The following is a 57,850-nucleotide window of genomic DNA, read 5'->3' on the forward strand; positions in this document are numbered from 1 at the left end:
TCAGCTCCAGCCCCAGGCAGAGCCTGGCTTTCCTGGAGTTAACTGAGACTAGAGCAGATCATTGGGAGGTTTATTCTAGCAAGTCAAATGCGCCTACTCTATTTCTAAGTGTATATTATTCGCCTCCCCAAGCTGAAACTCAGCGCAATGCTACCACTGAGCCCAGCTTTGTGATAAATTCAACAGCACAGTTCTGGCTCAGGAAAAAAAAGTAAAATTATCATCTGCCGAGCCCTCCTAGAGCAAGTGGTATTTAAACTGCAGCATCTCAGAACAGGTAACAGTCGTGGTATATTCATCTAAATTACCCCTAACATTCAGGAAGGGCTAAAAGTATTATTGCATTTTGTCTGAAGCTTTCTGTGAAGACTTGCTTCTGCATTTCACTCCAAAGCGGATTACAGTCAAGTAGAAACCAAACTGACCCAGCTAGAAATTTGTCTAAGGTGTATAGGAATAAAACAGCTGAAACATGGCATTTCAGCTGCATCCCTACAGCTAGCAATCTCATAGGACCTGAACGCTGATTTTATGTGCATCAAACTGTTTCTCATGGCCAAGAGTCCTTTGCATTTAGATGGAAAGTGCTCCCCAGGATTACAAGTGTTCATGGCTCATTAGTGCTTTGGTTAAGCCAGGTTTTTTTTGTTTGTTTGGTTGGTTTTTTTTTTTTTTTTAAGAGCACTTCTCTCTCATGCTTGTGTGAAGAATTGGTCTCTCCCTCTTTCATACTGGTTATCTGCATTCTGTAAAGTCACAGCACCCTTACGTTCCCAGTGTCATCTTGTTCTGTGAATGACAGCAACTACCCTTAAGGGAAAAGATGGAGTAGCTACAGCAAGGCATATGGACAGGGGAAAAGAAGTTTGCAATAAACTTGAGGGCGGTGGATCTCCTCCCACCTTTGAACAGTTACACCCACTACATTCTGCTCAATTCACCCTCTTGAGCGTTCCAGTAGGGCAGAGCTCCCAGAACAGTTTCATGCAGCAGAAGGACAGCGTTCCGACTTCCAGGCTTGCACAGGTCACCTGTACTTTCCCGTGGTGGCAGAGGTGCCTGTTACCCGCGGTGTGGAGCAGGACCGGCCTGCGGTCGGTAGCGAGAGCAGCTGGCGCAGCAGAAGCTGGAGTAGTACTCGTTGCTGCAGAGCTGGGCCTGCAGGATCAGGTCGCAGTTGGCGAGGTGTGGCTGGTCCACGCACTCTCTGCTCGGGTCCACAACATGATTCACAGCCACTGCAGCCAAGCAAAAGGTGAAGCAGCTGTAAATATGCTTGCCAGGGTTTAGCCTCAGGCTTCGTTTCCCTCCCAAAAGACATGGCCCATTCCTGTTTTCTCCCCCCTGCCAGTTCTAAGAGGATTGTTTTAAATATAGTCCGACATCAAGGATGAGAGAGAAACTGATATCCCTGGCGAGATACAGGAGGAGAAAGCAGTTTCTGAGGCTGATCTCCTGAGGAGAAACCACTCTACGCCCTGCATAAAGCCAGCTGGATGGTGCCCAGAGTCCAAATTTAAACCTTGCAGTCAACTATTTGGTGAACCAACTATGGCGTTTTGGCCTCAGGAAGTTAATTAGGCTCCCAGCACCCTGCTGGTGGTGGTGGGTCTTTCCACCATCCTGATTTTCTGCCCAGGGAAAGCAGGGCTCCTTAGGTAGTACAACCCAGGGGCTCCTGCTGCTCCCCAAAGCCCGAGGTCGGCGGTGGGCCAGCACATGCAACGGGCAGACTTCTAAGAGCGGCCAAGAGGCAGGCACGGTGCCGGGAGGCGAGGGGAGGGTAGGTTGTACTCACTGCTAGGCCTGCTCCTCAGCACTTTCACCTCCGTGCTGGCACTGACGGAGTTGCTGCTGCTGTAGGCGCTGCACGTGTAGGAACCCTCATCAGCCTCTCGAACGTTGCTTATGACCAGGCTTCCATCCTGGGGCAGGTGGATGTGGTGGCCATCTGCCCGCATGGGGACTCCATTCCTGTGGCAAAAACCATTTTGTATCACTGTTCCCACCCACTGGGGCTAAAGGAGCTCTCTGTGCATTTTGGGAACCGACGCTCTGTGAAAGGGGTGAATTTTTACAAATTCAGCAGGGAAGGAAGAAGAAATCTTCTTTTGCCACAACCTGGCTCTACAATTGGGTAGTAATAGGAGCCTGAGCAAGCCTGCATCCCTCAGCCAGTTGCTGGCGTGGGAGGTATCTAGCTGTCTGCTCTGTACAAAGACATTGCCCTTTCCGCTATTAAGCTTTTTTGAGGTTTGAGGAACTAGGAGAAAATCCAGGGTGCCTTTCCTTCTCTCCAGGTTGTGGTCTGGTAGTGCTTGTTTGGCTGGCATTGACAGCAACGCATATTGCTTGAGGAACATATGGGGTAGTGAGCAATGCGCCCTCTTTCCTCTCCCTTACAAGTTTGTTTAAAAAAAAAAAATATGTTCAAAATACCAGCAAGATTGTGTCTGTTCTGTTCCTCCTGGAATACTCTGTGCCCAACAGGGAAACTGCCTGAATTATGAACTCCTAGTTACCAAGGAAATGAAATTTGCTTCACTAAAAAGGGTTTCATTCAGACTCTGAAATTTGCATCGTTTTGTTAACTCAAATACCAAACTTACACATGGAAGAAAAGCTCTCTTTGTGAGATGACCCGCTTCAGTCCTACCCCTTGGGAGTAGAGGGGTTGAAACAATTACCAATCCATCTCTCTGGATCCTTTGCAAGAAGGCTCCAAAACCAGAACTGCTTATTTTCAAATAGGGAAAAAAACCCCTCATGGAACACTTGCACAAATTCAGGGTTTCACTGTAAACCAACAAGAGAAGAGGACACTTTTAGTTTTTGCTATTGTAATGTAACTGGCTTTCCAGCTTGGAGCCCTTCTGAACTCCATGAAATCTTAGCTTCAAGTCTGCTTTCCTCCTCATTTGGCTGGAACATGAACTTGGTGACACCTACAAACCCACAAGGATCTTGCCCAGGATTTTTAGGGTAACAGACAACTTGATTAGGAAAAGGTAGGCGATGCTAGCTGGGGCTGAGAACTGTGGGTGTTTCTCTTACCTGGCAGACATCCTGTATTATTATTTGGAGGGTAAGAGAGGAGGTTCAGGAAGAGAAGGAAAGGGAAGTTCTGTCTCATTTTTGCTCACCTTGACCACCTTACATTCACATTGTTGCCAGTCACTGTACAATGAAGCTGAGCAGTTCCTCCCTCAGGTACCATGATGCTTGGCAGAAGACCAGTGATCCTCAGCTCTCCTAAACCAGAAGGGAAACTGTCATTAGCAGGAAGACAATGCCATGCTGCCCCTGGTAGTAGCAGCATTCCCTCATGGGAAAAGTCCAACGTACGCTGTGATGAGCTATGAGCCCCTAGGCCTCGCAACAGCACGTTTGGAGCTATGACACTGTTGCTACGGGGAAAGCAGATTTCCTAAGGGCTTTGGCCCAAGCAAGGGCAAGTAGCAGAGGCCTCAAAGAGCTTTTTCCCCCAGCTGGGCACAAGCATATCACATGCACAGAACAACCCATCTTCTTAGCTCCTCTTGCTCCTATACCCATTCCACACCAGTGTCCCAGAAACAAGGCCCCGAGAGTCACTCTTACTGCGCTGTTAGTCCCTCTTCCCAGCTGCCTGGGGCACCACAGACTACTAGACACACGCAGATTACCCCTGGGTACAACAACTCACTCTTCCCTTGCCTTCAAGCTGCCATTAAACATCAGGTGTGAAGCCAAGAGGCATGGCCAGACAAGAAACCCACGCTGCCCAGCCCTCCCTGTTTTCCGCACACGTGTATGCATGTGTACAGACATGTCATGCATGTCTCCACCCATCCAGTACCTAGAGGTCGGAACAGGACCTGGCGCTGGTCCTGGTCACGTCCATTCGAGGCAATGCAGGTAAAAAAGCCGACATCTTCAGAGGTGACGCGGCTGATCACCAGGGCCCCATCTGACTGCTGCCTGTGCCTGGGGAACAAAACCAGAAAGCGCCTCAGGCTGTGCTGGGTCAGGATGGGACTCCAGTCACCAGAGCTGAAGCTGAGCCTCATGCACAACTTTGTAGTAACACTGAGCAAAGGTTTACAGCAGCTCAGTTCAACCTGTAACGCAACCCCTGGTCCTCAAATCCCAGGCACTGTAGCTGTAGACTCTGGAAAAGCTCGTTGCTAGAGCAGGCTTCTGGAAGCGGGGAGTGAGGGGAGCTGCAGGAGAGCAGCACCAGTAGGTGTGGAAGTTCATTCCAGGTACCCTGATTGCTCTGGCTCATGGACCAGCTGTTTTTTGGCAAATCTGCTTGCCATGTGTCCTCTTTCTGTTAATCTTGTAGATGAACAGATTTCACCTTTGGCTCACTTGTAGACCTTGTATCACAGCTGTTCCCTCGAGGGTTCAACATTCAGACTTTGACCTGTGAGTGAGGCTAGGGCAGTTGGGCAGTACGGTCTGGCCCTAGTGGGAAAAGCTGGTCAGCATAAAGCAGGGCCGGCCCTAGCTGCATGGCCAGCAACTCCATTCTCTCAGGGAGGAGACAGGGTAGGCAAGGCAAGGAGGAGGCTCTGCTCCACATAAGCCTGCCTGTGGGTATGGTGGAGTGGCCTGGGAGCTCACCTGGGAGAGGAGAGGGGCTGCCCATCTTTCCGCCACTCGATGGTGAGCGCTGGCAACGCTTCCACTGTGCAGGGCAGTCTGACTCTCTCCCCGACGCTGGCCTCCACTACCGAGGGCTCGCTCTTATCCATTCTCAATCTGCAAAGTCCACAGGCACAGCAAAAGATGCAGAAACTTCCTCGTTCAGCGTCTGACCTTCAGCACAAGGCTTTTTTAAACACAAACCTTATTTTTTTGCCTCCAATGGGAAAGGGCGGTCTCTGCACTCCCATCAGAGCTCTGATACTTGCCATTACCAACATTCACTCAAAGATTCAGAAAAGAGCAGCCTCCATCAAATCCTGCACAGCTTGGTGCCGAACTCCTGCCAGCCAGCTTAACCCTTTAGAGACAGCAACCCTGTTTCTTATAGCATCCCTCTGGATAACAGTCTAGGAAGTATTAACAACATGAGCACATGGCAAATGGTACAAAGTCCTGAACAGGGCACCAAGCAAGTTTCCCCCAAGGGGCTTGTCTGGCACACAAAAATAGGCAGATATTTTTGGGGGTGTGAAGAGCACATTGCAATCACCTGACTGCACGCAAAGCCCAGGAGCTGGCCATCCACTTCATGCAGCAGAAAGGTCGAGGTCAGGCTCTCACACCACTCACCTCCTCATGCTCTTTGCTCTCTTTTAACTGCAGCTAAACACCATTTTAGAAGGGACCTAAACCATGATGTTCCCAGAGTCAATTAAAACACCATCTCCCCCACCCCCGTTCTCTGACCTGATTTCTTGATCTCAAAAAACAAAACCAAAGAGCCTTAATTCAATGCTCTTAATTCAATGAATTGCTTCTTTCTGCTTTTAGGCAGAAGCAGCTAAGGAGGTTACTGGGGAGTTCAGCAAATTGGCTGGGTTTTAGGTTGTGAAGTCAAAAGAAGGGAGGGATCAGATCAGATCATGGTCCCATTTAATCTGGAGCCCCATCATGCTGCATTTAAGGCAAAAATAATTTGCACCCTTTTATTTCTGTGGGCCCTAGTAGCACCAAAGAAACATGCAAGAAGCTACAAAATATGCCACCCAGTATGTGAGGAGATAGTTTTGAGTCAAACTGGTTTTTTCACAAAAAATAAAATAAATGGGTGGGGGCTAAAGTAACTGGAGCTTTTTTTAATATACGTATGTCTATTTTGTGCTAGTTATGCAGTTCCGATTTGCTTTGCTTTTTTCCAGAATAGGTTTCTCTTTCTGCCTACACTAACTTGAACAGCTAAGGATGCTACCCCTGATATTTCTACTTTCATTTGAACCTAGCTCCTTTGCTGTCAGCCTCCCCGTGCATCTTTCCTCAGAATATGCTTCTTTCAAGAGACCCTTGGGGAGGACAGAAGACAGCTTGCAACTGGGATCTTCGCCCGTTCCTGTTGTCAGCAGTTCAGTACTGCTTGCTTCCCAACCGTGCCCCAGAACAGCTGACCCAGGACCTTTCCAATCTTCAGCTTTTCTACATGAAGAGATGCCATATGGTTCATCAGCTGGGCATGGTGGACAAACTGTTGCTGTATGTGAACTTACCTGTATGTGAATTGCTGATGCACAGAGGAACTGGCTGCCTGTACAACCTTCCTGCCTCTGGATAGCTCTCGATGCTGCTGATTTTCCTTGTGAGGGACCCGACCTCTCTCACCCTCTGCCAGAACAGCGGTCTGGTACTCTATTCAAAATAAAATGCCATATGTGAATAAAAGGACCCTTCTTACTATGACCCCTTGCGTAGGGTTTCTATGAGCTTGGGAGAGCTTGCTGAACTGGAGCCAAAGAGCCCTTCAGCCATCTGTTTTCTGGCTGACTAGTGCAGTAAGCCTGCACTGTCTACTAATGAGAGTCACAGACCTGCAGGCAAGCAATTTTAGACTCCTTTCTATCCTCTGTCAGTGAACATGTTGCAGCATCCCCTAGGCCACAATGCCTTCTGCCCCATGTGCCATTGCTGTGACAAAGTACACTTCAGAGATTGAAGGCTATAGGGTGCCTTGCCGGCCCGTCTTTTGAGACTAGTCTTTCATACTTTTTTTGCTTTTGTTTCTTAAATAAGGCATGTTTTTCAGAACAGGGAATCTTTTGTTACCCAGCAGGACCTGTTTGGGCAAAACACAAAACATAAATGCACCAGCACAGACAGTTATGGCAGACCAGTCACGTCACGGTGTGAGACGGAGGTCCCCAGAAACTGCAGAAAAACCCTCTTCTGAAGCCTCCTTTCTGGGAACAGGAGGCAGCCGATAGCTCTCAGGGAGGAAGACATGCTTGCTATGCTGGAAATGGGGCAGGTTACATGCAAGCAACAACTCTGGTTACGGGGCAGCACTGCAGGGGAGGAAGCGCTTTAGGGCTAAGGCTTTATCATGAGGCAACACCAAAAGAAGCCCTGCTGCCTCCACACTCCCTCTTGGCACACCTACAGTGGAGGAGACCGCCTGTTTTGACTAGCTCTTGGGACACTGCTCCCATAGAGTGAAAGACAACACTGCTAGCACAGCGTGGCAGTGAAGGAAGTTTGCTCCTGCAGCTGGTTTTATTGCTCCTGTTGTCAATAACTGTTAACGAGGAGCCCTGAGCTACCTCTTTGGTCTTAAGTGGAAGATAAGTCACCTATGATCTGTAACTGAATCTGTCGGCGCTCTGTCCTCCCGTCAGAAATGAGGCACATGTAAGTCCCAGCATCCTCTGGCTTGACGTGGCTGATCACTAAGGAGCTGTCAGACTGGTAGGTGTGCCTGCAACAGGAGCAAGGATTAACTGCCTCTGCCTGGCCATGGACAGCAACTGGCCAAGGCAGAGCAGCCCTTCGTGCTGATGTTACACAAACCATTACCATGCAGTGCCCTCCCCGGCTTAGAAAACAACAAAACTCTGTTGACCCCAGAGGGGTCACAGGCAGGGGAAATAATTGCAGCAGAAAGGAGGTCAGTAACAGAGAGGAAACTGAGATGGGAAAACAGGGATCTGCTTTCTCTCATGAGGAGGCAAACTGCCCTTCCAGGCAGGAGCTTGAGCCCCAGCAGTCATCTGCAAACAGAAAAGCAGAACTGGGCTTTTCTTAGCTGTGATTTTCATAACACAAAGTGATTGTCTGGCTCCAAATTGTTGCTGGAAACAGTCTTCCCAGGACAAACAAGCTTTAAAAGTAGTTTTTAAAAAAACTGTATTTTAGATGGGAGTGCCAGAAACTTCCAGCCAGAGGAACTCCAAGGTATTTGGCTACAAGCTTCACCCTGGACTACTGGCTTAGTTCTGCCCTGAGATGAATCCAATAGAGACAACATTTTCCTGTACCACTACCCACATGCCAGCTTCCACCAGTGCCTTGTTATGGGACAGCACCTGTTTGGCCCCATAACTAGCCAATGCCTCAATACTATTGCAGACTGTATCTGTTTCTGCTGTGCACAGACCAAGTGGACAGTTCATGCTCTTGGGTCAATACATGGGCTTGTTTGTTTGTTTATTTATGAACATTAACAGTAAGATTACAAAGAAAGAGGGCAAGCATATTTGGCACCCTGCCCAGCAAGGACCCATCTGCTCTACAAAGAGGGGAGCTGAGCTCACCTGTCAGAGGAGACTGGTCGGCCATCCTTCATCCACTCCACTCTGGAGAAGGGGGACATGCCTGTCTTGCAGACCAGCTGGATGTTTTGTCCCACAACTGCTGTCACAAGAGAAGGCTTGGATTCCTCCAGGATGGCTCTGAAGAGAAAGCGATTTCACTTCTGCTGCCCTCCTCTCCTCTGGGTCCTCTAATGTGACTCTGCATGAGTCACAACCACAGGGCAAAGCCCACTCAGCTCTGAGCTGATGCACCAGGCAACATGTGGAGAGCCCTCTCCTACATGACAAAGGCTGCTCTGGACAGACTGAATGCTACAATAACTCCAGGAAGGGAGAGAGTCCTACAAGCCCTCTATTCTGAAGGAACTAGGTTCAGCTCAGCAGACAGACACAGATCCAGTGCAGACACATTTAGATCTAGCTCTATGCACTCCTGATTTTCAGGATGACACTGTCTGGATCCTGACCCAAACTCTGCATCTTAAAAATCTTCCCTAGAACAACCCGTTGCTGCTCCATGCAGTACCGAGATAAAGGCTCTGAAGTCAGAGAGTCAGCTTGCTGGTCAGAACAAGAAAAACACCTATGGATTCTCATTTACAGTGTAAGAATGCCTCCCAGACAAAGACCCCAGTACCCTGCAGTTTCTTCACACACCATACTGCCCAGTGCTGTCAGAGAGCAGGGAGAGAGCAAGGAAAGAGACAACAGATAACTCCAGGGCCTGAATAACTTGATTTACCAAAAGGCCACACATATAGCCAATCCATTGCATAGTATTCCCAGTTAGCTGGTCCTGGCTGGGGCAACACTTTCACTCCAGAGGAAGCTGCACTGATGCTTCACAATGAGCTGGCAGAACAGGGGGGAAAAAAAAAAAATCATCACCTGTGTAGAGCCCGCGCTGGGAAGGAGTCTGCAGACACCTGATGCCCAAATCCTTCCATCATGAAAGCATCTGCTCCAGTAGCCTTGTGCCACTGCTTGCCCTCATGGAGCAGCACCTGCTGGCCACTGCTACTCTGCCTCTCTGAGGCCCCAGGCACTGTTCTTTCCTGCAAGCGCAGCTGGCTCAGGCTCTCCAATCTGCTTTGCTGGGTGCCCCAGCCCTGGCTCTCCAGCACACCAGTCCTTGGCAAAGACTCTGGCAGCACCTCACTTCTCCATCTGTCCTGTCTGTGGCTGTCTTGCATGGGGTGTGAAGCCCCATAGGCTCTTCCTTCTTGGCTGTGACTTGCAGACTCTCTCAGGGGTGGCTGCTGCTGACTCTGAGCATCCCCTGTAGGAGAGCGGGAGCCAGTGAGCTGGTGTTGCAGGGCTCCTGTACCATAAGAGGGCTGGTGCTCCAGAGGACTGACCCCCGCCGAGCTGTGGCATGCTCTCATGCACTCCTCCTCTGAGGCAAAGCTGTTTTTATTGCCGTGACAGCCACCGTACCAAAACCGGTTGCACTTGCCAACGACAGTCACAAAGTACCAGCGAGTGGTCCAGTTTGTGCAGGGGCCATGGGCACTGGGCAGCAGGCATATGACAGGATACGCTATCAAAAAAAAGTGGAACAGAGGGAGATGTAAGTGTCATGAAGCACAAAGATCCAGTTGCTTCAAGCCACCTACCTAGATGAAACTGGGCAGCTGCTCACATTTTTCTTTCCGCCCCAGTTTTGCCACTGGTGGAAGGAGAATCAACCACAGAGACACTTCTGAATCTAGATACTAGACGGATGCTTTACAGCCTTTCTTAGGGAATTGTGCAGCTGCAAGATTTGCTCTGGGGCTTCCTGTCCTGCAAGGAGCATGTGGCTTCTATTTGCACATTTCCAGCCCACCAAGCAAGAGGATTAGACCCAGTTGTGAAGCCTCATGCATTACAGAATACCCCTCCACACTGATATAAAGAGGAGCACAGCCCAATGTGCCTACAAACCGAGCCCTGTGCTCTGAGTCACAGGTATCACAGCCACATGCTGACAAACACTGGATGCAGGGCTTCGACCGAGGGATCCTTTGCCAAGCTGCAGCTGAGCAGAGAGGATCCGGAGAGCTTTCCCTTTCCCCAGGGCAGCCCCATAGAACTGGCCACCAAGCAATGTCTGTGCTGCAGCAAAAGGGCAAGGCAATGCTGCAGCAATCGTACAATCATAGAATGGTTTGGGTTGGAAGGGACCTTAAAGATCATCTAGTTCCACGCCCCCTGCCACGGGCAGGGACACCTTCCACTAGACCAGGCTGCTCAAAGCCCCGTCCAACCTGGCCTTGAACACTTCCAGGGATGGGGCTTCCACAGCTTCTCTGTGAAACCTGTTTCAGTCCCTCATCACCCTCATAGTGAAGAATTTCTTCCTTATATCTAATCTAAATCCACCCTCTTTCAGTTTAAAACCATTAGAATCATAGATTCATAGAATCCTTTAGGTTGGAAAAGACCTTTAAGATCATAAAGTCCAACTGTTAACCTAACCCTGCCGTCCCACCACTAAACCATGTCCCTAAGCACCTTGTCTATCCATCTTTTAAATACCTCCAAGGATGAGGACTCGACCACTTCCCTGGGCAGCCCATTCCAGTGCCTGACAACCCTTTCTGTGAAGAAATTTTTCCTAATGTCTAGCATAAACCTGCCCTGGTGCAACTTCAGACCATTTCCCCTCATCCTATTGCCCATTACCATGGAGAAGAGACTGACCCCCACCTCACTACAGCCTCCTTTCAGGCAGTTCTAGAGGGCGATAAGGTCTCCCCTCAGCCTCCTCTTCTCCAGGCTAAACAACCCCAGTTCTCTCAGCTGCTCCTTGTATTACCCTTTGTCCTATCACTACATGCCCTTGTAAAAAGTCCAACGTGCCTGCAGAGGATGCAGCTGGGAAGTAAAGGAGCAGAGATGCTTTTGCCTAACAGCTCTAGTGCCCTTATAGCACAGTGGGCACTGTATTGAACTCTGCTGGCTGAAGGCACCCATGCAGCCCTGAGTGACACCTCCATCCTCAGCTGTAGCTCTCATTCCACCCCTGTCCATGTCTGAAGGCTGAGCATGGCCCTGATTCCTCAGGGAAGCCCTACTTCTCCTAAACCCAGGTAACTAATTTGGAGCACACCAGGCTGCATCAGGGTGTCTTCTCAGGGGCCGACAGCTCCCCAAAAGTCCTACAGACTGACAGAGATCACACAAACACAATTCTGTCCAACTATGAGCAGAGAATAACAAGAATTTCTGCGGTAGCTAACATAATTGAACCATCTGGCTGCTTTTCTACACTCCCTCCAAGCATCCCCTGCCCAAGCCACCAGGCAGAATTTATTTTCAAAGAGATAATTTACTACATTTTACAGAGAGCAGAGCCTCTACACAGGAAGCTTCCATATGCTACTGGATTCTGTAGGACTCTTCATACGTTTCTAAACCAAGAAGCCAAAGCATCACTTACGGTAGTGGGGCCTATTGAGACATCCTTCACCTTGAGGACCTGAAGCTGAAGCGACATTGTCAAAACAGCAGCCGTACACGGAACCGCGGCACTCGCCCGAGGAGTGCTGCTGGGACAAGGCCTGGCTTGCCTTAGAGACAGGAATTGAAAGCCAAAAGTTATCATGCATACACGAGGACAGTAGCACATGCAAGGCACCGCGTCCAAGCTGTCGGCTGCAGGAGGCCAGCTGTTAGAGGAACCCCTATTTGTTTGTTGCCTCCTAGAGGCTTTCATGTTGGGAAAGGGTGGGAAACTTGGTGGTCAGCCATGGAGCCAGGGCTGCACTTCTCTGCAAGACAGACCTAACCAGCCCAGCAGCAGGCCAGTTTTTCCAGCTGGCCCCACCAAGTTACGAGGGGAATTACCTCCCTGACTATTTTGCCCTCAATTAATCTGCAGGGTTGACAAAAAAAGGCAATTAATAGTGGCCATGTTTTTGCCATTTTCTCTCCTGAAAATTGGATGGTGAGTTTCTGACCGACACAAATTTGATTACTCAGGATTCAATCAGTTCTACACAGGATGGTCGTCTGCTTCTCAGACATCTCCCAACTACCCACTCTGTCCCCTGCTTACAGGGGATCACAGCTGGGTGCCCCAGACTGAACAGGAGCAAAGTGGGCCGAAGGGCTTCATGCCATGCCTGGAGTATTGGATCTCCAGCATTACTGGCAGAGATGAAGCACAACAGAAACCCACAGTCTGAGCCACCAGGGTCAAAGCTGAATCTTTGTATCTGATGGACAGCTAAAACACAAAGCTGTTTTGTACTTACTGTTGGAGCAGCCACAGTGGGCTGATTTCTGCTCACTTGAACGTCACGATAATATTTTGGACATCCCATGTTGTTTGGGCCCTGGGCAGCCGATACTCCATCAGGACAGCATCCATACCTACAAGCAGAAGGGCAGCAGCAATACCTGACCTGCCTGGCTCAACAGGCATGGGCTGTAAATTTCCATAAGCCCCCAGGAAAGGCAATGCCTCCCCGCTCAGGCCTATCTATTTCCAGCTACCTGCTTCGGTGACAAGTGCCGAAGGGGCAACCTCTCCCCAGGGAGCCTGATGCTGGGGTGTGCCCATCTGGACAGCAGCCGTGTGGGCTCCGATGACAGTCCTGTGTGCCAGGCCCAGCAGTGGGGTCCTGAGAGAAGCTGAGCTGATGGGAACCCGATGAACGTGACTGGGATTCCCAGCGAACAGGCAACAAGTTGATGCCACGGTCGTTGGTGGATGGGATGTGGTGATTCCCAGTGGTACTATGGATCGTGGAGCTCCCAGGGAGCATCCTTTTGTCACCAGAATCTGGGGAGAGAACTCCTTAAAGCATGCAGGTGAGCTTCAAAATCTGGTCATTTTTCCTCATCTCTGCTCGGTTCCACCTGCTCAAGGCTACATGGCAGTTTTTTCCCCTTTCAGGATTTCACCTGAATACGTCTTCTGGCCTACTCTTCTGGATTCGGTTGTCCTGAGGCTCTTTTTCCCTGACCATTCCTCCTGTTGTCCCATGAGAAACCACCTGCCACATTACCATGGTCCCCTCACACAATCCCTTCTCCTTCCTACAATCTGCTTTGGGCAGCATTTCTCCCAACCAGTGCTTAAATCATGCTGCCAGCGCCTGGGATCTATACGCTGTGCAGTCTCTTCTGCGTGGACAGATTCAGATACTGCTCGCTATCATGTAAAAGAATCTACACTTTGTCCCTGGCTCCACAGATTTCTAGCAGCCCATGAAATGAACAAGAGAAATGAAGAAAAAGGAGGAACCTTTCCCTTACCACACCCTGTTTCAAGTCCACCATCACCAAAAACGCAAACTAACAAAATTCTTCCAAACCTGTGGCAGGGCTGTTTGGGTTGTAACGTGTCAGCAAGGACTGGCGAGTGACATCGTATCCCATAGTATCCTGCATACTGGGGACCTCTGCAAAGAGAGACATATACAAAATAAGTGCAGTTAGTCCAGCCCTATGTTCTAGTAATTGCAAATGCATCCAGGAGCCAGCAGGATACTAAAGTTGATGAAAATGTTTCTCTTCTGGAACAGCTGCTGAGCAGCAATTGGATTCGACTGGATTGTTAGGACAGCGACCTGTGATGGGCAGGCTGGCAAAAGTCAGCATTTCAGCTCTGGCATGAAGACTAGACACAGACAGCGAGCAAAAATCTTCTGAGCAGTTGTGCTTCCTTTATAGCTGGTCCACAGAGGGATGAGAATTGGCTATAGTTTTTAGCTACTGAGCCTGCCCAGGTTGCCATCCTTCTTGACTGGGAGACCTGGGGTCAGTCTGCAGCACACACAGGGACAGAGCCATCACAGAACACTGAATTCAAAATGGACACACCCCAGTGTTGTTTTCAAGCCTGTTACATACATTTCAAACAGCACAGGTACTGGGACTCTGAAGACACCATGGTTATGTGCATGAAATATAAATGCACAGGAGGGAGACAGGCAGGCAAGAAGCTGAGAACATAAGCTGGTGCAGAGCTGGGAATTTCTACTCCTGAACAAAAGCGTCTTAGGAAAAGCTAGATGTGCAGCAATATCACTCACGCTGTGGCAGGTAGCAGGGCTGCATGTTGCAGCTACCCAGGGTGGCTGGTTTCTGTGGCTGGATGGCTTTGCATGTCTCAGGACTGTAGAATTTGGAGTCGCCGTCAGCGCAGATGACTTGGCGTGTCCGGATGCCTGAATTGCAGCTCTTCGAACACTTGGGCACAGAGACAAGGCAAGTGAGCAGGCAGCAGAGGCCAAATGCAGAAACCCCACGGACCAGAAGTGTGGAACACCTGCATGATTAGCTGCAGGCTGAGCACAGCTTCCTCCACCAAGACAAAGCAAACAATACTTCAGCTGGATTCATCTGAACAATTAGAAAACCATACTTTAAACCATTTTACCCAATGTTGCACCCAGCCCTGAAGCATTAGCTTGGCCTGAAGGCATCTCAATGCTATGGGGATCCACTGGCTCTGAGAGGGTCAGTTTTGAACTATGCATTCAAGAACAACAATGGTTTACAAGGGGAAGCAAACTGGTGGCTTTCTTGTAAGCAAGTAACTGGAGCTCCTCTCACTGGAAGCTGTGGATGAAGAAGGAGCAACGAGCAGCAGCTTGGGTTAGGGGAGAGGATGAGGTATCTGTGTGACCCACCTGCTCATGGCAAACTCTACAAACCCTGGGAGAGTACTTCTCTCTCTTATTCAGATGCAGGTAGGAGCCCTTCTGATATCAGAAAGCTGGGGGCCAGAAAAAATCAGATTAAGGTTTGCAGCTTCTTTAGCTGTTATTAAAACTTGGCCCACTTCTCATGGAGAACCAGATGTGACATGTTTTTACTCAGAAAAAAGCTGGTCTGGCTAGCAGAGAAGGGAAAAAGCGTGTTTGGAAGTCACCCGATGCATTGGATCTACCCCTATCTCCTCCCCCCGGCACTTTTCCCAGGTTGAACAGAGTCTGGCTCCCTCGTCAAAGACAAGACTAATCCAGCTGAAGCACAGTTTATCTGAACAATTACAGAAATGTACTTTAAACCATATCACCAAATGCAATGACCAATCCTGAAGCTCTAAGCCATACTCAGCCAGAGAGCTGTTCTGCTATTCACAGCGATGGAGTGAAGAATTGGGAATAAGCAGCAAGAGTGGATTGTTTCAGCTTATTGGCTGCATTTTGCCACTGTCACTGAAACTATAATCCCCCCCCTCAGAAGGATTTATTTTTGTAGCAGCTGCACACAAAGCAGGCAGCAGATTAACTGGAGCATTACTAGTGCCAGTTACAACACAACTGTGAGCCAAGGGACTGGTAACGAAGCAGTACGTGCTCCCAGCCTCAGCCAATGTGCAGGCTGCATGGATCAAAGCTTGTTTGCGAGGAGCACAGCAATATAATCAATTATTTCCGAACCATGAAAGTGGATGCTCACCAGGCCCCAGTCTCCAACGTGCCAGCCAATTTCCTGGATGCAGTTCTCTTTAAGGCAGGGCTGGGTGGCCGATGGCTTTGGCTCCATTAGGCAAGCAAAGTCCTGAGCCTGAGAGCCTTGCTGCGTTCTGCAGGTGACGATCCGGGTCTGGACCCCTTCCCCACAGCTGGCTGAGCACTGCAGAAAGGGGCCCAACAATTACAAGGAAGCACCGCATTTCCACTTGCATTTCCAGGCTGTGCTCCCTAACATTAGGGCAGAGCACTGTTCTGAGATTGCCGAAAACAACCAACCATCATTAAAATAATCTTCTGGGATGGGAGTTAGCAGAGAAGTTGTTTTTGCTGTAGAAGAGACAATAAGGCATGGTGGATAGGGTCTGGGAGATCCGGAGCTCACTGGATGATTTTGGCCTAGTCATATCATTTCTCTTGATCTCTACCAAAGAAGACAGGGAGAACGATTTTGGAAAAATATCAGTACTTCAGAATACATTGAGGACAATAAATGGCAGGAAATACCTGGAACCTCATGTTATTTACTCCTGATAATAATCAGCTCAAGGTAAAGAATTCAAGGGAAGATAAGAAGATTAGGTTCTTGTATATTGCTTATCTCTTCTGCCTGAAGACCTCTGTGCTTCACTTTTATGGTGTGGAGCTATGACACAACTTCTATACTAGTAACTGGTTTGTGACATTTTTCAATGCCCTCTTAAATTCACAGTGGTGTTTCCTGGAATCCAGCCTACTTCTCCATGAATTACTAAGGTCTCTTACAGAGACCATTAACCTGGGGACTGTCTGAATTACTTTAGATGAGCTTCCCAGGTGAGTTTCAGCCACTCATTTACTAGAATGACCTTTTATCTCTAAGAGTACACAAAACACAGTTGCTTTTGAGAACCCCAGAATGAATCACTTAGGAATCAGTTTGTAAGAAACCACTTGGGGCCTTCCCCAACTACTGCTCTGACTCCTCCACCCTGAAATCATCTCAGTATTCACACCTCACATAAGAAAAAGAAAAAAAAAAAAAAAGAAAAAAAAAAGACTTTACAGTCTAGGTTATCATGCCTCAAAGTTGCTTTTTATGCTGCTGCACCACTCAAACACAGTACCACCAGAAGGTTGCAAGTCAAATGTTGCAAGCACGCATGTAAAAGAGGAAAACTCACTTGTGCTTTAGGGACCGAGTAGACACTACCTTTACCTTCTAAGCCCTTGGAAAACAAGACACCTTCTAAATGCCTGGCTGGCAACGCAAAGCACATACAAGTTGAACAGTTCCCTGTCCTGCGGATATAAATGCACACAGGCATCAAAAATGCACCACGCAGCTGCAGGAGAAGCCCTGCACTGACACACAGCAAACAGCAGGTCACCAGTGTTACAAGAGTATCTTGCTTACTGACCGTTGCGATTTTAGTGCTGCTGTCCAGGGCTGGTAATGCTGAGGCAGCAATGTGCACGGAAATAAACAGCACAGGCAGGAGCCACGAGCTCCTGTTTTAGAGAGAAGGGAGTGCTGCTGCACATCGTCAGCTGACAGACAGCAGCTCTTGTGCCTGCCCTCCACCTTGCAGAACTACAGAATCCTTAAGGTTTGAAAAGACCTCCAAGATCATCAAGTCCAACCACCAACCCAACACCACCATGCCTACTAAACCATGTCCTGAAGTGCCAACGTCTACACGTTTTTTGGACACCTCCAATGATGAAGACTCCGCCACCTTTTCTGAGCAGCCTTTACCAGGCCTCAGAAACTCAGCCAGTGCCAGATGGATCTGATAAAAATACAGGAGTGGGGAAAGGACTGGGAGACCAAAGAAGAGAGAATGTGCAATGAGAGGAGCAGGGGTGCAGGGACATGCACAGATTTGAGGAACAGGGATGTGTTTATAGGAATGCATAGCTGCTAGCTAGCTGGAGAACTTGTTTGGAGGACTTCAGGGACAATCCCTACACTTCTGCACGCCACCTATCCAGGGACACACACCTTCTCCAGTCCCAGAAAAGGAGCCTGGCTTTTTATGCCCAAGCTTTGGCAGATTGTCCCTCAATACGTGCCAAGAGGGAGTTGCCTCCCCCACACAAACTCACCTCTGACCAGGGGCCTGTGCTCCAGGTTGCACACTGTCTCATGTTGCAGGGCTGACTACTGCGAGGCTGCTGTGCGAAGGCCATGCACTCAGCATTATCCACCACCCCTTGGGAGCTCTGACCATCGAACGTCACACAGTAAACGGAGCGAGTCTGGGTGCCCCCGCCACAGGTAGCTGAGCAGGATCCCCACTCCCCCGTTTTCCACCTGCAGATCACAGAATCAAGCAAACAAATGTAAGCCCAGCTAAACTGCCCAGAGGCACAAGGGAGGTCGGTGTTGCATCCCTGTTGTAACCAGACAGGCAAAACCTCCCTTTGCTGAACAGTCAGTGGTGACCTCCCATTTGACCAAGCGCTGCCCAGCTTAATTGGCAATACAGAGCATGAGTCCCACTCCAGAGACAAATCCCCAGCTACAAAACACTTGTTTCTCTGGAAGTGCAGAGCTCTCCCAGAGGGGGAAGATTTTTCTCCATGGCTTTTGGTCTCTGGATGTCCGCAAAAACATCATGCCTGAATGGAACACCAAAGGAAAAAAGACAAAAAAAAAAAAAAAAAAAAAAAAAAAAAGAAGAAAAAAGAAAACAATCCAGATCAGCTAAAAGAAAAGCAACCCACACTGGCCTAACCACCCATTACACTCTAGTCATTATCAAGAAGAGTAAAACCAAGCCAAGCCCTCACTCTGCCTGCAAACCATGCCAGATATTCTCAGAAGTGCTTGTGAACTTTTCACTGACAGCCAGTATAAAGCTGGTTTATTCCTTCCATTGGCCAAATTCTCTAACAGCAGCACACGCAAGAAAGCCCCAAAAATTTTAAATAGATTTTGTCCTGTGTTTGGTTTCTGAAGCTGTCACAGAAATGACATATCCTTGCTAATGGAAGGGGGAACATCCACAAAACAATCTGACTGTTTGGATGCTAAAATCCCTGTCCTTGTCTACTCCTTTGTCTCAGAGCTGCCTAGGTAGCCAGGAGCACAAGTTACATGGCCTGGCTTCAGGGACAATGTGATATTTCATTCCTGACTCCAGCATGCTGCACAGTCTAAAGGCACTGGTGGTGCTGGGGGAGCGTCACTGTGATCTGCTTGTCAGCTGCTACCTCCCCTTGCATTCAGGTAAGCCCCAGCCAGGGTGTGAAGGCAGTGCATGTTTTCTCCCTTAGCCTTCCAGCTGCTTCCCTGGTCTGCCCTCACCACCCCTAAACTGAGTTTCAGCCAGCCAATTCACAATCATACCCTAGTAGAAACTCCACAGCAGACTCAGCCAAGAGAAGACATGTCATCTCCTTAAGATACCCTTCTTTACTCTTAAAGGTGCAAATGTCAGTCCCAAACTGAATGGCCTTTGCTATAAAATAAGATGTTCCCTTTGGAAAGGAACAACTACAGCAAGTAGAAGCCACTTAGAGCAATGTGGTTGCAGGGCTCAAAACAAATTCATTGATCAAGATTTTTCAGAAGCTCCGGTGGGGATAAAAAGAAACCCCAAACTGTGCTCTGCCTACTCTAAAGGAAATGTTCAGTTTTGGAAAGGTTGTATTAACTGGATGGGCTCACCTACAGCTTCCTTCAATTATGAGTCAAGACATCTTGCCTGACACTTATTTCATTTTCTTTGTAAGACAAGGTCAACCATAAGGCTTTGCCCTCAGCAGAGGGCAAACCGTTGCAAGTCCCAAGCTATTAGCAGTTTGCTGAAGGACAACTGTTTTGGTTTTGATCTGTTTTACTTCTTAGTATATATTGTAAGTGTTGTATCTGTTACATCCTTATACTCATCACAAGTATATAGGAGCTTTTCTGCCTGCCGTAGGGCCCATGCCAAATAAAGAAGAGCTTTTGAGGAATTCTGAGGCTTTTGCTATGGCACTCTGGGATCCTGGCCAATGTTTCACACTCCCAATCCATCACGCTCTCTTTTCATTTCTATTCCTTTATCTATCTTGATAAACCGAACAAAAATCTTCTAGAACATCTGTTTACTTCTCTAGCCTAATTCCAGGGAAAAAACAACTATCAGGATCAGCGGCCAAAAGCTATGAAAAAACCTGTCCCCTTCTCAGTCCCACAAGAGCCAAGTTACCAGGAGCATGCACAATCACCTAAGCAAAGCCACCAGCCAGCACCCTTCACCATCGTTTTCATTGGCAAGAATCAAAAGCAAAGCACCACCCACTGCTACCACCAGTGCCAAAGAGGAAAGCCCCGACATCCCCACAGACTTCAGTGGACAACTAGATGGAGAGCAGAAGAGAGCAGCTGCCTTCCTGTGCTTTCTATAACCTCCTTCTCCTTGTTACCTCTTTATCTGAGAGCTCCGTGCTCCACTGTGACTCCAGGCTTGCGGCAGATAGATGTAAGAAGTCCTTTATACATAGAACAAAGGATTTAAAGAACTTAAAGCACACAGCTAAAGGCTACCATGTATTCAGAAATGCTCTCAGGTTTCTAAGTGCCCTCTCATAGGCCTCCACTGCACCCACTAGATACTCAGTGAGGTACACAGTTAAGACTTCTGGTTACAGCTCTGGATGCCCACATAAGAGCCAAGTGAAGCCAACTGCAAGGTTATGTCAGCAAGGGACAAGGTGGAAACAGCTGGATAAAGGGGTTTGAAAAAGCTGGAGAACAAAAAGATTCCAGGATTCAGCCCTTTCTAAGAGCAAGGACACTGGGAATGCAGAAATTACATAAAATGACACCAGCTCTGACCTACTCCTCTTCTGTTTTCATCGGCTCCAGATGAAGAGAACAAACCCCAAAGAATCTGTTTCATATCTCCTACATGGGCTAGAAGACTATCTTCCACAATCACATGCTGGAAAGCAAATTTAATTGGTCTATACAATGAACATAGGACATAATGTGCACACAGAAATGCTCATCACAGTGTTATCACCACCCTTTGTCTTGGGCTTTCTCTAAGAAGTGAAACATTTCCTTGGAGAGCACCATGCTAGTGAGAAGGAGTAGTGAGAGAGTAATTCTTTTTCCTGGCTCCAAAAGCACCTAAGGAAGAAGTCAGAGTCCAGAAGAGGAAATAAAATCTTACCGTTTTGTCTGGGGACAAGTCTGATGGCCACATGTCCGATTATTGTCTGGTTGTGGTTTATCCCTGCACATATAGTCTGGATAAATTTCATTGTCTATGGTACAAAACACCAATCGGGATTGGAAACCTAAAGCAGAAGGAAAAGAGTATCTTAGTCAATGCAAGCCACCAACAATTAGGTTTGAAATGCACTGGTGTTGGCAAGACAAGTTCCTAAAATCATGCAGGATCCAGACCTGTGCCAGCCAAACTGGAAAAGTCAGGTCTGTCACTATATGTATGAATGTTGCCTCCCCACAGTACGAGTCCACTGGAAGGGCAAGAGAGAAAGAATAGTTCTGTGTAGCATTTTTCTGTTATTTGAGTGGACTGTGACTCACAAAGAAAGGGCCATATCTATATATTGCTCATCAAGGAACCCTGCATGGTGTGTGCAGTATACAGCAGCAGAGCTGGGGGCCTCCTCTTAGACCCAGAAGGTCAGTCTTGTGAAGACTGGGCACTGGAGAAAAACTTGCAACTCTTCACGCTTCCTACAGGATAGGAGTGTTCAGCAAAGACACTGTCAGCTCCAACAACCTCAATATGGCAAAAGCTATTGAAATGGCCATCAGCACAGAAGACCAGAAGAGGCTGATAGAAACTCCACATACTTTCAGCTGGAGGGTTTTTTTTGTTTGATAGGGTTATGTTTGGGGGGTTTTTTAGCTTAAAAATCATAACTTCACTCATGGAAGAATCTGTAAACTGAAGATGACATGACTCCCCAGGAAATCTGACAGTGTCCCTGCAGAGATGGAATCTTCCAGGCTATGTTAGAGGGGAACGATGTGACTCAGTTATGCAGGCCAGGTCATCTTGGAGAGGGCCTCTCAAGTAGTTGAAAAGGCCTGAGAAGGACATAAAGAACTGAAGCAGAACAACATAAACCAAAGGCTACCTATGAAGAGCATCAACAGATCCTAGTAACAAGTCTGAGGACTAGGACATGGAAAATAAGACAAGACAAGGCATGGGACACAGTTCTGTTATGACTCCATGTGTGACCCTCCCTTGACAAAACCTTAGCTGCCCCCCTTGAAGATACCTGTGGTGTCTTCCAGCAGGAGACTGCTGGAAGCAGCTGCAGAGGGCAGCATGCAGACACACTGCCTTCAGTGTGTGGGTATAAACCCCATGGCAGCCCAGAGACCAGGTCCTGTCCCCTTACCTCCTCCACACTCAGAGCTGCACTCACTCCAGGAACCATAGCTCCAGCTGTAGCCTGAGGCCTGTCCTTGCACGGGCAGGTAGTACTCATACTGTACCCCTGGGTTTGGCTCCTGGCTAATGAGCTGTGAAAGCATGGGATAAAGTCAGAGAAACAACAGCAGCAGCACTTTTCACTTCTCAGCATTTCCCCACCGTGTCTGAGGGTTCAAGCTGACCTCCTTCTCTCCTGTTCAAGGAGCACTTATTCTCTATGCTGCATTTTCTCCTTGCCTTCTGTGCTACTCTAGAGAGCATTAGAGGTGCATTCATCCCTCTCAGAGACAGAAGATCCAGCTGCTCCTGTAACAGCCCTTGCCTGGCCTGCAACACACTATAACAAGCAGTGCCCTAGAGCCTGTCCTTGCCTCAACCCTGTTCGGTGCTGACTTGTCTCTCCCTTAAAGTCAGAGTCCAAGGGAATAGGCAGGAAGCCAACATCAAGCCTTGCCCTGCTCCTTTCCAGGCACAGAACCAGAGCCCCCTGGGGGCCATGTCCCTTCTCCAGTCTTCCCCACGTGATCCCCACCAACTCATTCCCAACTGCTCAAAGCAAGGGCTGCCACACAAAACGAGAGAGCAAGAGCATCGGCGGGGGGCAGGCACAGCCACTTACCTCAATGACAAGGGGTTCTGTGGTGGGGCCCCTGGCACGGAGGAGCTCTGGGGCCAGATCACCCTCCGAGCCACGGTCATAGTGCATAACTGTGCTAGCCACATGCAGCGCTCGGCTGAAGTCAATCGTCCAGTGCCCGTTCAGATAGTACTCCCCTCGCACGTTCTTAACCGCTGGACAAACCCAGGCGCCAGAGAAGAAAAGGCAGTAAATTAACACACCTATAACCTGATACCTGGCTCCAGATACCACAAGACAGGGCCTGCTCTCAGCTCTGACATTTGAACCCCAGCTCCTTTATATCAGTATTGCAACCCTTTAAAGCATGGCAACAACCTAATATGGCAGCATCTACCAACACAGCATAAATTCATACATCAAAAGAGGACCATAAGAACTCAACAGGGATGCTCCTCACTGCCACACCTATGATGCACTCAACACTGCATCACAGGTGTGGCAAAAAAATGAGACCATCATCCTCCAACAGTGCTGTCCCCCCTGGTATGCTCTCTTGCCAGAAGCTGCTCCACATTCAGTCAGTGGTTCTTACCAGCTTTGCTGCAGACCAAGCACTTTTTTTGCTGCGCAACCAAATGCCTCCAGTGTATTCCACCCCTGTCTCTGCATTCCCCACTGTTAGTCACTGAGGCACAGCCTATGTCAGCCTATGTCCCGCTTGCTGTTAAGATGTGGGATTCACACCCCACTGCCTCTACACCACTTTCCTGTTCATCAGACATTCTATTCAGCAGACAAAGACTGGTGCTGCATCCTCTTTTCTACAAAGGAAAACCACCAGACTGATTTGTCCAAAGCATTGGGCAATGGAGGAGTCAGAAAGAAGAATTGTATTTGCTTTCTCCACTGGAATTTCCTCAGCCTTGCCCAGAAAGCTAGGTGAGGACACTTCCCCTTCCCTCCTTTGTGCCCTCTGCAGCATGTCCGGAGTTTGAGGTCGTACAGACAAATACCCAAAAGATATCTATGGGGAAAAGAAGCTCATCCCAAACTTCTGGGTGACAGGAGGAGTTAGGGCTTACATCCACAAAGCAAACAGCAAAACTCATAGTGAAATTTTGCTTTATCAGCTAGACCCCATGTAACCTCCAGGCAGGAAGTGTGAACATGGTTTGGATCTTTTTATTCCCCACCCAACAAAAAAAATCACCACAGGAAAGAAAATGAGGTAAACCTGAAGGCCAGAGTTGAGCATCACTAACACTTCAAGGATACTCAATATTCAGGTCCTGATTTTCAGAGAGTTTTTCCCTCTGCCATATCAAGCCCTCACGGTAAACATCCCAAAGCCCAGTACACCTGAAAACCAAATTTTAACATAATGGCTGGAATCCAGATGGACTGAAACACAGGTTCTGACATCAGCCTTACCCAGAAAGTTCCTGCTGGGCATAACCTCCTTAATTTGGATGCTTGTGGCTCCCACAGGGATGATGAAGATTTGATTGTACCCTGAAAAAAAAAGGAAGGGTTTATTCAATATCTGTCTGTGGATGCCACACAGTCACTCTTCTGTGCCAAAGATGTTCCTAGTTTTCCTGGCCTGAACAACTGGATGAGCTTTTTGATGGTCATTTGAAGCATTTTAGCTGTCACTTTACCTGCATTCTGAATAGCTTCACCCAAACTATCCACAGGTCTGTCCATGTGTAAAAAGTTCCAACTATACCTCAGAAAAGTAAGCACAGGGGTCAGTCCAATGTCCATTTTTTACATTTTAAAATATTTTGAATTTTGCCAAGTATCATACTGCAGCTCAACACACAGAGATTTGACCACAAGTGCAGTTGCTATCTTGAAATGACTCAAAATTGGCCAGACACAGAAGATGCAGTCCCATTTCTAGCCTCGCACCAGTCCTGGTGGGGCTGTCAAGACACTGGACAGGGGAACAGTCTTATGAAGGAGGTATATAACTATGTTCATATGGTACATCTACAGCACCTGCTGGAGACTGAGCGGGGAAAGACACCATCAACATGGCAAGTACCTCCGTCTGTACTGAGGTTAAGGAAGTAATTCCCAGGATAAGGGCATTTTCTGGTGCTAAAACAGCTAAAGAACCACACGCCATACAGACGTTTCAAGTGAACATTCAAGCCTGCCTACAACAATCGTGGGAGCAGGTGTCTCCGCTAGCCAGTGCAGGAACTTGAGCCCAGGTTTGACTCTTCACTTTTCACCTTCCCAAACTACCTAGATCATTTGTACCTTTGGGGAGGCTGGGCACGTCAAAAGTGCCCTTCACACCGTAGCAGGTGCTGCCATCTCCTCCACACTGCAGGCACTTGTCCTCCTTCTTGGCAGATTCCAACATGTTATCACAGCCAACAGCCTGTCAGGGCACAGGAGCATCAGTATGAATAAACCGTAATGACAGAGGAAAGAAAGAAAAAATGGACAAATGCTGGACTGGTCTAATGAGAAAGCCTGAATCTACAGAGTCTGAGAAGTCAGGATAGGGCAGGGAAGGAGTTGTCGGAGAAAGGACAGAGTTGGTATTCTTCTATTTCACATTTAGAGACAAAAAGATAAATGTTGTCCACATGCTCCTCAGCACACCTTGGAGACTGAACAATTCTCCTTTTCTGGTGCTGTTATGAAAGGCCAAGTAGAACAAAGGGAAGCAACAGAAAGGCCAACACTTGCAATGGTAAATGAAGGAAGCAACAAGATGACTGACCCGACAAGTTCCCTCCACACAGATGTCCCGCTTGCCAGGTTCACAGGTAGTCCCATCTACCACTGCTTCCTTGTGCCTGTAGTAGAAGTTTTCTCCCTTGGGAATACAGTTCAACTCACACTTATTAGGTGCTGGTAGGAGAGAAAAACCAAACATTATGTAGTATGGCTAATAGCCTGATGATGCGTCAGGAGCCTGGTTTTAGATCACAGGAGCAGAGACAAGGGGTGGGCTGATATTAAATGGCAGGTATTGAAGAAATTTCCAGCTCACAAACTTCTGGGGGATGGAAAAATACCCCAGCAAAGCCTCCCTGTATGCAACCATTTCCTTGGGCACCTTGGCTGGCCGGGGGGTGGGGGATGTTGGGCCAGGTAGGTATTTGGTTATTCCTTAGTAGGACTGTTCTTATGCTCCCTTGGAGTACAAGGCTTTCTAGAATGATAACAAGTGCTGATACAGAACACAAGAGACCTGTTATCTTAACAGCCAACAAACAAAACTTTAAACCCATCTTGAAATCCCTCATTATTTGTTAAACCATGGTGAATGATAACATCAAAGCTCAGAGCAAGGGCCTCTGGTTCCTACACCTGCCTTCTGAGCTGGTTCCTCAAGAAAGCATAGGCCAATTGAAAGAGATGTTATATTTTCTGAAGCACTCATCAATTATACACATTTCTTTTTCCTGTGCCCTGCTAATATTCTTTTGCCAATATTGAAAAACACAGCAGAGCTTCTGCTTCTCTAATACTTTAGGACCTAGCTGCAACCAGATCTAGCTTTCTTGAGCAATGTTTCTGAAAGAATGACTGTTACAAGAGACAACTGTGTATTGCTGCAACAGGAGCTGCCTCTTGGCCCATGCATCCAGTGTCTTCATGAGAGCAGTATTTTGCTGTTGGCAAAAAGACTTTTTCCATGCCACCCCCTGCTCCCTGACTCCAGCTAAGGAAACACTCTATGAGGATACTACAGTCAAAACCATTACAGTCACTTCAAAACATACTGTTGATAGTTAGGGATGAAGTGTAATGCTACATGTTTATCATTACCTCCGTAATATGGAAGCCACCTGTATTTCTTTCCTTGGAATTCTGTTCCATCAAACTCTGCACATTGCTCTGCCCGGAAATCCAGGGAGCCTTCTGGGCAGCTCTGTTTGGAGGAGAAAATGTTTGTATTGGGCCGTTATAAAAAGGAGGAGAATTAAGTGTACAACAAAAAATTGGGTTTTATTTGTTACTGCTCCCACATAAAATCAGTGGCATAAATTCAATATGCTTTCGGAGGAGTACAGTTGATGAACTGCATTCACTAGTGATGCCAGAGAAAGATAAATTACTAGTGACGTATTACTTCTGGACAAGCATGTTTGTCTGGGGAGAAGGAGCAACAGGCAAGCAAAACCGAAAAAACAGAGCACTCTACCTGAATGTTGCATGACCGATAGCTTCGAGTTGGTCCAACACAACTGGAAGCACCTTCTGTCCTGAAAGACAGAAGACCAACATGAAAAACTCTGATGAATGTACACGCCAGAAAATCATCTCATGGCAGACATTACAAATCACCTTCACATTGAGCGTATCACCCTCACACAGTTTCCTGAAACAGCAAAATAACTAAAATGCACTTCTTTCCCACTAAAGCAAGCTGGCATCTTCTAGTACCATTTTGTGCTACAGTTTGCTTTCTGGCATGAATGAGACACATGCCATGAACAATTGCAGTATAGCTCTTCAGGGTCACGTTTCAACTAAATAATGGAAGCAGAGCTTTTAGTCCTTTGTCCACCAGCGAAGAGTTGAGGTGTCCTTACCAGAGTCAGAAAACATGTTAAGAGCAGCAGGAGGGTAGTGGCCAATTCAGAATAGGTATGCACATCATCTATCATGCCATTCATGTGCACACTATGCCCATTAGTAGGAAGAGCTAAACATGCCTGTGGAAAGTGTGCAACACCCTTGTTCCAGTCATGACTCCAGCTGAGAATTATGGAGAGTAAGAGTTATGGAAAGAGCCAACCAATGTCTAATATCTCAGCACTCCTACAATTGAGAGACAGGCCCCTGGGGACTCTGGAATAACACACAGGTGTATACCATAACAGGCAGCTTTCAAAAGAGGCCTTTCTTTATTCTGGGTGGGAAGAAGCAGTCCTCTATAAGTCTGGATTCTTCTACTAAAAAAAACCAAAAAACAACCAAACCCTTTAATTTTTCTAAACATAAAGAGGCTGGTTTTTTTAGGATATTATTTGGAGTCTGGCTTTTTTTTTTTTTTTCCCCTTTTCTTTCTTTTTCTCCACAACAGGATCTCTCAGGTTCATCATTCCCAACAGGTGCGGTCCCGGTCATCGTCCTCACTGCATCTAACCCAGCTGCAAATGAGATGGCACAGCGTTACTACTGCCTGAGCCAAGTCCACTCTTCCATATCTTCTGGGGTAATTTACCTTCCAGGGAATCATAAGCCTGAGAAAATCTTGGCACAGTCACCGGCTCTTGGGAGAGAAACCTACTGCTCTGGACTCTTCTCCTTCTCGCCCAGGGCTGCTGCGCTAGACCTGACTGAAGAGCTGCTGCCATACCAATCACCTGATTGTACAGCCTCAGATCTCAGAGAGAAACCACTGCCAAAGCAAGGATGCGTTGAAGAGAGCGTTATTCAAGACAGCAGAGATGAGACTGGAGCTGAGGATCATCTCAAAGTGGAGTCAGGTGACTTTATTCCCCTGGAATCAAACACTAGGTTGTTTTTGTTCTGGGTGTATATTGGAACATAACTGCAGGAGGTCAGTAACAGAAAAACATATTCAAAGAAAGGAAAAGGAAGTTAGTCCTCACCTTTGGGAATAGCAGCGCCGTTGCCGAAAGCTGACTCCACCGCCACAGCTCCGACTGCACTTGCCCCATTCACCCCAGCTCCCCCAGACATCAATCTGCCGTTTCATCCGTCGACCCTGTGGTTAAAAAACCCCACAGACATATCAAATGGACAGGGCAACACAGGAAAGAAACAAGGAAAATGAAGCAGAGCTCCTACGTGTTCTCTTGCAAAAGAGACTGTCTTGCTGGGCTTTGTTCCTACTATGAAAAGTGGCAGAGAATAATACATCAGAAATGTCAAGCCTCTAATGTCTAGGAGTATTAGCTTCCTGAAGCCACGCAGCACATCCAGCTTCATCATCTCCCTTAAACGGCTACTGTTTGTCTGTTCCCAGAATCTCAGCACTTTTGAATAACCATCTGAAAGAGAATAACATCTCTCTCTCAACCAGGCAGCAAAGACAAATCATTACTTCATGGACTATGAGCACTGTCACTCCACACCAGAGCCACAGAGCCACTTAATCCCAAATCCTTGGCTCCAAGCCAGACATTTAAGAGAAATAAAGGAGTAAGGAAACCCCCAGAACATACTTCTTTTACTGCAACAAAATTCCATACACGGACCTTCCCCTCCCTGCCCCCCACAACTGTGTCAGATGATGTGGTCAAAGTCTGGGCAATCATTAGCTACAGAATTAATTAATTTTGTGTTTAGAAAGTCTGAATGGATACTGACATTAAGAGAAATAAGAATAACAATATAGACAAGAAGTTACTGGTGCAACAGAACCAAACAAAATGCATTAGAAGCACATGAAATAACACATATTTTCAGGAAAAACACAGCTGGTGGGATCAACATACAGCAGGACATGGGGTGCAAGATGCAAGAGGATTAATTCCACTTGGGAAAAGAAGGTGAATGCAGGGTTACACAGGGAATGATGCTGTAAAAACAGGGTTTGCTGTGCAGCTGCACCTGTAAGGCAGCTTATGCGTATATTATACAGCTGAGAAGGTAATGCATATCATTTGGGCACTTAGACATTTGGGGTAGTGAAGAGTGGGCAGGCAGAGAAACAAAAGGTAAAAAATTACTGAGATGTGCGATGTAGTCTAATTCCCTTCCACACACACAGTATCCCACCAAATCTACATAACCCCTGGGTCTGGGTCCCAATCCGTCATCTAGTTTCACACAGCCCCTTTTGAGCTGAACACAGCACCCCACTCTCCCATCCTCTATGTTTCCCTGCTTGTGCTCTGTTTCCATTCCTTCCTGTTGCTTGTCCTGCACCCTCACATAAGCTACTCCCTGGTGATCACCCAGTGAGTAATCGCCATCATAAGGGTTTTCCACTGGAGTGGAGGAACATCCCAGAAATGGAGAATTTCACCATAGCAGGGATACTAACCCCAATTAGCAAGCACTTTCCACCCACACAAGTCTCTTTCCAAGGCCTGCAGAGAAGGCACAAGCTCCTCACTTTAAGAGCATAATTTTCATTTCCGTTAACCGATAACTGCTTTTTCATAAGATATCCAGGTGTCTGCTAGAAATCAGAGCTGGCCTAATAAATTTTTCAGTGAATCCAACTCAGGCAAGATGCATGGGTTAATCCTCCCTTGTCATTTAAACAGTTTTGGTAATTTTCTATGCATACTCCCTGCCTGACCCTATGTCCCTGAGTTACAGTCTTGTTTCTTTCTTTCACCCTCTTTTAAGGAATAATTCCCCGCTGCTGGCAAAACAACAGAGATATTAACCAATCATATTTATCCACTTACTGTCAAATTACCCACAACTATCTAGCTGCAGAGTCACCCCAAATTCTTCCTATTACCTGTATTGCTCTAATGTGAACCATTTTCTTCTTAGCCCATGCTATTTGATTTACTTCACACAAGTTTTGTGCAATTCTTTCTAACACCTCTGCAAGCAAAATCCTTCAGGACAAGTTTTCTGGTTCAGATTAACACTGTTTGCCTTCACCCTGCTCACTCAATGGCACTACCCAGGTTACAGCCACTTCTACATACCTTCTCTCTGCCAAGTCAACATCTCCCTGACCCCTCGCCAAACCCTTCTCCTACTCTTCCATTCCAGATAGTGAGCTCAGCGTTTGCCTTTTGCATTCTCATTTGCCTTTCCGGGAGTAATCCCATCAATAGATTTTCAGCTTTCAGCAAGGCATCTTATTTTCCCAAGCGTTTCTTTCAGATACCTAATTCCTCACCCTGTAATCCCTCCTCCCTTACTATCAATAGAATGAAACATGCTACCACTCTGTTTCTCTGCAGTCTTATTCCCCTCTACCAGCTGACTGATTTAGGAGCGGTATTAGCTCACCCTGGAAACAAGGGGCCTTTCAGTCAGCATAAGGGAGAAAACACGTAGATAAAAATCCAAAGGAAGAGCATTTGAAAGTCAGATTACTGGAAGGCAATTAGGATAGAAAGCCCTTCCCTGACACACACCCCAACCTGATAAATATTCCAATATCCCTCCTACAGAAGTAGCATTCTTTATTCCTTCTGTAGGGAGCAAAATCTGCACAACTCTTTGTTGCAAGGTTTATGTGTCTGCAGAGTGCAGGAACAATCATTTTCTCACTATCTCTCCATTTATGTATAGCCCAAAAGGAGCATCAGCCAGAAGAATCCTCCCAAAGCCGTACAGTGTTAGAGAGACATTTTAATAGGGGCCAAACTCCAACATTCAGAAATCTGTGCACCATCCTCATTACTTCAGTAACTGCATGCATGTGTATGCAGGCAAATATAAAGCTGCATGTTTATAACAAATAGAAATCTATGATTACATGATCCGATGACAAGATGTTTTTAGATGCTATCAGCTACTTTCTGTTCCCAAAGCCTCTTTCTGCTGTCTTCAGACTCTGTAAAGCTTTTATCTGTTGGCAGCCAGGATGACTAAATCCCAGTCCTTCCTGGACCCCTGAACTAACAATCTACAAACTTCATCACTGTTACAAATTCACTTGGCTCCATTCCCCCTTTGCTTCGGCCTAACACACACATGACAACGCAGTTCCTTTATCTGCAATAGGTATACATTTTAATGTTTCAGGAAAAGCCAGAGAAAGGGTACAACCAGTCAGTTAATGCCCAACTGCTCTATCTAGTTTTATTACCCGTTAAGACAACAGAAATGCCTATCTTCTGGGGATATTGATGGTGCGCGTGACCCTGGCATCACATGCTCTCACAGTGCTCATTGGTAAGCAGGCTGCTGTGGTATAAAAGTTTAGAAGGCCAGTGATTTCATTTTTATGAACACTGCGTTGCTTTCATCAGTTCCTCGATAGATGCATTGCTGCTGTAGTTGCAGCATCTGCTGTGATCAGGCCAACTGTATAGGATATAACTGGCAAGTAAAAAAGCTATGCCTCTGAGTCACTAGAGCTCCAGACTTTGCCTTAAAGACAATTCCAGTATGTATCAGACACAAACAAAAGAATTCTGGAAAAGGGCCCTAGATAGCATAATATATACCATATAATATTTATTTTTATATATGAAACATGCACTGGAAGAGGAGTTATAAATGGGACTCAACTCGGAAAGACAGCAAATGTTGGCAGTACGTAGAAACACTAAAAAGGGTCCTTTGAAAGACTTCTCAGTCAGTCTGATGAGATGGATAGGAAACTAAACATGGGAAGAGGACTGTGCTTCCCAGACAGATGCATTGCAGGCATGCAGTGATCCACCAAGTTCATATAACCAAAAGTGGACTAGCAATTCAGCATGAATAATTTCCTAGTGCCTTGTTGCAACTCAAATGCAACTCAAATACTAGCAAGCTATCAAAGCAAACATAAATTTACTATACAGTCCAAAGTCAGCAGTGAAGGTCTGCAGTCACAGGTCCAAACAACCTAAATCCCAGCCAAGTTCTTACCCACGGTGTTTCCCTTACTGCTTGGGTCTTTGAGGGTCTAGAATGGTCAACCTGAATTATTCTGTGATTCTTTCTGCTGCCTTTCCAGACTGACAAGCAGCAACAAAACATCGTGTTACACCACTCTATCAGTTGCTGCTCAAAGCACATAGTTACTGATATCCACCCTGTGCCTGAGAGATTTTGAACAATGCTAGCACTTGCTTTTAGCTCAGCAGGTCACATAGCTTTGCTCCACTGAGATGCAATTGAAGCACCTTTTTGACACTGAAAATTTTTTACTGTGATTTCTTGAACTGCAACACATAGTTACTAGACTCCATTTAAATATGATACAAATCTTGGTGCCAACACCAAGGAAATAGTGGGAAATCCTTGACACTGGAAGTTGGCTACAAAGTCCTGTATGATTGTTACCCACTGAAAATAGATATTGCTGTCAATAATGAGAAATGCAAGGTTGATTCCCCAGGTGTCACTGTTACTTTATGCAGTATTTCTATGGCTTAAAACTATAGTAAAAATCAGATTCTCTTTAACCTTTCTTAATATTTCTCAAATATTACTACATCTTTTTTTTTGACAAATGTCTGCTTACTGAGGTTTACAGTTTCTGACATAAGGTTATGTTCATTTTGACACACCCCTGAACTGTAGCCCCATTGATGACACAGGTGTGAAAGAAGGATGAAAACCAAATACTTTACAAAAGAAGGTTACCACCATAGTAATTTATTCTGTAGTCATTTCATTGCCAAAATCTTGGCAAGTAAACAGTCTCCAGTGAAAAATGCAGCTTTGCTAAGCTTGAATTATAATTGCTTAGAGAAAAGTTAATTGCTTAGAGAAAAGTTAATAAGGGATGGGGAAAAAAAAAACAAAAAAAAAAAAAAAACAAAAAAAAAAACTGTCAAGGGGCCCTGAGGGCTGGCGGCTCCCTGTGGGCTGGGAGCCAGTAGCACAGGGGCCTCCCGCAGTGCCAGGGCAAGCCAGGGAGCAGGGCAGGCAGGGGGACAGCCCCAGCCCTGGGAATTGGGTAGCTCTGGACAAAGCCAGGGCAGGACATGGGACTGCAGATAGGCCTGGCTTGTAAAAAAAAAAAACAAAAAAAAAAACTGTCAAGGTGCCCTGAGGGCTGGCTGCTCCCTGTGGGCTGGGAGCCAGTAGCACAGGGGCCTCCCGCAGTGCCAGGGCAAGCCAGGGAGCAGGGCAGGCAGGGGGACAGCCCCAGCCCTGGGAATTGGGTAGCTCTGGACAAAGCCAGGGCAGGACATGGGACTGCAGATAGGCCTGGCTTGTCAGGGCCCATGGCTGGGCAGGGCAGGGCTGTTTTGAGCTGAAGACCAGCCCTGCTGAGGCATCGCTGAGGAAGGGGCTGATGGCCCTGGGTGGCTGCAATGGGTTCCTGTGCTGTGGGTGGCTGAGGCCAGTCAGGGCCAGTAAAGCCCAGTAGTGCCCTCAGGGCCCTGACAAAAACAACCCACATGCAGTGTATTCTTAGTCCATGTGCTTTTCAGGACATGAACCGTTTCCTTTTCCTTTCTATATCCAGAAGATCTACCCAGTACTACAATGACGATCACCTATAATGTTTCCATATAGTTAAGCCCTGCAAGACATACAGCATTCAATGCTCACACTTAATTGAAAGGGACCTGAAAACATTCAGCGTATCTCACACATTTATAATGTAGATAGATGCTACTATTCCAATAGATGCATTTTCAAGATAAATGCATCTGCAACCGGCTATGCTATTAGCCGAAAATGCAACAAAAAACAAGCGAATGAATCAGACCCACATCAGCAAAGCACTTTTTATAATTCTGTCTTAACCATTGATCTTGGCTCAGACACAGCAGGCTTGCAAAGAGCTTTGAAGGTGAAGAATGCCAAGTACCATTTTTATGAATAATGAATAAGCAATCAAAGAATTGCATTTGAGCAAAACTAGAAAAACAAGAATGAAAGCGAACAAGATGGTGACAGCAGGAAGCGAAATACAAAATGGTACAGAAGAAGAGGGTATCTTATTAAGACAAACTGTTTCACAAAGAGAAGAAAAAAACCCAAGGCTTCATTAGTTTTAATGGCTTGTGGGTTTTATGCTCACTGTGTGTATCTCCTTTCATTCCCCACTACCACCCTAGCCATGGCTTGTTAGCATATGCCCTCTAACAAACCCACTAAAATCCATCATTTCCCTTACATCTTCAGCTCCCCAAAACACTTCAGGTTCTCCCTACGTCACTTAACCCACTCCCTCATTGTTCCCAACTCCTTCCCACCTTCTCTGTGTTTACCTCCCCCCAGGACTCCTCGCTCTTCTACCTCTTTCTGGGCTGTCCCACCATATACGTGGCTCCTTCCATATCCCCTGCTTTCCTGTCAGTGGGGCAGGACACGGTGCGGAACCAGGTACCAGCTGTCCACCAGGGCTGTGCTAGCTTGCTGGCTAGTGGGCAGAGCAGATAAGTTGCTTTTCAGAAATGGAAAGCCGCCTAGAAACTCTGGGTGGCCTGAAGGGCCTGACTAGGGCATAAAAAACAGCTCTCTAAAAACATAGAGCCATTGCAGAGAAGTCAAATTAATTCTTGAAATCCTTGTGGAGGAAACTGGGGACATTCAGAAAACTCCACAAAGAGGGGAATTGTGAGAAAACTTTATGACCCCAAACTTATTTGGAAAAGTGGACAAAACACGCAGTATGAAATCACCAGAAGTTGTTTATCCAAGGGACCTAACAGGAACTCAAGGCTGAAATGGATAAACTGTTACATACTAGCCCACAACCCTCTCAGCTAAAACCACTTTGGCATCTGATTTTTGGAAAGTGGAAAATCTGACACAAGTTTACAAAAGGATCCCACGGGAACCCAAGGAACTGTACACCCACATAGAGTAAAACTGACATCTACTGATAAATTAATAGAAATGATAAAGAACAGAATTAGCAGGCACCTACATAAATACAGTATATTTGGGAAAAAGTCAACAAGGGTTTTTTTAAAGGCAAATCCTTCTAAGACTATTGTGGTTCTTTTGGAGATTCACAGACATGTCACAAGGGTAACCTGTCAGATACACTCAGATTCCTGAAAAGCTTTCAACAAAATCCTTTGCCTAAAGCTTTGAAAGCAGCTAAGCAGCCAGAAGGAAAGTCCTTGAATGGATGATGAGCAGGTGGCCCAAAGACAAAAACAGAGGTAGGAGTGAAATCTCCATCCACTGCGAGAACTGACATTAGCAGCAGAATTCCATGAGGAACCTGAACTCCTCAACACATTTATCAGTTACACCAAAAGCACAGAAGTAACAAAGGTAGCTGATGAGACAGACTGCAAAGAGCTATGGAAGGACATTACAGTATAAGTGACTTCTCACTAAAATTACAGTTGAGATTTCATGTAGGTAACTTAGGTGATGCACAGGAGAAAACACAAATCTTATCCTAACAAATAAATTTATTACATATGGCGTGGGACATGGTTTAGTGGTGGGATGGCAGGGTTAGGTTAAAGGTTGGACTCGATCTCAAAGGTATTTTCCAACCAAAGTGATTCTATGATTCTATCTTTACCACTCAACAGCAGGAGCTTGGTGTTATGATAGAAATGCTCTGATGCTAGAAGTCTACTTGGCTTCAAGGAGACGCTGACCAAATTGAGGGAAGAGAAACAGAGACATCTCCAGCTCAAGGGGTTCATAAACTACAAACAACTGGAGACTGGAAGCGTATTGGGGGAAATTGTACTTACTTACCAATATTTTTATAGTTTTTTCTAGAAATGTGTTTGTAACAAAGCTGGAGATAGGATATAGGGCAAAATGAACTGGTCCTACCCAGCACAATTACTCTCATGCATTTTTTCTACCTTTCCCTCAATAGGAACATTAATAAAATCTCTCTTTTTCTCCCTCAGGACATCTGGTTAAGGGTTTCAGAAGTTTAGTCAATAGATTATGTTTAAACAATAACAATGTTCATTTATTTAGAAGAAAATAAAACCAGCACTTTAACCTAGAAATGCAGACCCATAGAAAGCAATACTGTCCAGATGAGGTATATTTGAATACGATTTATGCTAAGCCTCAGACCATCCTTCACTTTAAGCACACCTGCAGTACAATCTAGGAGCACATATAAGCATTGGACATAATCTAACTATCAGCTAAAGCCTACAGATCATAGAAGATTGAATGAAACTCTTCCCCTGATACTTTTCCTTGAAATAGTCCCATAGTATGGGCAGATAAGACATTTCCAAACTGAAAAGAAAGAATTCCAAATGAAAAAATTTGCCAACATGAAATCACACTTGTAAAAAAGAAATTGAGCCAGAGAGAAATCTGGTGAGTGTCATGTTTCCTCAACATAAAGCAAACCCAAAGCTCACAATCCATACACACAATCATGCTAAATACATGCATGCAACACTAATAGAAGAGTTACTCACATAGAAAACCTGCAGAATTTATTTTCTCTAAATCACCAGAAACACTATTCTGTCAGCAGTAGCAGTAATGGGCAGGGCTCAGGCAGTTTTACATCATTTCATCCTTCTCTGAAAACATGGGAGGAATCGTGACAAAAACACTTGAACCTGACATTTTCCATTATTGCCACTGTTCACAGCCTTCCTAGAAGCAATGACAGTATGGCCTGAAACTGCACTGGACTCTTCTGCCTCTGTTCTGCATTAACAGCTAGGGTATAAGATGGAGACATCCATATATAACATGGAGAGACATCTTTGTTTTGTGTTTGTATAGCCCCTAAACAACTCCTCCTGACCATCCAGCTGCAGTTTCTAGTACTACCACAGTGCAAACAATAAAGGAGCTACAAGTAATGGGTGCCCTCCTTTTCCAGATCCTTCAAAGCCCAGTGAAAAGGGACAGATACCGCAGGTGCTGTATGGTAAGACCCTCTCCATATTCTAGCAGAAAAAAAGGGAAGAAGAATCTAGTGGGTCCCACCAAGGCTGGAGCACTGGGCAGGAAATTCTCAGCAGCCAGTGGCTTTGACAAACAGGAGCCCCTCTCTTGCTTCTTAATGCTGCCTGCCACCTCTGGCAGATAAACCAGCCGCTCTCAGACTGCGAGCAGAGAGAAGATGTAGGCAATAGCCTCAGCTGCTCTTAAAGTCTCAGCCCTGTCAACATTTCTGCCCTTATTCTGCTTGCTGCTTTCCCTAGCCTAACAATCAATGAAGTAAAAAAAAAGTTCAGCTACTCCGCTGCAAAAGTAGAAGAGATGAAAAACAGCAGGCATCAATCTACACCCTTTAATCACAACCGGACATGAATCCCTGTAGATCCATCCCCATCCTTGTGTAAGCCTGCAGTTTACACATTTATAGCTGTACTCCCATTAGCACTATCAGTCTGTGTGTTTGCAAGTTGATGCTTTCCTGCTTCTGGGACAAAAGGTGACCAATCTTTTGCATCAGTGGGCAGGATGGATCTAAGAGGCAAGCAGTTCATTCTGGAATAAAACCCACAAATGCTAGTCCGTGCCTTTTTTAGTTCTCCCACCACCACCCTCTTCTCCCTGGGGTGTAGACTTTTCACTGTACAGCTGGAGGTGACCCACCTTGCCACCCATGTGCTGCCATACTGCCAGTTTATTTGATACCAAAATCAAAATAATTGCTGCTGCCTCAGCTGCAAGGCTGCTCCAGATCTAATATTTAGCACAGTTAAAGCATCAGAGCTTCAATTTCTTAGACATATGCTACTATACACGAAAGGAAGTGTTTCTCCTTCAGGGTGGGGAAATAAACCGTGCCACCTGATGATCTCTTATACCTCTGCCACTGGGAATTACAAAAGAACAGCAGGGGGAAGGAACCTTTTCAATGCTATGTGACATGGATTAAAATTATTTTTCAGTAAGCCCACCATCACAGGTGAAGCCTTAAAGGAGTGGAGAATGGTGTAGAGCAAGCTCCAACTTATTTTCCCACCATGCAGTATTTCTTGCCTCAGTTTTCAGTCTCACCCTCTCCTTCCCTTCCTCTCTCCTATCACGCTTGTACAAAATATGCATTTATAGCAGCAGGGCTACCACTCCTCTTCTGCAGCAGTGAGGCAGAGGCATGCAGGCACTGCTTTTCCAGGGCTGTCCCACCTGTGGGAGTTCAGGCAGCTCCACTGCTCTTTTGGTGTGTAGCCTGATCTAACACAGACTTGAGTTGCCATCGCTATAATCAGTCCTTCCAGCTCTCACAAGCTGACCATCTCTTGCTATGGTTCAGCCTACTTGCATTAGCATCTGGTAAGGAATAGCCCATATGAAACTGTGCTGGTTTGGGCTGGGATAGAGTTAATTTTCTTCACAGTAGCTAGTATGGGGCTACATTCTGGATCTGTGCTGAAAGTAAAGTGGGTAACACAGGGATGTTTCCATCACTGCTGAGCCGTGCTTACACAGAGTCAGGGCCTTTTCTGCCTCTCACCCCACCCCACCAGCAAGGAGGCTGGGGGAGCACAAGGAGCTGGGAGGGGACCCAGCCGGGACAGCTGACCCCAACTGACCCCAGGGATATCCCAGACCATGGGATGTCATGCTCAGCATAGAAAGCTGGGGGAAGGAGGAGGAAGGGGGGGATGTTCAGAGTGATGGCATTTGTCTTCCCAAGTCACCATTACATGTGATGGAGCCCAGCTTTCCTGGGGATGGCTGAGCACCTGCCTGCCCATGGGAAGGCATCAATGAATTCCTCACCTTGCTTTGCTTGCATGCATGGCTTTTGCTTTACTTGTTAAACTGTCTTTATCTCAACCCAGGAGCTTTCTCACTTTTACTCTTCCAATTCTCTCCCATGTCCCACTACAGGGGAGTGAGTGAGCAGCTATGTGGGGCTGAGCTGTTGGCTGGGGTTAAACCACGACAGAAAACAACACCATTTCTTTCTATGCCCTCCCAGAAAAAAAAGAGAATTACCACAGGGAAGTGCCTCAGTGCTGCTGGACCTTGCTGCTTCCTCATGGCTTGGACAGATCCAGCATGTCAGGGAAACTGAAATTAAGCGGTGGCCAAGCAAAACCTTCTCCCTTCCTTCAGCATGCCTTCAAGGGGAGCTACTGACTGCGTGCAGGGGACAGAGTCTAATGCTACAGAGAAATGTCAGCCTTCACAGTTGCAGGATGTTTCAGTCATTTCCCTTCCAAAAAATCACCAGGTTGGAGATACGCAGGTGAAGATATAAGTGAGTATAATATATTCTGTTTCTGTTTCTTTCAACATACAGCACCATCTTCTATTAGATGTGAGGTAGCAAGATCTCATTTAAGCATATTTCCATCTGTAAGATAGGAAATCTATGACGACTAACAAACTCTGCTTGATTTCTGGCTGCTCACCCCTGGATCCTCAGAGGCAGCCTAGAAAGTATCTGCAAATGCTGAATGTGGGAACAGAAATTCATAATCTTACTAGAGATTAAAAGTTATGGACTCATTAATTCTAATGATATATTTATAGTTCCTCACTACTCCCACAAAACACTTACGCCAGGTGATAATTACCCCCTTTTTTCCCCCCTCTCTGTTCCTTTACACCTAGCAAACATATCGCATCTTCCTTTTTTAACACTTCCACTCTACTCAGCAGGTCACCTTTTACCTCAGATGTCCAACTCATTAATATAATTGAAGTTGAACTCAGAGAAACTGTTCTCAAGCTGCATTTACTTCAGAAGGATCCTACTCCTCTCTCAGAAAGTAGTTTCTAATGGCTGTGTTCTTTTTCTGACAATATCAAATTGGCTTAACAGCAAGATTACCTCCCCCAGTAAAGCTAAACCATATGGCTTAGACCACTAAGACCAAAGAAAAGAAAAAAATGACCTAACCAAAGATTCATTCTTTTTACTTTAAGTGACAACTCTGTAGCTTTGAAGCAGGAGACAACAATTACTGCTCTGCAGATAACACTCCTAGAGCCAAAGGCACTACCAGAATTTTGTTATTTAATTGCCATGTTAGACTTTTCATAACATGTACCACAGTAGGCCTGATGACTTCAACCCATTAGCTCTTTCGGGAATACTTTCTACAAAATACTTGAGTTACAGATGTTGGCAGTCCTTAACAGAATAATCTTTCATTTCTTTTAACAGTGTTCAGAAGAGCTTTTACTTACTGAAAATGCAGAAGGTGGTATCATTGCTAGCATGAGCAGGAGGAACAAGTTCTTCATCTCTGCCTGTGGGAACAGAAAGATTATTGATCAGAATTGCTTGCTTCTTTGCTGCTTGTATGGTAGAAAAACTAAGATACTATACAGTAAAAGTGGAAGCGGAACTAAAATCAAGGCGAAAGAAGAAAAACGGTTTTATCACTACATTCCCTGGACAGATGAAGGCACTGCAAAGACAGAATGTATGCTGCACAGAAAGCCAGAATGTAATTATTGAGTGCAAATATTTCCCTGAACTTTCCTCTGGTATTATGAGAACACCATCCCCGGGCACAGTGGAAGATGCATGCTGTTGCATGTCTGCCCTCCCACCCTTTTACATATACACATGATAAAATACTTGAAGATTGCAATGACTTCAACCCAAGGTAAGAAATTCCACAGTTAATGTTTCTGAACCCTATATTCATCCCGTGTGGCTTGGTGAAGCTTCATGTCCATCTTTGTGTGATCTTGCTTATTTAAAATCCTGTCATGGACAGCTATAGCTAGATTCAACCATCAGTAGTTTATATCCCTTCTGCAGAGCTAGAAAGGAGATCAGGCCACACAGATTGGTATGGCAGCATACAACAAGATACAACAGTTCCTAAAAATCGGGGCATTGTGAATGTTTGGGACTACTATACTTCATTGGTGCATTGCCTTTGCTACTTTATCCTTCCCCTCTTGAGCTGCAGCAACCAAGCCCATACCAGTCACCACTCACCAATGTTTACAGCTGTGACCATGGACACTGCCTGTTTCTCATGACCATTTTCTCGTGACCTCATAACCAGTTGATTGAGCCCAGAAAGAAGAGATGGACTAGATATTCCTAGCATAGTTTTATCTAGTCTAAGATGCTTTAACTTGGGAGAGGAAAGAGAAAAGGAAAGATGGAGAAATCTTCCTTTCAGAGTGTGTAAAAGCGTTAAGGAAGAAATGTTTATCTCATCAGTCATTGTACCAATATGTTTTAATATTAAGACTTCATATATATAGCTCCTTTAGCCTGGCCTATTAAATCCATATAAAACTTATATCACCATTAACAATGATAATATTGATATAAAACCACTGTTGTATAAGAATATCTAATCAGAAACAAAATATACCCAAACTGAAACCTGCTTGATCTAGCATTTGCATATTTTAGGTTACTTTATGGTGGGCAACCATTCTTCTCATGGTGCTGGGCCTCACTGAAAAGCAGCTCATTACAGCTCTGTAAGTCCATATACACCATGGATTTTGACACTCCCAATATTCACAGTGCTGGGGATAAAAGGCTCATTCTTTAATGTTTTTCCTTTTGGATGTAAAAACTACTAAAGTGCTGAAAATACAAATTCCTTGTGCAAAATAACAATGAACAAGGAAAACAACTGCTGATAAGCTTCCCTCCCTATACATTGAGTGCCAATCATAGGATTTATAAGAAAATGAAGCTAACAGGAGCTTTTTGTATGAATAGACTTTCACCAATTTTGGATTAGTCCTTCCTTCTTAAGAAACCAAGGGAAGACTATGCACCTTCTATCACCCACACATGATACTACTTCTCTTCCCATTCAAGCCAAGGAAGAAACAACCTGGAGAAGCCCTCCACAAGAGGTCAAGTACTCTCTCTATGCTGTAGAGGCCAACAGCCAAAACATAGGCTAGATCTGTGCTGCAGCCCTATCCAACTGTCAAATCCTTTCAGAGGGGAAGGACAGCCAGGAGAGACCTTTTTGCTACCAGTTCCATCTGCGCAAACAGCACAAGCTGCTTCAGGAAAGCTTTAACATCCTCATACCACTAGTGAAGGGAGCTGTGAGAACAGCATCTTCCTTGAATGGCGTTGGTGTCCAACAGAGGTAAATCTTGGGGAATGACCAGCTCCTCTTCCTACTGCCTAGAGAAAAAAAAATTTCTTCCCCAGCATTCATCTCTCACACCTTCCATTCCAGGTTCACAGAGATGGCTGTGGAAATCACATCCCTTGCTCCAGTAGCCTTGCTCTACTGTTAATGGACCACCCGCTCAGCTCCTTCTGGCATCTGAGCCAAGAGGCAGACAGGGAGCTGGGCCCAAACCATGTGCAGCTCCTGGAGAAGCAGCTAGAGAAGCAGCTCACCAGGGCTAGCAGTGCTCCCGCTCTCCAGGTATTGGAGATTTTTAGCCAGATAGGATAGCAAGATTCTGTGAGGAGACAACTAGAGACAGCACCCAATGTTTGGGAAAATGCCATGCATCAAAGCAGCATGAGGTTACAGAGACAGCACGCAATGTTTGGGACAATCCCATGCATCAAAGCAGCAAGAGTTTACAGCTCTGGTGCTTGCTTGTATTTTTGTGCCATTGCGCTTGTATGGGAATTGCTGTCATATGTCCAAAATTTAGCATTAAAAAGTTTAAACCATCCAGCCTTATTAAATTAGTCAACAGATTCCAGGAAGGATCGTAAGAAGGAAGCCTTCTGCATCCTATTAAATGTTCTACTGCAAAACAGATCTTCTGTCTGATTCCCTGAGCTTCAACAAACATTTTATTTAAAAGCTTCCTCAGACATAGTATTCAGCATTGATCACTTTTGCCTGACTTTCAGCCAGAAACAAGACAGATGGGGCTGGGGAATCTGTCTGAAACCTTGGAAAAAAGGTCAAATTCTGTTTCCGGATTTAACGGCTCTTTCACCCTTGTAGGGCCTGGGATACAGCAGCATATGTTTGTTCTGCTTGTTTGCCATTCTTCTCACCGAAGGCTGGGGATGCGGGGGAAGGAATGAAAAGGACAGTGTTTTGCAGTGCTTTCACTTGTAACAGCAGCAGCTGCTGCTCCCTGTGCCTCCTGCCTTTCTTCAATTCTCTTCAAACCTCCCCAGCTCCCTCTTCCCACTGTGTGCTAGAACGGCATCTCCACCCCAAAACAGCAGCAGGGCCTGAGGGGAAATGGTGACTTTATGCTCAAGATATGGAACAGCTGCTGGAAAGCTCACATGGAGGAATTCCTGCCATAGTGCTAAAATATGAAGTTATCTCAGTGAGAGGGATTATAAAAATCAGCTCACAATAAGTAAGGAACAAAAGCAGAACCTTCAGCCAGAACTAGAGGTGTGCCCAGCTGAAACCTCTGTTCTATACACCAGGAGAGATTCAAATTGTCTAGGCAAGCACATCTGGTATTAACTGCTCAAGTTAGACAAATAAAAAGGTAGAAATGGTGACTGGTGACAGCCACCCATAAGCTTGGTCAAAAAGAGTCAGTCCAGACCTGAACTATGAAGCTGTTTTCTCTAGGAGACCCTGACCCAAGCTCCTCTCAACACTGATGAACTTCTGACTTGAATCTGACTTTAGCAAGCTCAGGACCCTTACTTCTATTCCAAGCGGTATGGCTCGAATCATATTTTGTGGAAATTTCAGAAACTTCTGAAAGGATGTTATGGTGCTCTTTCTGAACTGCCTCCACAGCATCTACTTCTCCCTGGCACTGTGGACAGAAGGGTCAGAGGGCCACAGAGGAGATGGCTGGAATTTCATAATTCTGAACAGGACACAAGAACCTCAGTACAACTGGAAAGTGGGATAAGAACCCCTATTTCAGGGCTTAACACTGAACCCATTCAGGAAAGACGCTTTTGCTGTAACAAATAGAAGGTCTAGAAAAGACAGATGGGCAGTCTTGGAGATTTCTCTGTAGTGGAGCCAGCAGTGAACTGCTGTAAAAATATTTTACTTAGTTACAAACTCTTATCCAGGGTCAGGCAGGCTTAACAAGATCAGTCAAATCTTCATTAAGTCCAGGAGTATGTTTCAGAAGCAAGGATAGTTTGAATGACTCCTATATTTACTTTTTCTGTGCAAATCCTTCCTTTCAATGCACAAACAAGGTTCTAGATTGCTTACTTAAACTTGGCCGCTTTTCCAAATAACCTCTCAACATCCATCTTCTAGGGACGCAAGACCCACATTGCCTGTATATATATGTAAAAATAGCTTTGAATAAGCTGGCTAATTTCAGGGTTTCAAAAGCATGAAGTGAACTTTCGTTTGAAGGAAAAGATACTGGGCTGGGACGAAGAGACATATTGGACTTTTAACCCATTTAGATGATGAATTTTCTTTCAACTGGAGGGAATCCAAACTTGAAAGAGATGTTACAGATAACTCAGCCTTGCTTAAACAAGAGCTTAAGATGTTTAGACACTACAGAATCAGATCACAAAGTCAGATTAAACACGTTTCATGAGTTCCATTGCTCATGGATTTATTGGTCTGGGTTTTTCTCTATGCTTTTTGAAAATAACGGGACAGCCAGTGCTACATGGTTCTTCTCTGTTTAGCACATAAGACAGACCAGTCATCCTTTGCCTGTGAGCCACATTTCTAAATCATCCTTTGGCCAAAGACACATACAACATATATGGGTCAGGGACTGTTCTGGGAGGGGGTTATAGGCAGAAGATAAAAAGAGGCCTTTAAGGTTCCCACTTTTCTATTGCCAGACAGGATTTAGCTGGGCATGCAGGTAAGTGGTAAAGCCACCCAGCAATATCAGCTTCAGCAGGTCCTTACAGCTCATTTCATCTCCCAGCTGGGGATTTGAATTACCCAGAGTGGATCTATCATTCCCATCTGAGGTAGCCCTGACACAGAAGCTGCCTTTGCATGGCTTGTGAGCCACAGGTTGGCCACCCCTGCAAAAAATAATTTTCTGTGCTCTATAGATAGAAATTGCTTATTGTAAAGTTTAGCACATCCCGCACTAAAGTGAAAGTTGCCACTGTGATCCCGCTCTTCACACCTTTTCAGAATTTCCTTCCCTTTCCTCCAACTCCACCCCCCCTTAACACATCATATCTCACCCAGTTGTTCTATTTTTAGAAGTTGGTTGAAGGAGGTGGGAAGTCAGAAAGGATGATTGGCATAAATTTTTTTAGCCATTGACTCAGAGCAAAGTCTTTTAGCTTTTAAACTCATTACATTTTCTAAAGACATAATTTTTGTTTTCATCTCAAAACATCCAGCATATCTTGGTTCCAGCTTGCTTTTGTTTGCCTTGTCTACTGAGAAACACCTTTTAAGTTTTTGGTAGAAGAGTTAGAAAGGGAAAATATACACATACAGCAAAAAGATGACATGAAGGCAGGGAGAGAAAGAGGCTCCATGGAGCAGGGATCAAGGGTAGAGAAAAAGCTCCTTCTACTTAGGCCAGGAGCAGAGTTGGGAGAGCATGAGGACCACATCACGCAGCTCAGAGGAACCAAGAAACTGATCACCCCTTTAGGCAGAGGATATCACATTCAAATTACTTCTTAATATGCCTGCTTTCTTCCCTGACTATAGTAAACCATCTTTTGTTTGATGTTTTTCTAAAGAAAATCCAGGGCCTGATGTCCTTTGGGCCAAGGCGGATAAGCCCGTTAATGTGCATGTGCCTGTTAAAGCGGGAGGATGCTGAATTTCCTTTGCCTTGACCACGCGATGAGCCACATTCATAAAGAGTTGTTTATATACAAAGCAATGGATAAATGTTTATAAACACGTTTAAATAAAAGACTGGTTGAAAGGACTTAGTAGGAAAAGAGAAAGAATAAAGAAAAACAAGACGCAAGTTGTCCGAGTGATAGTTTTACGGAGATACCCTTACCATTGGTATCCAGATTTATTAATTCACTCTAAATACATGCTAGGAGTTGAAGAATCCTCGTTAAGAAAGTAATCCTGCTGAGATATACTTTCAGCCATATTATGCATATCATGAAAGATAAACTTTCCGCTAGAACAACTTTAAAAATTCACCTTGTTAAATGGAAAAAAAAAAAAAAGTTACAAAAACTTACTCATGAGCACAGCAGCAGAGCACCAGCTGGCTGGAGAACTGAGTTGTGGTAACATATAACATCTTCTACACTGCTCTATCAATAGGCTTTCATCTCAGCCATCAGCCTGATTCCTAACAGGCACATAAATCTGCACCGGACCACCACTTAATGTGGCTGACTCAGACTAACAGTGTTTTTACAGAGGACTTCTACAGCAATGCCAAGTTCCTCAACACCTGGGGAAGCTACAGCAGCCTCCATCATACAGTTTTAATCTGAATACCAAAATCACACAAAACTAGCTGAAAAAACATCAGGTGCAAGAGCAAGATCAGACTGTGAAACACACAGACATTGTAGTAAGGCCTCACACCATAGCCTAACGGGGAGTAGCCCAAGAGGCAGATCTGCTTCTTTCCCACTCTCCAAAATCCACAATGAAGTATCTAAGGTTTAGGTCAGTGAAGCAGCATCTTCCAAGTAAATGTGGTCGCTATGCCAGCCCTTTACAGGAGCTAACACAGTATTTCATGAGGACAACTTTCTGTCTACCTATTAATATCAGCTGAGATTCAATTTTCTGCAACCAGCCTTCTACTATTAGGTTTGCAGCTAGAGATTTATTATGAGGAGTAAAGATAGGATTTTGCCTTCTATTTTGGTCGTCTCGCTGTGCTTAGCTGTTAATTAAATCTGGGAGCATGTAGCGATAACAAGTGCACACAGACTAATTTAGACAGTTAACATTGCAACAAGAAGCCACACAGTGCCTATGAAAAATACATGATAAGGATATAATAACCCAAACAGGAACATAACTGAAGATGAATGGCTAACAACCTTTTACATCTCGTACTGTCCTGCCACACCTCAAGCTTCACTTATGTGAGTTATTTAGCCTAACCTGAAATATTACCCGACACATTAGCCAGCTGAGACTAATCCCTTCTGATTCAGATTTTGGAGAATTCTTTGAAAAATAAAGGATTTCAATGCTGGAAAATTAATTCCAATTTTATTTAACTTCATTCCATCCTAACTACAAATATGGCAATCTTCCGTGCTGTGCAAGGGGTTAAAAAATAAAAATAAAAAATGAGCGTTATCTCAAAAGGAAACTTTAAAACAATGCAAATTGTTTTCTGCCTCTCTTTGCAAGATCTACATCTCTGTTCACCAAGAGGGTGTTAGCACTGCATTCAACAGTATGCTCATAGCATACATAGGGAACACCTGTGTTACCCTAAAATAAATTTGCTTGGGGACTAATAACACAGACAGGAAAACATGAGAGTATTTACCCTGAACCTCATGTGGGTTTTGATTGCTCCTGCCTCTACGTTGCTTCTGGAACCTAAGACACATGTTTTGTTTTGTTTTTTATAAAGCTAACTCAGTTTTAACTATATGTATCTGTAAACCTGCCAAGCACACCACACTTGTACGGGTACATCTCTTCCCTAAGAAATCAGCCTTATTGATTGAGATGCAGACATACCTTCAGTGCTATGAAGCAGGAATTCCCCCAGAGAAGTCAGTGGGCTTACTTGCATTACTCTGCAAGGGAAAGATGACTAACATGAGGAGAACTAAAAGAAATTAAAAGAGGAAAAAAAACCAACCCCAAACCCCAGAACTTTTGAGTAACAAACTTAGGAGGCAGAATGTGTGCTAGTGGAATTAGGGCTGCAGTCTCTAAGGATACCGGCCCTAGCATCTTTCATCTGTCACTAAAAATTAACTTCGTAAAAAATGATCTTAGGAGGGTGCAATCGCACTGCAGTGCCTGGAGAGATCTCAAAGGAAGCACATGCTCGACTGTGTGATCACAGCAAAATGACAACAGTGTGATCTAAAAATAAATTGGTTCTTTGCTCTGAAGCTGGTTTCTCCCACAGATGCCCAAACCAGAGCCTCCAATTACTGCTTTAAGGGCTAGGCAGAGAAATAAACAATCTGCGGATAGTACTTGTTTTCTATACATCATGACTGCATGTCAAGAAGGCGAGCTTGTTACCATGTGAGAAAGCATAAACAAGTGGTTTGTACACAGACTGTGCATCTGAGTAGGTACCCACTCCAATCCATTTATATTAAAGTCCCTTCTTAAACATCCAGTAACCATTATTATTCATCGCCCAAGACAAGACTGGACCACAACAAATTACATTTCAGATCCAAGCGCGTTAAAAAATGAGACAGTGAAACTGTATCCAGCAGAGTATCATTTCCAGGGAAATGAGTTCCTTTGACAAGTCCATCATACCACAGGCATAACTGCAAATGACTGTACTGGATCAGAGCAATCATCCATCACTGTCTAGGCTCAGTAGCTATGCTAGGTACACTGAGGGGTTTATCATAAGTTTTGTATAATCTTTCCCACAGACCTAAGAGCAAAGCAACTTATTTCCTCCACAATTCACCAAGCATCAGTATGCCACTAGGAGAGCATTTGCCCCTTCACTCGGTTAACGATGAACCTGTAACACGAATCGTGAGGATTATTGCAATTGCATCCTATGTATTCTAGGTGCTGTTCTTATACCAAACAACAGCTCTCATCCTCTTATAAAAAAAAGCCATTTGTTTGCTGTGTGTCAATGAGCCACAAGGTATGTACATGATCTAATAAAATGGCTAACATTTTATTAACGTCTAAAACCCCCGTCTGAACAAAGGGAAAGCCTTCTGGCAGCCTTAGCCCTACCTTTTCTGAGGCACAGAAAAGTATTTTGCCTGATTTACACTGCATTCAGAAGAAGGAGCCCTCAATCAAGATCAGAGGTTTTTTTCCCCAGGTTCCCCATTTTAACAGAACATCTGTGTTTCTTGAGAATAAAGTTTGCTCTTTTAACTCACACTCAAGTACCACCAGGAAATAACTCCTTTCCCATTTCCTAAACTCTTTCAGCAAGTTAGAGCACATCCATTCACACAGACTCCAACTAAATCTTGGTGCCTAATTTGAGAGGCAAGTAATCCCTTAAGCAACTAGATTAGATAAGTTCTACTGGTGTTCTCTTTTACTGCTCTGGTAAGTAGCTGGATCTGAGAGAGAGCCCAACCCAAAAACAGAGATACAGGATCTGCATCAAAAAGTGCAGCACTTTCTGAACAGCAACAGTTGAGATCACCAATTCTCAAACTTCTCTATAGTGTTATAGTCCCATAATGATTACTATTCTCCCCTTAAAATTCAGTTTGTTTTATGCATAAAGCTATTTTTATATATATACAGAGAGAGACCAGCAAACAAAAACCTACACCCTTTCTTGAAAGTCACCTCAAATCATTTGTCACACGCCTTTTCTCAACTGCTACAGAGTGGGCTGTTTACTAGTAGGCAGATTTGGAATATGCAAACGCTACAGAGTAACTACCCCAACCCCAGCATTTCTGTGAAGCCCTCAAGCATTTACACTCATGAGGCAAAATATTTAAAAAACAAACACCTCTGAGGTGTCAGGATGCTCCACAGCATGTGAGAACCTGAAAATATGCCTGAAAAAGAAGTCTCAATCATCTCACACTGGACAGGAAAATACGCTAAAAGCAAAACTTCCAGGGACAGCAAATTTGCTCCAAGTTTTGGTTTTTTTTTTGCATTTTATTAATCTTGCTATTTACTAACATTAACGACATTAGTTCAAGCTAGTGCCACGCCAAAGACACACGGTCCTACCTACCTTTGCTGCAGATCACAAACACCTCCCTTTGCTCCCTGTAGCAGCAGAGCATTTGTCCTGAAAGTCCAGAATGAGGTTGTCCAACACGCACGTGGCTGCATAGCACATCGGCTCACCAACACATTGCACCTCAGAAAGAACAGTTTTTCATGGCTGCTCTGTCTACAAAGACTGGGAAATGCTCTGGCACTACAGAGGGTGGTACATCTCTAAGAAGCCAGGAAACATTTCAGTGACAAGCCAGCTTACAGAGAAGCTGTTGGAGGGCCCTCATAAGTGCAATACAGAAAGGATAAAACAAACTCCAAGTGTTGCAAAGACACTTCCAAAAGTAATAAGCAAAAGCGTTTACAAATGCTCTTTAGGGTGTCTAAAGACAGACCTAAAGAAATATACCATCACCCTAAGCTCCTGTACTAACACCAGTTATTCCTAGTCCTAGGAACTCCATTCAGGACTGACACTACCTTCATCAAAGCTTTGAAACTCAGTTTTTAAATCAACTGCTCCTCTATTTCCACCTGACCACCCACAAGGAACACCAGGGCATCAGGCAGATCTACCACCTGGCCACATTGCTACCAGCCTATTACCATCTCCATGCCAGGACAGGTCCCTTAAGCCACCTTCTTGGCCTGCCTTGCGTACCAGACATCCTCAGGGATGAGAGATCCAGTCCTGGAAACCTCCCCTCTTGCAAACAGGTCTGTGGACTCTGACAGCATCATTTGGCTGGGGAGAGCCTCCAAAATGGATCCTGTCTCACACAGCTGAAAGCAATGCAAGACTGATTAGGAGACACTCCCTCCCCTCAGCACCTGCTAGCAGATGAACAGAAGCAGCTGAGCACTCCAGGCGTACAAGAGCCTTAGCACCCAGGCAGGCTTTTATTCCTCCCAGCAAAAATGATGTTTCTCCAGTCAATATCGCTGCTACATTTGTCTTGCTTTCTGTGTTCTTTCTGGCAGAGCATGTTTGTCTGACCCCGACGGGTTTGTCCAGCATCCTATCAAACTGGTACCTTGCTCTTCCACTCCTCTGCCCCCCCTCAACCACAATGCCAGGAACAGCAGTTTTGATTACATTAAGTCTCAGAGTAATTAACTGTGAGTGAAAGGAATTAACATTCACCAAATACCCAGAGTGTCTTCTTCCCTCCCGTCTAGGAAATAAAAATTTGCAGTCATAAGGACCCTGGTCTCTCCTCTCCCCTGTACTCTTTTAACTGAAAGAAAAAAAATAGTGGGAAATAAAAAGTAGTTTAAAAAGCACAAACAGCACTGAAAAGACTAATAGAAAATAGATATCCAGGTAGAGGGATCAGGAGACAGCACAGAACACAGAGTCAACCCTTACCTTCTGCGAGTACCTGTGAAAGGTGAGTTGAAATGTTGGAGTTGCTTACACCACTCTGCAGCCAAGCTCCAAAACCCACTTTCCTATCGTTCTGGTTCAAACAGTGGCTCTTAAGCCCTCTTCTCTCCAGCTTCTGTTTGGTTACTAATCTTTACTGGACAGGAAAAGGAGAGTTGTATTTCATTTAACCCCTTCAGCCTCTAAGTTTCTTCACGAGAGTTTTTGCTTGGGAAAAACAGAGTCGTAAGCATGCACACGTGCTTGGGAATTGTTTCCAGCTCCTGCAGTCTGTGCATGAGCACACACATTAGGTCTAAACTGCGCCTTAAGTTATTGCAGGGGTGGGGCCCTTTGTAACTAGTTTTATTTTAGCTGCAGGCAGCGTATCAAAAGAGAGACAGTTATCCACAGATCCCTTAGGTATTCGTTTTCAGTAAGTCCCTAACTCTAAAAAAAAATTATTAAACTTAACATTTACTTTAAAACTAAAGCTTGAATCACAGTTCGTAGGTATGCTTTTGACCAAAGAAAGTTTTAACTTAAATACAATTCACAGCTAAATCTGGCTTTAGGCAGTTAAACAGATCCCTAAGATCTGAAAATACCAGCTCTTTGGATACAGATCTGCATTTAACCAAAGACAATGGCAGCTCAGGTTTCTCTATTTTTTCTTTAACAAATGTCATGCAATTCAGAAACCCTCCAAAAAATCCCATGAAGGACCAATTTAGCAACAGAAAAACTGTTAAGGGAAAAGGAATCTAGTTGGATGCATTACAAGGAAAAACTTGTGCTGTTAATCATGTGGATACTAGAGAAATTATTGCATAACAATTTACGTGCTGCTGTTGTTGAAAACAGATAATTCCCTCCCTCCCCATTGATTTTGTCCTCTGCATATAAATATTGAAATACAGAGACCACTGATATATAAAAATAGATTCTGGTCCAGTAATTACAACAGCTACCAGCATTTCAGCCCTACTTAATATTACGACCAAGGTCTCCAAGATTATGAGAACAGATTTGAAGTCTTAAGTTTGGGTTGGTCTTTTTGTTTGCCTTCCCGTTTTGGAGTCCTTTTTCATCAGTGGTTTACTTGAAACCATGAGAAACAGAACTTTGCTTTCAAAAAGAAAGATGAAGTTCCTACCTTCAGGTAACTCCACGTGCTGGATCTTCTAAGGAAGACATCGAGATGTGCAATGAAATCTCCAGAACTGGTACCACTGCTCTCCTCTCGGCCACACTACTGCTTTAGATGATAAAAAGAGACAATATCCTTGGCAACTGTTGACAAGCCTAGACGTGCACAGCTCCAAAAGAAAAAGAAAGTTTCTAGCAGCCTCATAAATGCACCAGGTGACACAGAAGAAATTTTATTCTAGGATTACAGCTCTTTTAATCCCTGCTCATCAATCCCTGTCTGGCAACTACCCACGAAAAGTACATCGTACTCAAATCCCACCCTTACACATCCCACAGGGAACAGAGCACAAACAAAAGTCAGATCTTTTCCACATGCAAAAGCAATCCTGTACTTTCCCCTCCAAGCTGACTCTGCCACAGTAAACAAGGATAAACCCTAACAGGAAAACCAACACAAAATGGCAACACCTCCACCAAGAAGGAGGGGAACCCCAAAAGGCTGAAAGATAGAACACACCCCAGAAGAATGTCTAATGGTGGCTCTGATGCATGGCTACCTATGTTCCCCTTGTCAGGAAAGACAACAATTGGACATTGTTAATGCCTAATTAAGAATATAGAGATTATTGTCTTGCCCCTTTAGATTCAAATTTTCCTTAATGAAAATAAATTTGGGCCTTGGGCCAAGCTGTGGGCCCTCCTGTTCCATCAGAAAGAAGTTACAGTAGTGCATGCTTTTTCCTTATCCATCTGTACTCTCAACTGGCCATTGGTTACTGCCATCCTACCAGCTCTCACAGTTATATCCTAAGCTTCATGATATTGGATGAAGCCAAAACCTGAACCCTTGGCCTTATATGAATAAACCACACTTTAAGACCAGTTTAAAGCTTTTAGCCTGTATCGTTGGCAAGAAAAGGCTCGAAATCCAATCCCAAAGGCTCAAAAGCTAGTAGGCAAAACCCCCACAACTCCAGATGAATTTATAAATACCTGATTCTTAAAATTTCTTCTCACAGGATTGGGACCCTCAGTGAATGTTTTTTGGAAATATCAAGCTCAGCAATGTTCTTGTGGTTCTTGTTGATATTTAAAACTACAAGGGAGTTCAGAGACAGGGAAAATGTGACTGCTCATGTTGGAATCCAGCCAGGATACATCCAAAAAACAGCTGTGCCTACTGCATTAAAGCAGATACTGCATAAACACATCTGGATTAATTTTTAGCCCCATAAAAACTTAATAGATAACCTCCTGAGATGCTGAAATAAAACAAGAAGTGACCAGACTTTTACCACAACTAAGCAGTACGAAACATTGATGAAACTCCTTTCATTAACACAAGGAAAGAAAAATCTGCTCATACTTCCTGGTTCCAGTGGAGACGTGACAAAATCAGAAGCTATTAGTGTGGGATTTGAACTGAAGGCCAGTCCTTACCAGAAAAAAGACAAAGCAAATACGAAGTAAACCTTTGCCCTGTAGTTCCACAGAAAGTTGTGAGCACCTATCTTTTCTCTGGGTGAAGGGACATGAGCCCTGTGTTGAAATTATGTTCAACAACTACCATTTACTGAAAGTAAGGTAATCCACTGATTCAAGACCATTTTCATCTCTTGATAACAGACTCACAGTTCACTATGGAGTGAATACAGTCAGGACCATAGGTATTTGTCTCTTGCCACCAGCTCTATCCAGTGGCTAGCCTGGAGGCAATGCATCTGGATGTCACAGATGTGATCATCAAGAAGCAACAGTTGAGCTGAATGCTTAGTAAATGGATGCTGCTGAACAAGACATCCCTTCTAATCCCATCAGTGAAGTGCTTTTGGCAAGAAGCAAACTCTGCAGGAGCTGTGATACTGGGATTTCAACAGTTACATGGCCAGAGGTCAGTAGTAAGACTTCTGCTTTCTCTTTTGTTGTACTCCAGAAGCACCTTTCATGGAAACAAACCACCAGGATTCCTTACTGCCAGAGGCTGTTTTCAAAGGCTATCTAAAGATTTGCATGCTTTACTGGACACAGCTCCAGTCTAACTAGTTATGGCTGTCTAACACTTGCAGCATTGCAGTAGATTGACCTTGGCTGGTTGCCAGATGCCCACTAAGCTGCTCTATCACTCCTTGTCCTCAACAGGACAGGGGAAGAAAATATGATGGAAAAGCTTGTCAATCGCGATAAAGACAGGGAGATCACTCACCAGTTACTGTCATGGGCAAAATAGACTTGACTTCAGGGAAATCAATTTGTGAGAAAGAAGAACAAAACTAAAACCACCTTGACCCCACCCTTCCTTCTTCCCAGGGGTGAACTTCGCTCCTAACTCTTCCACTTCCTCTCCCCTCCCCCTGAGTGGCATCCAAGAAATTCAGACAAGACTCACAAAGCCTCCAGAAGAGAAGCTGGTCTCAGTGGCTTGAGAATTCACTCAAGGAAGCGAAGGATCTGTATTCAGGTTGTTTAGAAGATCTGAACATCCCAGGAGACTACTGTGATCAGGAAACCATGGTATAGAGACACATTACAAACTGGTGCTCTTGATCACTCCCTTAATCATTAAGCCAAAGAGCAAGGATCTGTGATGTTATGGTTATAGTTGGGTCACCTGCTTAAAAATGGGATGTTTGCTTTGCTTCACTTTTAGATTAATATCCAGTTCCTTAGATAAGTGCAGTAGCCTAATCAAGGGAAACAGACAGCCATTCACATACTCAGCCTGCTACTGGGGGCATTTTGTTCAGGGGATATGCTCAAATTCTTCTGAGCACAGGATAACACTGAACAGTAACCTGACATCCCAGGTAAGCGTGCTGATGACTGAATGACAAGGTAAAGAAATAAGGGTCTCTGGGATGTCAAACGAAGTCTGCTGCTACTGGGGACACTACAGCATATCACTCCTTCCATCTGCTGCACAAGGGTCTGAAAACAGGAGGCTTCAGCTCCTGTCATCTTTTGACATACTGAATTTTTTCTTATTATTTTTAAAGGAAAGGCAGAAAAGTAAAATTTGATTCAATCCGAACTGAGCTTTTTTTTCAAACTGGAATAGCGCGCCAGTAACTTCCCAGACTCTCACTCGCTATCACAGGATAGGCATGTCATTTAGCCCTCTGAGTTGCAGCCTCTCAGTATATAGAATGAACCCTTGCCAATCCTGCAGGAAAAGCAGCTCAATTTCCTGTCCAGGAGACACTGCAAAGTCCTTAGAGGAAAGGTGGAAAGCATGCTACACACAGATGAGCTCTGCTGTACAACTTAACTGCATCAAAGCCTGTTATCCTCTTGCAGTAATTCTTGCACTGGTCTGTATCTGGTCCAGAGACCTGGCCACCCATGAACTCTTTCAGGTGCTGAGGACTGTTGCAGAGGAGTTGACCCTGTACAACTCTTGTACCGATCCTGCTACCAGCAGAGACAATTGTATTGTGCTTTGCCAGCATGCAGCCAGTGAAGTCAGCAAAGCAAGAGAGTAAACTGGAGTAAAGATACAGGTAGAATCAACTCCAGTATTGACAGGGTTATTGGTACGTATCTCAAGATGCCCTAAGCCAGGGCTTTGAAGACTGCAAAACCATCACTACAGAGAACTAGACACATATAGACCTAGGCCAAACAGACATCTGAAATAATCACCTTCTACATTGCATTCACATTTCCACATGGTTTTTAGTGTAGAGGATCAAACGCCATCTGCTGACTTTCCCAAGTTCTCCTGGAGACACTGTATTTCTAAAATGTGGACATCTTTCCAAAGGCAGGTGTTCATGAGCAGTAATAGGTAATGAAATTAAGTGTCACATAGGGCTCTTTCACCTCTTCCATGCAGGGGCTTTGGAGCCATGCTTTCATGAAGTTTTGGAGACTTTCAGTCCACTTTGGGGAGGCTTTCCTCATGTTTTTCCTGGCTGCACAGAAGCAGCCTGCTTGTTCAGTAAGTGAGTATTCCCCAACAAATTTGTGCTTCTCTTCACTTACACTCCTTACAAATCCCAAGATACCTCTAGCTTCTACTTTTGATTCACCAACACGGCTCCTTATCCATCACGAGCTACTAGCCCAGGATTCCCATCCATCGGCTCATATGCTCAGGTGCATCATTAAACTCCCTCCCCCCCATTCAAGCACATTCTTGCTGAATGTCAGAGAAAGAGAGGTATCAGCTTCATTCCTATCCAGTCTCCTTTCTTGCACACTTCCGTATAATGCAGCCCAGAACAGTGAAAACCAATGACCAATGCAATCATCAATGTTTTGCCACAACCTGCTCTAGGAACAGACCAACTCACAGGCACTGGGTCTGACTGGGTTCTCTTCTCTTAGTCCCTTGTTGACAGCTGAGCCAATTCCTGTGCTGTGCCCTCCAAGTGAGCCTTCAAATAAATTGCCTTTTTGTATTCAAAGAATTAGATACCTCTCTTCATCCCTTTCCAAGATGAGGGAAGTAGTAAGCCTGTCACTTAATACTTATTTTAATTCTTACACAAATCAGGCAAGACTTTTATTCAGGCCAAATTTCTGAACAAGCTCATGATGCTACACATGTTTCATCTCTTCATCCTTAGGCCATTTAAAGAAGAAAAGCAGCACACACTGATAGTGCCGGTGTTCAAAAAGCAAAACCAGCTTCAAAGTGCTGTGACTAATTCCATGCAAACTTTGTTGTGAACGGCACTCCAATACACTGCACTTCAGAATACAAGTGAAGGCACTAATCCATTGCTAAGACTATACTTGGATACACAAAGATTTGTGTATAAAAAACAGAGTATCTACACGTAATGGAATGTACATTGGTTTTAAACCAGCCCAACTACCCCCAGTTTTACCTGTGTAAGCAAAACCAGGACACAACTGAGTATATTGGAAGGGAATGGGTGTTACACTAATTTTTTTCTAGGTGTGGTGGGTTGACCCTGGCTGCATGCCAGGTGCCTACCAAAGCTGTTCTATCACTCCCCCTCCTCAGCTGGACAGGGGAGAAAATACAATGAAAAGCTCGCTGGTCGGGATAAGGACAGGGAGAGATCACTCACCAATTACTGTCATAGGCAAATGAGACTTGAGTTGGGGAAATTAGCTTAATTTATTACCACTAAAATCAGAGTAGGGCAATGAGAAACAACACCAAATCTTAAAACACCTTCCCCCCACCCGTTCCTTCTTCCCAGGCTCAACTTTACTCCCGATTTTCTCTCCTTCCTCCCCCTGAGCAGCACAGGGGAACAGGGAATGGGGTTTGCAGTCAGTTCATCACACTCCGTCTCTGCCGCTCCTTCCTCCTCAGGGGAGGACTCCTCACACTCTGCCCCTGCTCCAGCCTGGGGTCCCTGCCGCGGCCGCCAGACTGCTCCAGCGTGCGTCCCCCCAGGGTCACCAGCCTGGCCAGCAAACCTGCTCCAGCATGGGCTCCTGTCTCCATGGGGCCACATGTCCTGCCAAGAGCCTGCTCCAGCGCGGGCTTCCCATGGGGTGACAGCCTCCTTTGGGCATCCCCTGCTCTGGCGTGGGGTCCTCCCCAAGCTGCAGGTGGAGATCTTCTCCCTCGTGTGCCTC

At 45.3% G+C, this 57,850-nt stretch overlaps 1 protein-coding gene across 1 annotated transcript; it reads right to left on the reverse strand.

Annotated features, from left to right (window-relative positions):
- Positions 1–709: 709 nt before the first annotated feature.
- Positions 710–51,173, reverse strand: PAPLN (papilin, proteoglycan like sulfated glycoprotein). The gene is made up of 27 exons (XM_035900965.1): positions 51,143–51,173; positions 40,250–40,312; positions 28,192–28,307; positions 26,775–26,835; positions 26,399–26,501; positions 25,344–25,474; positions 24,872–24,995; positions 24,032–24,112; positions 22,640–22,812; positions 21,986–22,109; positions 20,776–20,902; positions 17,714–17,921; positions 15,612–15,788; positions 14,237–14,393; positions 13,517–13,603; positions 12,693–12,981; positions 12,452–12,569; positions 11,635–11,764; positions 9,099–9,750; positions 8,211–8,348; positions 7,251–7,375; positions 6,174–6,312; positions 4,609–4,746; positions 3,839–3,966; positions 3,144–3,252; positions 1,799–1,974; positions 710–1,238 (listed from the first exon to the last, which is right to left on the reverse strand). The coding sequence occupies exons 2-27, from the start codon at positions 40,304–40,306 to the stop codon at positions 1,063–1,065; spliced, it is 4,044 nt and encodes a 1,347-aa protein (XP_035756858.1). The 5' UTR covers positions 40,307–40,312; positions 51,143–51,173; the 3' UTR covers positions 710–1,062.
- Between the last annotated feature and the right edge of the window lie 6,677 nt (positions 51,174–57,850).

The sequence above is a fragment of the Egretta garzetta genome, unplaced genomic scaffold (genome assembly GCF_000687185.1).
Source record: "Egretta garzetta isolate BGI_Z169 unplaced genomic scaffold, ASM68718v1 scaffold828, whole genome shotgun sequence".
NCBI lineage: Eukaryota > Metazoa > Chordata > Aves > Pelecaniformes > Ardeidae > Egretta > Egretta garzetta.

What these genes read in the sequence shown, in the direction of transcription:
- PAPLN (XM_035900965.1), bottom strand. Translation starts at nt 40,306, where the DNA reads ATGAAGAACTTGTTCCTCCTGCTCATGCTAGCAATGATACCACCTTCT. An exon ending in CGTGCCCAGCCTCCCCAAAG is followed by an intron (nt 24,113 to 24,871) that starts GTACAAATGATC and finishes TTTTTTTTTCAG; the next exon opens with GGTACAATCAAATCTTCATC. An exon ending in GATTCAGTTACAGATCATAG is followed by an intron (nt 6,313 to 7,250) that starts GTGACTTATCTT and finishes TATTTTGAATAG; the next exon opens with AGTACCAGACCGCTGTTCTG.